A 72,089-nucleotide genomic window follows, 5' to 3' on the forward strand; every position below is an offset into this window, starting at 1 on the left:
GAAGGCCAACATTCCAAATGCCTTCTTCACCACACCATCTACATGAGTATCAGCCTTGAGGGTACTATTTACCTCAACTCCTAAATCACTTTGTTGCTCTGCACATCTCAATAGCCTACCATTTAATGCATATGACCTATTTAGATTTTCCTTTCCAAAATGTAACACCTCACACTTATCTGTATTAAATTCCATCAGCCATTTCTCAGCCCACATTTCCAGCCTTCCTAAATCACCTTTTAATCTACAGTAATCTTCCTCACTGTCCACAACACCACCAATCTTTGTATCATCCGCAAACTTGCTTATCCAATTCTCCACCCCTACTTCCAGATCGTTAATATATATAACAAACAATAGTGGACTGAGGACCGATCCCTGAGGAACTCCACTAGTCTCCGGCCTCCAATTGGACAAACAATTTTCTACCACTACTCTCTGACACCTCCCATCCAACCATTGCTGAATCCATTTCATTACCTCCTCATTTATACCTAATGCCTCCACCTTTTTTCCTAACCTCCTGTGGGGAACTTTGTCAAAAGCTTTACTAAAGTCTAACTAGACAACATCCACAGCTTTCCCTTCATCAACCTTTTTGGTAACCCCCTCGAAGAACTCCATCAGGTTTGTCAAGCATGATCTACCCCTGACAAAACCATGCTGATTACTCCCTATCAATCCCTATACCTCCAAATATTTGTAAATACCATCCCTCAGAACACTTTCCATCAACTTACCCACCACAGACGTCAGACGCACAGTCCTATAATTCCCAGGTTTACATTTGGACCCTTTCTTAAACAGCGGAACCACATACGCCACCCTCCAATCCTTTGGCACTACCCCCGTGACCAGTGACAACCTAAATATCTCTGTTAATGGCCCCACTATCTGTCCACAAGCCTCCCTGAGTGTCCTTGGGAATATTTTGTCCGGTCTGGGAGATTTATCCACCTTTATCTTTTTTAACACAGCCATCACTACCTCCTCAGTTATCCTTATATGCTTCATGACCTCCCCACTATTTTTCTTTACTTCAACTGGTTCAATATTTTTTTCCCTAGTGAATACCGAGGCAAAGAAATCATTCAAAATTTCCCCCATTTCCTCTGACTTCTCACTCAGCCTACCCTCACTATCTACAAGGGGTCCAATTTTATCCCTCACTAATCTTTTACTTTTAATGTATTTATAGAAACCCTTTTGATTTATTTTTACTCTGTGTGCCAAAGCCTCTTCATGCCTTTTTTTGGCCTTTCTAATTTCTTTCTTAAGATTCCTTGTACACTCCTTGTAGTCCTCCTTCAACTTCTCAGCTCCCTGCTCTTTATACCTCTTGTACACCTCCCTTTTTCTCCTAACCTAATTTCCAATATTCCTCGAAAATCAAGCCTCCCTATGACTTCCAGCCTTTCCTTTGATCCTCACTGGGACATAACTACTCTGTACCCTCAAAATTTCTTTTTTGAATATCCTCCATTTTTCATTTACACCCTCACCTGAAAATATCCTGTCCCACTCAATATTCCCCAAATCCCTTCTTATTCCTTCAAAATTTGCTCTTCTCCAATCCATAAACTCAACTTTAGGCCCTTCCTTGCTCTTCCCTAAAACTACCTTAAAACTAACAGAATTATGATCACTAGACCCAATTGGATCTCCAACATTAATGTCTGATACCTGACCTAGCTCGTTCCCTAACAGGAGATCCAGTTTTTACACTGTCCCGAGTCGGTTCTTCTACTAATTGATTCAGAAAACAATCTTGAACACATTTAACGAACTCTAGTCCATCCAGCCCTCTAACTGTATGGGTATCCCAATGTTGTGAGGGAAGTTAAAATCTCCCATGATCACTACCTTATGATTCTCACACATATATGTTATCTCTCTACACATTTGTTGCTCTAGTTTTCTTGACCCATTTGGTGGTCTGTAATACACTCCTATTAGCACCCTCATGCCTCTTTCACCCCTCATTTCCACCCAAACAGCCTCATTGGATGATCCCTCCAGACCATCTTGCCATCTCACGGCAGTAATGTCCTCCTTAACAAGCAGAGAAACTCCTCCCCCTTTTTTACCCCCTGATCTATCACATCTAAAACAAATGCATCCTGGAACGTTAAGTTGCCAGTCCTGCCCCTCTTGTAGCCAGGTCTCACTAATTGCCACAATACCGTGACCCCAAGTATCTGTCCATGCTCTAAGCTCATCTACCTTGTTCACTATGCTTCTTGCATTAAAATATATGCATTTCAGAGAATGACCCTCACATATATTCTCTTTTCTACCTTCTACCCTAATCTCTATCCTACCTTTGTTATCGTTTTTATTCTTATCTAGGTGGCCATGCTCCCTTGACACTGCTCTCACACTCCGTTCCCCACCCCCCTGCCAAACTAGTTTAAACTTTCCCCCACAGCTCTAGCAAATCTGCTTGCCAGCACATTGGTCCCCCTCCAGTTCAAGTGGAGTCCATCCCTTTTGTACAGGTCCGACCTTCCCCAGAAGAGATCCCAATGATCCAGGAATGTTGCAAAGAGAATGCCCGCAAATCTGCCAGGCTTAACATGCTTGCAATTGCTCTGTGCAGACTTGGAGGTAAGAACAGTTCCTTCACTGGAGGCAACGCTCCCCTTACAGAACTGAAATAACATCATTTTATAGAATTGTCATAGCAACAAGTGGAAATATTCTCAGAAGCTAAATGGGTGATCCTCTGTTTAATTCCATGGTTCTCAACCTTTTTATTTCCACTCACAGACCACTTTAAGTATTCCCTATGCCACTTGTGCTCTGTGATTAGTAAGGGATTACTTAAGGTGCGAAGTGGGTGGGAAGGGAAGGTTGAGAACCACTGTTTTAATCATCCCTCATTGACTCGTTATGTGCACGGTTTCAGGACTCCAAAGGAAATGGGCCAATGACAATTTTTCTCAAGCAAAATATTTCAGGAACAATTGGGTCTAGAGCAGTGATTCTCAACCTTCCCTTCCCACTCACATCCCAATTGTTCCTGTCATTGGCTCATTTCCTTTAGAGATATGAAACTGTGCACATAACGAGTCAATGAGGGATGATCAAAACCCAGTGGATCTCAAACTTTTTCCTTCCACCCACATCTCACCTTAAGCAATCCCTTACTGATCACAGAGCACCGATGGCATAGGGATTACTTAAAATGGGATGTGAGTGGAAAGAGAAAGGTTGAGAACCACTGGTTTAAATGGTGCATCTGTGTGAAGGAAACAAGGCTAAGATTTCAGGCTGAAAAAACAATGTGCTGGAAGAACTCAGCAGGTGAAGCAGTATGAAAGGTACAGGAACAAAACATTGACCATTTACTTTCTCCCACTGAGGATGCAGACTTCCTCCAGCTGATTTTTTTTTGCTCCAGGTTCCAGCATTTGTATTCTCTTGTGAGGCCTAAGATTTCATGTTAATGACCTTTCACCTCGCAGAACCAATTTTGATGAAAGCTCATATTTCTCTACGGATGCCAGTTGATCCGATGAGTATTTCTGGCATTGTTGGAAGTCTGAAGAACTAATTGACATTTGTAGTGAGTGGTGCAGTGAATAAAGCACCACAGAAATTGTCTGTAAGCTGAACCAACAGAATTGTTTAATGGAATCCTCACAGGAGTTTAAATAATTACACTGGCGCTTAACCTGGCCACCCGGCATGGGTCCATGACTTCATACATTTCACCTGAACTCAAGGACTGCCTTTATGTATTCCTGTGCAGGGATATGCACAGGACGCCATTGCAATGGCCATATGAAGGTCCTTTCAAGGTGGTATAGAATGACGGCTGCACCTTTGTTATAGACGTTAGCAGCAGGCAAGAAATGTTTTTGGTAAATTGCCTTCAGCTGACACATGTGGACCAAGATCAGCCTGTATGGGTGACATGCCCTCAGCGTAGGGGGCATTCACCGACCCATTCTAGCCATATAGGTGTTACCTCTGAACTCCGGTTCTGGGGACGGTGGTCATGTGGCGAACCACACCGCTCCCTTATCCAACCAGTGTCCATCGTTGCAGGCCGCCACAGGATCAGGAGTTCTCTGTGGCTGGTGGAGCGGAGAGGGGGGCTGGGGAGTGCAAAGGACTCTGGGAGGGTCGCAAATTCAGGGTTCAGGTGATGGTGATAGCGCGCCATCTGTAATTATTTTATCTCCTGCGAGGATTCCATTAAACAGTTCTATTGGTTCAGCTCACAGGCAACTCCTGTTTGGCTTTGTTCACTCGTGACACGTTTTTACTTCGCAATTGTGGAAATAAAAGGAACCATCAATGACTTCTGAACCAACACGCATATTAATCTGCATTGCATGCTGATTGAAGTTGAAACCTGTGTTCTTCTCATGGGAACTAACTGTACTAATGGCTTCAACTCTATAGTTTCCAGGGACATCCACCTAGAAATTGGTTACCACTCTGGAAGGCTAAGGGCACTACCTGAATAATAGGTGGCACTGATCCAAAGTTTACTCAAACAATTTGTCATTGGAGAAAATTTTCGCTGATTAAGAAAATGAAAATGTATGTCCTGTACATATATGAATTGATATTATTTATGTGCTTATGGTGAGGATGTAAACATGCATTCAAGATTCAATTTATTACCATAGCAATAAAACTGTCGTTTTACATGAAATTCCTTTTTGCCTGCTACAAGGCAGGCAGATTCGTCACTGACAGGAATCACCTGAAATGCCTCTTACAGTCAGAGAGAGAGAAACAAAAGAGAGACCTCCCAGAGTCACCGAGCGTCTGTAGATTAGTCTCCAGCACTTCCGCAGCCACACAGTCTCATCCAAACCATCAGCAACCCGAGTTCTAGATCCGAACCTCTGACATGGCAGGGGCTCTCCAGTACCCTCAGCACCTCCTCGCATCCCAGTTCCGACACCTGGTACCCCTCCAGCCAGTTCGAGCCAGTCTCCAGCAGTCTGCAACCCGGCGCGATTCCCCTCGACAACAGTCTCCAGCAGCCCACAGGTTCTTCACCTCGAGTCTCCAGCTGCCCGTCGCATGCAATGGTCCCTCAACCACAGAGGCCCCTCACTGGTCCACCACTGTGGTCACCGCCCAGTGGGTCATCTCTTCTGTTTCTCCTTCTCAGACGGAAGCTGGCCTTCCCATTTTCTGGTACCCTGCTCTAATCCTATGCTTCCTTGGAGTCTGCAGTCCCTCATGGATACCTGCTGATTAATAGGCGCCTCCTCTCGGCCGCTTACACAGAGGTTGCGGGATCTCAAATAACAACCACCATCATCTCCCTCAATGGGCCTATCAGAGCCGGTGCAGAGCCGATGGGATTCAACTGGGTAGCTGGACCCTGAGAGCACGCTGCACCTCCACTCCCTGCGGGTCTGCACCAATATATAATAAGTGTCTGAAGGGTGCTATACTCAGTGGCGATGGCGCAGAGAAGCAGAGAAAGGTTCCTTTTAAATTACACAAAGTCATGAGAAATTGATGTCCATAATCTCATCGTTATTGGACAAGAATCTCAGAGCAGTCCAATATAATAAACGGGTGGAGATTCCATCACCAAAGGTGAGCACATTATTATGGCGACACTGCCCTCCTTAATGTTTGGGACATTTACACTTTTTCCCCTTTATTTTCCCCTGACAGCTACAGTTTTAAATTTGTAATCAAACAATTCACATGTAATTAAAGTGCACATTCCCGATTTTATTCAAGGCTATTTATATACATTTTTCTTTGACCATGTAAAAATGACAGCACTGTTTATACATAGTCCCCTCATTTCAGGGCACCATAATGTTTAGGACATTTGGCTTCACAGGTGTTTGTATGTTTAATTGCTTCATTGGTGCAGGCTTAAGAGAGCTGGGCTTGCTTCTAAGCTTTTAATCACCATTGGAGACAGTAGTTGCCATTATTCAATACAAGGATGAGAGTTGTGCCAGTGAAAATCAAATAAGTCATTATGAGGCTGAAGAACGAGGAGTCCAGCTGGACATCCCATCCAAAGTGCAGCAAGTAAAACAGTACACAAGTGCAAAGTTACAGAGAGAGATCACTTAATGCAGAGCAAAGGCCACATATTACTTGTGTGAGGTTCATTCAGGAGTCTGATGACAGCAGGAAAGGAACTGTCCTTGAATTAATTTTTTAATTTAGCACTGTAACAGTCCAATTTGGCTGCACAATTTACACCCCATTAACCTACACCCCTGTATGTTTGTCAAGTGTGGGAGGAAACCGGAGCCCTCGAAGAAAACCCACGCGGACACGGGGAGAACATACAAACTCCTTACAGACAGAGCGGGATTCAAACCCTGGTCCAGTCCTGATCGCTGGCACTGTAAAGGCGTTGCGCTAACTGTTATGCCAGTGGTTCTCAATCTTTTTCTTTCTACTCACATCCAACTTTATGTAATCCCTATGCCATCAGTGCTCTGTGATCAGTAAGGGATTGCTTAAGGTGAGATGTGGGTGGAAAGAAAAAGTTTGAGATCCACTGGGTTTTGATCATCCCTCATTGACTCGTTCTGTGCACGGTTTCATATCTCTAAAGGAAATGAGCCAATGACAATTTTTCCTCAAGCAAAATATTTCAGTAACAATTGGGTCTAGAGCAGTGGTTCTCAACCTTCCCTTCCCACCCACATCCCACCTTAAGCAATCCCTTACCAATCACAGAGCACCAATGGCATGGCGATTAATTAAAGTGGGATGTGAGTGGAAAGAGAAAGGTTGAGAACCACTGGGTTATGCCAACTGTGCTGCCCTTCTTCAAGGAATGTTTTTACTACAATCACAGTGTCTGCAGCCTTTCGTGTTTCACTCTGCCCTCAATAGTGATAGACAGGCATTGATATTAGGCCCTAATATGAGCAACCCCTGAACAGTCTAAGTACTGTGGCCTGAGGGAATAAAGGATAGATGACTCTTTCCTGAGCAGAATCTCTAGTTTTCCAACACAGCTTTGGGAAGCTTCAGTAAGAATCAGTAGCCTATGAACCTCATGCATTTTGAGAAGTTTGTTTTTTTTTAAATAAAAGGGTTCCAGCTTAACCTCTTTGAACCTTAAATCACTCATCCAGCTTTGAACATCCACTGCTGCTGGTGACACCGTCCATGGATCGATTTTGGCTCCAAACTACATGAACCTCTGTTGCTTTGTTGTTAGTGGACCTGTATGTGAATATTTTTTGGTGGAAACCCATGAGTTTCCTGATAGTTATTTCTGGGCCTGTGGGGGTTACAGATTTTATGCTCCATCTTAATATTTTCCTGCCAACTGCACAGGTGTTTGCTGATTATGTGGCATCATTCATAAGATCCCAGGCATTGCAATTTTCATTTCCAATGTCCAGCTTGAGGACATTTACACTTTTCCCTCTTTATTTTCCCCCGAGAGGTACAGTTTTAAATTTGTAATCAAACAATTCACATGTAATTAAAGTGCACATTCCCGATTTTATTCAAGGCTATTTATATTTTTCTTTGACCATGTAGAAATTACAGCACTGTTTATACATAGTCCTCTCATTTCAGGGCACCATAATGTTTAAGACATTTGGCTTCACAGGTGTTTGTGTGTACTCAAGTATGTTTAATTGCTTTATTGGTGCAGGTTTAAGAGAGCTGGGCTTGCTTCTAAGCTTTTATCCCACTGTGAGTAGATCAATGCCCATATTAGAGTGTCCTCCTGCTTGGCCCAGATGGGTTTGTATAATTTCCCATCCTCAATCCCAGAGTTAAAGTCTTCAATGAGCCTGATACATTCAGAGGAAAATGCAAACCTCATGCAGTTTGATCAAGACTCTACATTCTACTGAATTATTTTTTTCTAGCTTTACCAAGACCACTGCCACCTCCTCATGGCTTTGTTTGCCCCACCGCCCCTTACAATGTTTAGCAATATTGGGATATCCTCATTTATACATGGGGTATGCTGTCAGAAATCTCTTGCTTAAGTCAGCATCATATAAATTGGTCACCAGTTATCAATGATTTCTACAACTCTTCCTTGAGTTTTTGAGGCAAAACTACCTTTAGTGCAGTCAGGATAACGACAGGCTTCATCCATAGAGAGAGAACTTGAGAGTAGGAGTTTATTCCCCTTTACGAGGAGGCCACAAAGTCTCCCTTCTTTATTCCACCTGGGGCCTTGTGGAGTCGACACCTTCATTTTATTTCTCCTTCAGTCAAGCGGAGGGCAGAGGTGGCAGAAGAATGTTTATGAAAGGTGGGGGGGGGGAACAGCAGCCAATAAAAGGAAGTGGAGAAACCATTGGAGCAGTCCAATGGTAGAGTGGAATGTAAAGGCTAAGGATTGGAAAGGAGCAAGGCAATACCCTTAATCCTCACTTTAAACCACTCAGACTAATTGCTCAGTGGGATTGCCCTTGAGATTACACAAGATTACTGACAACACAGTGATTTAAAGAAATACACAAAATTATAACTAATTAAAGTAGGGATACAGACATACAGCACAGTAACAGTCCCCTTTGGCCCATGAGCCTGTGCTGCCCCAATTATACCCAATTAACCTACAAGCCTGTGGTGAAACCACTATTGTACATATTTGTCATATGTAAACTTCATGACCTTTTCTGGTTGATGCTGCTCTCACTGGCCAGCTCATGACCCCTCCCCCTTTCTTCCCCATAAAGGCTGTTATGCCACAAGCCTGCCCGCAGTTCGAGCCTGGGTCAATGTGAGCGACCAACACAGGGATGCCGTCCATCTCACGCAAATAAAAGCCTTCAACTTCTGCAACTTCAGTCTTTGTGTAATTGATTGTGCATTAAATCCCAGGATGTTTTTCAATGGTGAGAGAAAACTGGACCACCTGGAGGAAGCCCACGCCGACACAATGAGCACGTACAAACTCCTTTCAGACAGCGGCAGATTCGAACCCCAGTTGCAAGCACTGTAAACAGCTTTGTGCTAATCATGTTACCCTCATGAGCCAAATGATGTGCTGTAACTATACGATGTAGCTACACCACATAGTCCACCCTGGTGTGGCTCCAGGTGACTACATTGGCAGCAAGAGCAAATGGCTTGTGAAACTCAGGTTCAAAGCTGATGACCTGGAAAATTAGCTTCAAACCCTGCATCCCATTAGGGAAGGAGAGGAGTTACCTGGACACTGTGTTTCAGAATGCAGTCACATCCACAAGATGACAGCTTCATATTCAGTCTGCAGTCAGGGACAACAGGGTTTGACTGCTTGTGAGGCAGGTCAGGACATCCAAGAGGTCGGAATTAGATTTTTTTGGTGTACATATTTTCGTGACAGACTTTCTGGCAAAAAAAAAACATTTTGTAACCCTTTGGACATTTTGGCACCTGCAGTTTGGTGACAGACATGGCATTTAATTTATTATAATTTTCATTAAATATAATAAATATTAAGCTTTGATCAAAATTGTTTCTTGACAATAGGGAATGGGGGGGGGGACTGATGGAGGGGTCTGGGGTCAGAGGGAACTGGGACCAGAGGGTGATCAGAGATCATGAGGGAATCAGTGCCCTAGGACAAACTGCTTCCACTACCCCGAAAAGGCTCAGCAACAGGTTCCTTTCCACCGTCCGCTGCTTACTCACCACCAAACGCTGGGAAGCCTCCAGCACCCATAGTGAAGTGCCGATCAACTTGACGAGATAGAGCAACAGCTGCAGTCCCCAGTGCAGAGTCCCCTCATGACAGCCTGAAGCACCGCTTCTCGCTTCATGTTAAGTGTAGGAAGTGAATAGATTGTTGGAGTCTAACTGTTAGCACCAAAATATCCAGCACCACACCGTGGGCAGCAAAATATTCTAGACCCCCAAGAAGTAGCTCTGGAGGAGTCTCAACCCTTGTGCTAGTCCAACAGGTTGGAGATTCTGGCTCTCATTGCAGGCAAACATGGGGCTGCAGGGGCAGGGGGCGTGGAATGAGGCTCCTGACATGGCAGTATGATTCAGCAGGTGGAAGGGAGAGAAAAGAAACAAGGTGGTAATTGGGGATAGTATAGCCAGGGAAATTGACACACCTTTCTATCATGAGGATGAAGGGCCCTGAAGGTTGTACTGCTTGACCAATGCTTGGAATTGGGACATCTTGTCTGACCTGCAAAGGAATGTGGGGAGGGAGGGGAAAGATCAGTTGCCACGGCCCCTGTGGGCACCAATGATGCAGGTTGAACAAAGAAAAGGGGTCTGCAGAAGGAACTTGAGCAGATAGGGATGACATTTCAAAAGAAGAGCAGAACCAGAAAAGTAGGGTACAAATTACAATAGGAGTTAGAGAAGGTGAGGAAGAAAGGCCAGGGTGAGGAAGAAAGGCCAGGGTGAGGAAGAAAGGCCAGGGTGAGGAAGAAAGGCCAGGGTGAGGAAGAAAGGCCAGGGTGAGGAAGAAAGGCCAGGGTGAGGAAGAAAGGCCAGGGTGAGGAAGAAAGGCCAGGGTGAGGAAGAAAGGCCAGGGTGAGGAAGAAAGGCCAGGGTGAGGAAGAAAGGCCAGGGTGAGGAAGAAAGGCCAGGGTGAGCCTCAATAGGCTGGTCGACTGGAAAAAAATCAGGTTAGCGCTGGATCCCAAGAGAAGGAATTTGTGGGATGCCGATATGATAGCTTTTATCAAGTAGCATGTGGTTGGGCCTGTACTGACAATAACCACACCAGCAGTGCGAGTATAAGACAGCTTTAATAAACTAATATGAGGCCTTGTCTCTCTGCAACACGAACCTGGAAGGCTAGACTGTAGCTCTGGACTGCTTTATAGACAAGGTCACCGGGATGACCCGGAGTAATTACCTATCACCACAGGGCCCATGAGGGAAAAGGCAATTCTGGATTTGGAGCTGTGCAATAAATCAGATTTAATTAGGTAAAGGACTCCTCAGGATGCTGTAATTGCAATATAAAAGAATTCACTGTTTGAGAGGGAGAAACTAAAATCAAACGAGTAAGTAACTGAGTAAAGCTAGCTACAAAGGTATGAGAGTGGAACTGGCTAAAGCTGATTGGAAGGAGACCCTAGCACGGAAGATGGTGGAACAGCAATGACAGGAGTCATTCGGAAGACGCAGGATCGTTTCATCTCAAAGAAGCTGTAGAATTCTAAAGGGAGGGTGAGGCGACTGTGGCTGACGCAGGAAGTCAAAAGCTGCATAAAAGCAAAAGAGAGGCAACAATATGGCAAAAATTGGTGGGAAGGTTTAAGGAAAAAAAATATGAAATATGAAGGTAGGGTAGATGCAGATTTCAAAAGATTATTTTTAGATATATAAAGAATCAAGAGTGGACATGGGACTGCTGGAAAATGTTGCTCGAGTAATGGTAATGAGGATTTTGCATCAGTCTTCAATGTGGAAGACAAGTGGCATGCCAGAAATTCTTGAGTTAGGAGGCATAAGTGAGTGTAGTCACTATTACCAGGGAGAAGGTGCTGGGAAGCTGAAGGTGGATCAGTCACCTGGACCAGATGGACTGCACCCCAGGTGTTAAGGTGTGATTAAATCTGGTTCAGTGGGTTTACAGAGAAAGGAATCCAGACACAGGCTAAACAAACAAAGGATGATCTTTATTGCACACACAGGGAAATAGAAATGGGAAAGACATAAAAGAACACTCGGCATTCTAAACAATGTAAACAATCACATCAGGTACAGCGATGTCCAATATCAGTGCCTGCCTACTCTCTCTCACACACCTGCAGCAATATTAATAACTAGCACGCTCTTACTATACAGGGAATTTAACACACACTCCCGCTTCCTAGTATATGCAGGGTGTAACTCAATGCTAAGTATCCCCACACAATACTACTGTCCCACTCTCAGTGTAGTGCATACCTTACCAACAACTCCTCCAGCGACATCTACAGGTCCTGCCGTAGAGCAGCGTTCATAGTCAGAAGCAAACAGAATGGGTGGCTGCACATCGTGGGCTATTAAAGTGCAGGGAGTCCAGTCCAGGTAATCACTAAATAATTTAAAGGGCCCATTGGTCAGGTGTGCACTAATGGGTGGGCAGAGTCCAACCTTGACTGGCAGGTGATGTGACTTCCGACTAGGTGCCAGAAGGAGAAGTCACATGATCCTCCACACTACATTCTATCCCTCGCAGTCACATTACTCGCCAATCATTAAAAAAGTAAAAACATTACAGAAAGAAAATTACATTGTTACGAAAGGGCAATGCATTGTGTCAAATGGTAAATATATTGTTTTAAATAGTAGCTACATTGTTAGTGTCTTTTGAATAAACAGATAGGGACTGCAGAGGGGTGAAGGTATTGCTTCAGAAAATGACAATGACCTACCAACTCCCCACAGACCAAAAAGGTCAGTTCACCCCATGGAGTGTCATACTGCAGGAACTATCCGTTTGTTTTATCTGTCACTAACTTGCATATGTGGCCTCGCCGACTGGCTTGGAATGTGTGTGCAGGGTCTCCCACTGATAATAACACTGGTAGAACCTTCGTCTGCCAGCGGGTACTGCACAATCATCCGGCTTTCCCTTAATCCGTAGTATCACAGCCCAATGTCTCCACCACAGTGGCCGTCCTACTGGATGTTCCCCCATCGTTTGGAGGCACACATCCCAGATAGCCAACACCATGGTGTCCTGTGGGAAGCCAGGGATCAGCCCGGCAGCCGTGCCTCCAGGCTGCACCCGTATTCTCAGAAGAGCATCCCCATTAGCTGGGCTGTCTCATGCCAGGGCATCACTCCTGCTCGAAGTCCAACTGGTTGCTTGGTCCAGGGCTGACTGAACGAGATGTACCACATCACCAAGGTGTGCTCCCTTTGTGGGAAAGTCAGGGCTGCTTATGTGCTGAATAGTATGGAAGGGGGAAAAAAGAAAACAGTTCTCGAGCCAGTCATGCCAGCAAGGATTATTATAAGTGAGGTGGTTAAGTGGTGAGGGGAGTGGACGATTGGCATAATTACTGAAATATTTTGATTAAAAAGTCCATACAAGTAACTGCCATCCAACAGGGTTAGCATAGATAGAAGACCCTCGGTGATACGGGGCCATAGCGATGCTGTGCACACACTGGTCGGCTTTCACAGTGCTGATCAGTGTAGGTGAGAAGAGGAATAGCTTAAAGGGTAATCTTCTCCCGTGGGGTGAAGGGGGTGGGGGTGAAATTTGGAAGTACTCACAGGATAGATTAGTCAGGGTCCACCTCTGGTAGGGGAGGCTGGTCAGGGAGGACGGTACCCCTCCCCTCATGCTCCCTCCAGAGAGCATACATACCTCTGAGTCACCAGCAGGGAGACGTCACCAAACTTCCCCTCATCCCTGCAAACTTGAGAGGGATGCTCCCCACTTCATGTACTCCAAACCCTCCAAGAGGGTAATGGCTTCCCGGACTATCCTCCCGGTTGCTGGTCCCATGAGGGGCAAGTCCACCTGTCCAAGGTTGGGGCATGAGGTGATGACTATATGACCCACCAAAGCACCAGTCACCTTCATGCACCCTGGGAAATGGTGCTTATGGGTACCCCCATAATCAGTGCCCACTCCGGTTGTGTCAGCCCCATTCTAGGAGGGCAGGGAACCTGACCCAGACTGCATTAACCACCCATTCCCATATGGTGTCATCATCAACCCCTTCTGGCAGAGCTCACAAGGCATTGCCGGTCATCTATTGTCAGACAGACCACTCAGGTGCTCACTTCCCAATGAGAGGCAGACATTGGGAGCCCCATCTTCCCAGAGCCATAGCAGCCACATGGTTAGGTGTTCTCCTGGTCACTGGTGGTATTGGTCCCCTCACCCAGTTAGCCCCTTAGCAGAGTAGTCCCAGGTCTCAATAATCTTACAATAACCACATTATGTGTCCACCTGAAGTCCCCCAATTTTCAGCTATCTCATCATTTTGGAGGGTCAGTGGGGTGCCCTCTTGGCAGACCTGAGATTGTATTAATGGTTGGGCTTGCAAAGGCTCAGGCACACAGGGGGAGAGGTCACGTGTCATAGAACTGTTTCCTCATGGTCCAACCAAACATATCCAACCCCCAACCTCCCTGATTTTCCTCTGAGAATAGGTGATTTTCATTTGTCAGTATTAAATGGGCAGCCCTTCATTTGAAAGCAGTAACTTGGTTGCAGATGCTCCCACAAGAGAAATAAACCTCTCCACACACCCTGTCAACCCATCACAGGGTCTTGTGTTTTGAAAAAGACCATCATTCTTCTAAACTCCTCAAGTTGGAAACCTGGTCTGTCATCTGTCCTCGTAAGACAACCTGCACATTCTAGGTATTAATCAAGTCAGCATTTTCTGAACCATATTACTATCTATTTTTAAGATGAGACCAATATTGCATGCAGTATTCCAGAAATGGTCTACCAATGTTCTGTTTAACTGAAGAATGACCACTGGACTTGTTTTCAACACCATAGCTAGCTTTCCTAATGACTTACTATAGCAGAAAGGAAATCTTGCATTAGCCATTCAAAACAGGGGTCACATGGAGGGGGGGGGGAAGAGTGAGATGGGCATGGGCTTAGACTACATAAAAGTATGGAAGAAATCAATTAAACTAGACTGATTCACAGGGAAGTTTAACCCATAAACTTTAAGCAGAGTCCTAAGGGGGAGCCTATAGCCAATGTTGAGAATGGCTGCACTAGATAATCCAGATCCCTCCATCTCGCAACCTGTTTTCAAGTATTCCAACCAAAATGAACATTTTGACATTTCCCATTCATTTCACTTAATCACATCCCCTTGCAGCTTCCTCCTGTTCTCGTCACAACTTGTCAACTCGTTGACTTTTGTGCCACCAAAGAAATGCAATATCAAATTAAAAACATTATTACATCCTTTTATTATGAGCTCGTGTTAGTAAAATAGGATTATCACTGTAAGGGATAGTACAGACAGGAGGGACTGAATGGTCACAGTTAACATTTAGCACTTCACACTGCCCAGTGATAATTTGATACATTGGAAGAGCCGAGGAAAGGTTTGTCAGTCTGTTCCATATTCAATACATTTGCAAAGGGAGAACCATTCTAGCTGCTGAAGAGAAAGCAGATTTTTGAAGCAGCTTGTGGCCAGTCATTTTTGTGGAATTCAGAGCAAAACATGCTCTGGGAATGGCTGGACCTTTTTGGCGGATTGACCTGTGCTTGGAGGGTCTTATGGGGAACCAAAGTGCTTCATTTTAATTGTTACTAACAGTGGAGTTCACTTGGAGAGTCGGTTTCATTTTAAATGTGACCAGCAGTGAAGTTACTTGGAGAGACCGGTGCCGGGGTCTTGGAAGCTTTGTGGAGGCCGCCCAGTTTGAGTCTTGCTTACAAAAGGACCAGGAGTGTTATGACCACAGCTCATGTGGATGGACATTTCTTCAAAGGCAATACAGGAAGAATTTGTGAATCTGTAGCAGCTACAACTCCAGTTTTCCCATCAGTTCATCATTAATTCTGGGCATCAAATTTCAAAGGCCTACACTTCAACACTGCACTTGAAAGACAACTTAAGTAACTTTCTGGATTTTTAATTTCACACACACAAAAGACAACTACACATAGTTGGGGATAGTTTAAAAGTTAAGACTAAGAGTTAGAAATAAAATTGTTTTAAAATTAAAGTGTCTGGTTCATTGTCTATTGCTGCTCGTTATGTGTGGTATGTAATACTTTGCTTCTTTTAGATGCTGTGACCTGCTGAGTTTCTCCTGCACTTTTGTGTATTGCACTGATAATTACAATCATCTTTAACCTATCTATTTTCTACTCTGGGTTAAGAAGCCCTTGATTCAAACACCATCGCCTCCAGTCTTCATCACTGAATCCTTAAAGCTCACTTCCTCCATGTGACCCTGAGCACTCTAATCCACCCATAACATTGAACATTCCCCCCCCCCCCCACAATTTGTGCAAACTCCAAATCAAACATGATCCATCAATGCTGTCGGACAGCAGCTCAGCTTGCTATCTGAGTCATCCAGGCTAGGCATTCTCTATGCATGTTCTTAATACTCTCAGCAACACATCTGGTGTGACTCACCCCACAGATGGATAAGCACGCTGTTGCCACTTATGGAGAGCTAAGAGACCTTGTTAAACCCAAATAATTGGTGGTGATGATCCCAAGGTTTCACCAGTTTAACCTTGGGTTTGGCATACAATAGACTTTGGATGGAAACCAAGTGGCAACTTACAAATGATTCCCATGAGGCTCTTCATTGGGTCCTGCGCTAGTTGTGAAGAATCCAGAACATCAGTACTGCACCCCTGAGAGTTGGAGAATGTGTATCCCCAATGGAGAGGTGGTGGATGGATGCAGGCAAGGCAAGCAGTCTGGATTATCAGATGGAGAAAATCCGCTTTCTTCAATTTTTTTCAAGATTTGCTTCCTAAAAAAAATGATAAGCCAACTTCAAGCTGAACACAAAGATAATTTCAGATTTTCTGTATCACATAGGAAGATGGAGAAACATTTAACTTTTATTGAATTTAGCATGTGTAATCACGTAACAATGGTGACACATTGTGTTAATTCAACCAACCTACACATATTTTGCCACAGATTATCATTTGTACTCAGGATCTGATGCCTCTCAACGATAGTCGGCTGGCATTGATTGGTTCCAGTTGCCTTGACACCGCTTTTCCATGGTTGCAATGTTCTGGTGAAACTTTTCACGTTTGTCACTGACTGCACCCTGATCAGTAGGGAAAAATCCAAGTGCGAATGTAGAGAATGAATTTTCAATGATATATTGCACTTCATGTATGCTTGAAGTAGCCAATATGATAGGAAATCACAAAAATATATTCTATGCAAGGAAATTTTCATGATCAGCAGCCCAATATCTATAAAATAGACCCAAAAATGTCCAGGAAGCAAAATCTTCATTGTCCATCATAATCCGTCCCTCATGCGTCCTGAGCTTTAGGCACACAATTATTTTAATGAGAAATTGTTGTCACTGTGCACATTGCCCAATTACTGGATTACTCCCATTGCGTGTACAAAGACACAGTGATTTATTACAATAAGTTGAAGCTACTTTATTGGATTTCAGGATTGCTTTGTCTTTTGCCAGCCATCAAGGCGACACTGAACTTTAGCAATATTTTTCTTGTGAACTCACTTCAATGTGAGTCTCTCGCAAAGATTAGAAATTTAAGGGGATTAGGCCAGAGCAGTTATATTGGGAGGGAATTTTTTTTAATCTGAAACAAAAACTGAAAACCAAAAGTCAACATCAAGTCGAGCCTGCAACAGGGCTGAGAAGGAAAACAGGAAAAATTGCCCATACATAGCAGTATGCAGGGAGTGGATAGAGGACTCCCCACACCCAAGTCAACTTATTTACTTACAATTGACTGTCACCTCAGGGTGATTTTCAATAGCTTCCCCTACTTACAATGCAAAGTCTGCCCAATGAACCCATAAGAGATTAGAATGACTGAAGAAACAGCAAAAAAAAAGGCAAGGCAAGAAGAACAGGGACATCATTTAAATTTGAGTCAAAAACAATTCTTTGGCTTGGCTTCGCGGACGAAGATTTATGGAAGGGGTAAAAGTCCACGTCAGCTGCAGGCTCGATTGTGGCTGACAAGTCCGATGCGGGACAGGCAGACATGGTTGCAGCGGAAAATTGGTTGCTTGGGGTTGGGTTTTTCCTCCTTTGTCTTTTGTCAGTGAGGTGGGCTCTGCGGTCTTCTTCAAAGGAGGTTGCTGCCCGCCGAACTGTGAGGCGCCAAGATGCACGGTTTGAGGCGATATCAGCCCACTGGCGGTGGTCAATGTGGCAGGCACCAAGAGATTTCTTTAGGCAGTCCTTGTACCTCTTCTTTGGTGCACCTCTGTCACGGTGGCCAGTGGAGAGCTCGCCATATAACACGATCTTGGGAAGGCGATGGTCCTCCATTCTGGAGACGTGACCACCCAGCGCAGCTGGATCTTCACAATAAAGCATTTACTACTGCAAATATTCTATTTTAATTAGATTAAAACATTTTTCAAACTGTTAATGCCAAACTTTTTAAGATCTGATCCTGGGATATGGGTTAGCCAGTGTTCTAATATTTTTTTGGTGGGGGGGGAGGGAAGGGGGTGCAAGGCTTGTTATTTATGATCAGAAGGCTAAGTTTTGCAGAATAGCCTGGAAGTCAGCCTGAAGAAAACTGAGGTCCTCCATCAGCCAGCTCCCCACTATGACTACCAGCCCCCCCACATCTCCATCGGGCACACAAAACTCAAAATGGTCAACCAGTTTACCTATCTCGGCTGCACCATTTCATCAGATGCAAGGATCGACAACGAGATAGACAACAGACTCGCCAAGGCAAATAGCGCCTTTGGAAGACTACACAAAAGAGTCTGGAAAAACAACCAACTGAAAAACCTCACAAAGATAAGCGTATACAGAGCCGTTGTCATACCCACACTCCTGTTCGGCTCCGAATCATGGGTCCTCAACCAGCATCACCTACGGCTCCTAGAACGCTTCCACCAGCGTTGTCTCCGCTCCATCCTCAACATTCATTGGAGCGGGAGGAAGTCACGTGATGGAGTAGTGGCTGGACGGTGAACTCCAGCCCTCTCCAGAAAAGTTGAAAAAAATAAAGGAAAGCACAAAGGCACAAAAATAAAAATTAAAGTAAAGTGAATATAAAGGTGGAAAGAAGATGGCGATGAAAAAAGAAAAGTCGAAACCAACGGTAAGAAGAGAGGAAGAGAAGACAACGGAAGAAGAAGGAGAAGGCCTTACCTGTTCGAAGAGGACTGCGGTGGAGAGAGAAGCCCGCTCCCTCAGGTCGGTAGAAAGTGGACTACAAAAATGGCTCGCTGAGCCGAGTAAAAGTGTGCAACCGCGCATGCAAAAAAAAACACACCGACGGGAGGGGCGACGAGCTGGGGAGTCGATCTCCACAGCCGGCAATGACAGCTACAGAACAGCAGCAAGAGGAGAACATAGAAGACAACGAAAACAAGAAAGAAGAGAAGAAAAAGAAAACAAAGAAACAACAGATGGCCAACCCAGAGGAAGAAGAAGAGGAAGAGGAAGAGTACAGTGAAATGGAAGAAGAAGGGAAAGGCAAGACAATGGATATATTTTCTCTTATTAAAGAATACATGGATTCATTTAAAGAATGGCAAGCACAAGAATTTAGTGATTTAAGAAGAAGAATAAACAGTACAGAAGAGAAAGTGAATAAAATAGATATGACCATATCAGAAATAGGAAAAAGAATGGACAAGGTGGAAGAACGAGAAGCAGCAGTAGAAATGAAGGTAGAGGACTTAAAAAAGAAATTAGAAGAATCTAATAAAAAAGTTAAAGAGACACAAGAGCTGTTAGCTCAGAAAATAGATATAATGGAAAATTATAACAGAAGAAATAATATAAAGATAGTGGGCCTTAAGGAAGATGAAGAAGGCAAGAATATGAGAGAGTTTATAAAAGATTGGATCCCCAGGATCTTAGGATGTCCAGAACTACAGCAAGAAATGGAAATAGAAAGGGCACATAGAGCATTAGCCTTTAAACCACAACCACAACAAAAGCCAAGATCTATTTTAGTAAAATTCCTAAGATATACTACAAGAGAAAAGGTACTGGAGAAAACAATGGAGAAAGTAAGAGAGGACAACAACCCACTGGAGTACAAAGGGCAAAAAATTTTTATTTATCCAGATATAAGTTTTGAACTCCTGAAGAAGAGAAAGGAGTTCAATACAGCAAAGGTGATTTTATGGAAGAAAGGGTATAAATTTATACTAAAGCATCCAGCGGTATTGAAAATATTTATTCCAGGATAGCAAAACAGACTATTCTCAGATCCAGAGGAAGCACGAAAATTTGCAGAACAATTACAAAATAGACTGAGAGATGAAGACGTGTAACGAGAGTACAAAAGACTGCGAACTAAAAAGATGTGTGTATAGGACTATATACATATATAATACATATATTACATAAGTGTATGTGCATTTAAAAGAAAATATATAGTGTATAGAGAAAAATTAATGAGGGGAAAAAAAAGGGAAGAGAGGAGTAAAGAGGGAATTTAGAGAGTGACCTTTGTTGTATATAAAAATTGAAATCTTTTCTGGGGGGGCTGGGTAGGGAGAAATTACGGACACTGCAAAATCAGTTGACGCTTGCGAGTGAATTCGCAAATCCAAATGGAGAGGGGAGATGTGGTTGCCCGACAAGGGATAATGGGCAACTCAGGAAGGGGAGGGGACAATAGGATTAAAGAAATATTAGGTAGGAGAATAAGGGGAATGTTTGATGTGTTAAAAATGTTGTCTTATAAACTGTTCAAAGAAAGAAAGCAGAAATGGATGAGAAGGAAAGGTGATGATGAGGAAACGGAAGGGAAAGATAAACAAAGTATAAAATGGCTACATTAAACTATATGACTTTAAATATTAATGGAATACATAACCAAATCAAAAGGAAGAAACTGCTAAATTTACTGAAAAAAGAAAAAAATTGATATTGCATTTGTGCAAGAAACACACTTAACTGAAGTGGAGCACAAGAAATTAAAGAGAGATTGGATAGGACATGTAACGGCTGCGTCATATAACTCAAAAGCTAGAGGAGTGGCTATATTAATCAGTAAAAATGTACCAATTAAAATAGAAGAGGAAATAATAGATCCAGCAGGAAGATGTGTAATGATAAAATGTCAGATATATTCGGAGTTTTGGAATTTACTTAATATATATTCGCCTAATGAAGAAGATCAAAAATTTATGCAGGATATTTTTCTGAAGATAGCAGATACACAAGGGAATATATTAATAGGTGGGGATTTCAATCTCAATTTGGATTCAAACATAGATAAAACCGAGAAAAAAATTAACAGAAAGAATAAAGTAACCAAATTTATAATTAAATCGATGAAAGAAATGCAACTTTTGGATATATGGAGGAAACAACACCCAAAGGAAAAGGAATATTCATATTATTCGGATAGACATAAAACATATTCAAGAATAGATTTATTCCTGTTATCAGCTTGTATACAAGATAGAGTTAGGAAAACAGAATATAAAGCTAGAATATTATCGGACCATTCACCCTTGATATTGACAATAGCGTTAGAGGATATCCCTCCAAAAATGTATAGATGGAGATTAAACCCCATGCTACTTAAAAGACAGGATTTTAGAGAATTCATAGAAAGACAAATTAAAATGTATTTTGAAATAAATACAGAATCAGTGAAGGATAAGTTTATATTATGGGACACAATGAAAGCGTTCATCAGAGGGCAAATAATAAGTTACGTAACTAAGATGAAGAAGGATTACAGTCAGGAAACAGAACAGTTGGAAAAGGAAATAGCAGATATAGAGAAAGAATTAGCAAGGAAGGAAGACACTACTAAAAGAAGGGAATTGGTAGATAAAAAAATAAAATATGAAACATTTCAAACATATAAGGTGGAGAAAAATATAATGAAGACAAAGCAGAAATATTACGAACTAGGAGAAAAAACGCACAAAATTCTAGCATGGCAGCTTAAGACAGAACAAACTAAAAGAATGGTATTGGCATCAAGGAAAAAAAACAAACAGATCACATATAATCCAACGGAAATTAATGAAAATTTCAGAGAATTCTACGAACAATTATACCAAACTGAAAACGAAGGGAAAGAAGGCAAAATAGATGAATTCTTAACTAAAATTGAGCTACCGAAATTACAAACAGAGGAACAAAATAAATTAATAGAACCATTTGAAATAGTAGAAATACAAGAGACAATAAAAAATCTGCCGAATAATAAAGCACCAGGAGAGGATGGTCTCCCAATAGAATTCTATAAAACATTTAAAGATTTATTAATTCCTCCCCTCCTGGAAGTAATCAACCAGATTGATAAAACACAAAGCTTACCAGATTTGTGCAAAACAGCAATAATTACAGTAATACCAAAGGCAGGGAAAGATCCACTTGCACCAGCATCATATCGACCAATATCTCTACTTAACACAGATTACAAGATAATAGCTAAATTATTAGCAAACAGATTAGCTGATTATGTACCAAAAATAGTAAGTCTAGACCAAACTGGATTCATAAAAAAAAGACGAACAACAGATAATATTTGTAAGTTTATTAACTTAATTCATGCAGTAGAAGGAAATAAAACTTCAACAGTAGCGGTTGCTTTAGACGCAGAGAAGGCCTTCGACAGAGTAGAATGGAATTATTTATTCAAGGTACTACAAAAATTTAGTTTACCTGAGAAATACATTAATTGGATTAAAGCATTATATAAGGGGCCATTGGCAAGAGTGACAGTAAATGGATATGTATCAAAACATTTTAACTTAAGCAGATCAACAAGACAGGGATGCCCACTATCGCCCTTATTGTTCGCGTTAGCCATAGAACCACTTGCAGAACTGATAAGAACAGAAAATAAAATAAAAGGGATAAAAATAAAAGGCAAGGAATACAAAATCAGTTTATTTGCAGATGATGTTATAGTATACCTAACGGAACCAGAAACATCAATAAAAGAATTACATAAGAAATTGAAGGAGTTTGGAGAAGTGTCGGGATACAAGATTAATGCAAATAAAAGTGAAGCAATGCCAATGAATAATGCGGATTTCTCAAAATTCAAGAAAGAATCACCGTTTAGATGGCAAATACAAACAATACGATACCTAGGTATACAAATAAATAAAAACCTCAGCCATTTATATAAACTTAATTATTATCCACTAATTAAAAAAAATACAGGAAGATTTAGAGCATTGGAAAGACTTACCATCAACACTAATAGGATGGATAAACTGTATTAAAATGAACATTTTTCCAAGGATACAATACCTATTTCAGGCACTGCAATACACTTGACAGAAAAATTCTTTAAGGAGTTAAAGAAAATAATAAGGAAATTTTTATGGAAAGGGGGGAAACTGAGGATAGCACTAGATAAATTAAAGGAATGGTATAGACAAGGAGGCTTACAACTGCCAAATTTTAAAAATTATTATAGAGCCGCACAATTAAGATATCTATCAGATTTTTACCAAACAAAAGAAAAGCCAGATTGGACTAGATTAGAGCTAGACAAAATAGGGGTGAAGATACCTGAACATATATTATATAAATGGGATGAAAAATTGGTAAAACATAGGAATTCTCCAGTATTGCACCATTTGCTTAATATTTGGAAGAAGATTCATGTAGAAAGAAATAAAACAAACTACCAATTATCAAAACTAATACTGATGCAAAATCAGCTAATCCCTTTTACGGTAGATAACCTGTCTTTTAGAGAATGGGAGAAAAAAGGGATTAAAAGAATAGAAAATTGTTTTTCGGGAAATAAATTATTATCCTTTGAACAAATGAAGGAGAAATATAATATAACTCAAGATACAGTGCTGGCATATTACCAATTGAAATCCTATTTAAAGGATAAATTGGGAAGTAGTCTGAAGTTACCAGAAGGAAGCAATTTTGAATATCTGATTACAGACACAATGATAATTAAAAAATTTATAACAAACATGTATATCAAATTACAAGAAAAGGAGAATGAGGAAATAAATGATAAAACTAAACAAAAGTGGGAACAAGGTCTAAACATAAAGATAAAAAAGGAAACATGGGAGAGGTTATGTTTAGGAACTATGAGAAATACAATAAATACGAAATTACGAATGATACAATATAATTGGATACATAGGTTATATATCACTCCTCAAAAGTTAAATAAATGGGATCCAACAGTATCTGAGATGTTTTCGTTGTAAAAAAGAAATAGGAACAACAATTCATGCAATCTGGACTTGTGAAAAGGTGAAAAAATTTTGGGAAGATCTAAACCAGATATTAAATAAAATTACAGAAAGCAATATAGCAAAAAACCCAGAGATCTTCCTCCTAAGTAACATAAAAAATAAAGAATTTGGACTTGATTTGGAGGGTGTACAAAAAAGATTTGTTAAGATAGCCCTAGCTGTAGCAAAAAATGTATTATGTCAAACTGGAAATTAGAAGATAATTTGAAAATACAGCAATGGTATATAGAAATGAATAAATGTATTCCATTAGAAAAAATAACATATAGTTTAAGAAATAATATAACATTATTTGAACAAATATGGGATATAATAGAGAAAACCTACCGGGACATCTATCACCTAAAATGACAAAAGGAAAAGAGAATGGAAAGAATTGACTCAGTGGAAGTTTTTGTTCGTTAATGTTGAGTGACAACATTGTTTGATGGGTTTGATGTATCTTGGACTCAGAGTTTTGAATGGATGGAGGGGGAGGAGAAAACGACACTATATATTTGAAAGGAGAAATGTGTATATCTTGAATAATGTGATCTATAGTGTGAAAAATAAAAAATTTAAAAAAAAACATTAATTGGAGCGCCTTCATCCCTAACGTCGAAGTACTCGAGATGGCAGAGGCCGACAGCATCAAGTCCACACTGCTGAAGATCCAGCTGCGCTGGGTGGGTCACATCTCCAGAATGGAGGACCATCGCCTTCCCGAGATCATGTTATATGGTGAGCTCTCCACTGGTCACCGTGACAGAGGTGCACCAAAGAAGAGGTACAAGGACGGCCTAAAGAAATCTCTTGGTGCCTGCCACATTGACCAACGCCAGTGGGCTGATATCGCCTCAAACCGTGCATCTTGGCGCCTCACAGTTCGGCGGGCAGCAACCTCCTTTGAAGAAGACCGCAGAGCCCACCTCACTGACAAAAGACAAAGGAGGAAAAACCCAACACCCAACCCCAACCAATCAATTTTCCCCTGCAACCGTGTCTGCCTGTCCCGCATCGGACTTGTCAGCCACAAACGAGCCTGCAGCTGAAGTGGACATTTACCCCCTCCATAAATCTTCGTCCGCGAAGCCAAGCCAAAGAGAGGGTATGTGTTCAAGAGTGAGAACAGAATAAGGTTCAGAAATACCAGCCAATTCTACCCTAGCCCAGCTTGGGGGGGTGGGGGGGGCGGCATGAAACATCCAGCATAACATCCAATAAATCTTAATTGAGCTGCTTCATAATAATTTTGAAAATTAGGTAGTTGTAAACCTCCCAAAGCGTATTCCAAGTCAATTTATGTATCACTACTCTGGCTAATTTTCCCTTCCATAAAAATTCTCGTACTACTTTATTTAAATCCTAAAAAAAATTTTGAAAGTAAACAAGGAATCGACTGGAAAAGATACTGAATTTGCGGAAAGATATTCATCTTAATACAATTTACTCTGCCTATTAATGACAAAGGTAAATCCTTCCACTTAATTAGATTCGCTTTGATCTTTCTCATTAATGGTACATAATTTAAATTGTACAGTGATTGAATATTTACATCAGTCATTATACCCAAATACTTAATTTTATCAGTCCAACAAAATTTAGTAATATGTCTACACTGGTCATAATTTACCTCAGAAATTGGTAATATTTCACTTTTGTCTCAATTCACTTTATATCCTGACAATCAACCATATTGTTCTAAACATTCTTGCAAGTAAATTAAAGATCGTTCCGGATTAGTTAAATATATCAAAACATCATCAGCAAATAGATTAATCTTATATTCATCGTCTGCTATCCTTATACCGCTAATATTCTCATTCTGCCTAATAGCTTGAGCTAACGGTTTGATGACCAATGCAAATAGAGCTGGCGACAAAGGACAACCTTGACGAGTTGAACACGATAATTTAAAAAAAGGTTTGGCCATTTGTCGCCACCCTAGCAACTGGATTATTATATAGTGCCTTCACCCAACCAATAAAAAAGGTCCAAACTTGTATTTCTCCAAAACTTTAAATAAAAAAATTCCATTCGACCTGATCAAAAGATTTTTCAGCATCTAAAGCAACTACCATTGGTAGGCTGGGTTGCTGACGTGAAGCACTGATCAGAGAAATCACTCTAAGAATATTGTCAGAGGCATACCTATTTTTAATGAAACCAGCCTGATCAGCAGGTAGCAATTCTGGTAAATACTTAGCAAGACTATTACAGAGATATAATGTACTGATTTTAAAACATTTGTTAGAGATTTGAACTAAAAGGAATTTATTAATAGGTTTGAAAGGTAAAATATTGGTTGAAGCCCCAATATATCAAAATAAATTGATTCCTTTTTCATTGAATAATAGATGTTTAAGAGAATGGCAGATTAAAGGAATAAAGTCATTGCAGGATTGTTTTGAAGAGGGTAAACCTTTATCAGTTAATCAACTTAGAGAGAAATTTGGAATTTCAGTGAATTCTTTGTTTGTCTATTATCAAAGTAGAGTGTTAGTGAAAGATAATTTTGGAAGAGAATGAAAATTCCTAAGTTAACGAAATTTGAGTTTATGATTTCTCATTCTTTAAATAAGGGTTTTAATTCTGAGATGTATGCGTTGTTGCAAGACACTATGGATAAAATAAATTTAGATAAAACTAGGATTAAATGGGAAAATTATTTAATTTGTGATATTAATCAGGTTGATTGGGAGATGTGTTTTGATGGTCTGACTAAATTGCTTAATGTAAGATATAGTATGATTAATTATAACTTTTTGCATGTTTCTCTAACCCCTGAGAAATTGAAAAAAATATGGATTTAGTAATTCAGAGTTGTGTTTTAGATGTGGATTATGAAGAGGAACATTTTTACATTCAGTCTGGCTTTGTGATATAGTTCAATCATTTTGGCATAAAATTAGGGAATTTCTTCGAAATTCCTTTAAGATCCAATAAATTTTTTGTTGAGTTATTCTACCCCATTTATGGATTTTGGGTTAGATAAGTTTCAGACAGCATTTTTTCGTTTTAGCATTGGCTGTAGCACGTAAATGTGTTGCGATTTCATGGAAAGACGAATTTGAGATAAACGTAAATCGTTGGTATGAGTTGAGGTCCTGTATTTATATGGAGAAAGTAACATACAACTTGCAAGACAATTATGACTTTTTTTGTTAAGATGTGGTCGTCTTATTTGAAATGTATGAATTTAGTAATTTAAACTGCTGTATGTGTTTCATTTTCTTAATGCTTCCCTTGTGGAGTTTGCTGAGGCTGGGTGGAAGTGGATGGGTTAGTTGTAGTTTTCATTTTTATATTACGGACTTTGTAAAAGTTTTTGTTTTGAAAATATCAAATAAAGTTGTTTTTTTTTTAAAAAGTGAGAACAGAATGACAGCACATTTCATTTGCAAGGTTGAACAAAAACAAATGTCGCAAAGCAGCTTTTTCTTAAAAAAGGCAAATATTTGGCAAATAACTATGAACCATTCTATTTTTGGCATTGATTTTACAAAATTACGTGTAAACATGTTAATTTTATCTGGTTACATTTATTTTGCAACACCCAACATTTGCAAGCACTTACTTTTGTTCAGGTGCCTCAAATACATAGCTCAGACTTTCATAGCATCTCATTAACATTACTGTAGCCATAAAATTTCTTTGAATCATTCTGCAATTTTCAAAGTTAGTTAGCAGCACTTCAGTCCCATATCTATAACGTATATATGTGTGTAAATCAAACTTTAATATCAAAACAAGTCATTTTGATTGTGACACATGCACAAAAAGGATGTAGATTCATCAACATTTTTTGCCCACATGAATTACAACAGTCGTGTCTGGCAGTTTTATTTGCACTTTAGTGGAAAAAGTGAAGTTATAGTGAATAGATATAAAACCTCATTTAAAAATAAAGTAACTTTCCTAATAAATCAGTAATTTTCATTCCCAGAATAAGCATTTGTACCAAGATTAAATCACATTAACATAGTCGATCAAATAGAACAGCAAAGGCAGAAGTATCAAAAGACTTTTTGAAGAGGAAATCTACAAATCATTGTACTAATTCTGAAAATCATTATGAAATTGCCATTTTACTGTGCTCATAATCCAAGACAAATTTAGGATTAAAATAGTAAAACATTTCTGTTCAAACAAAGCATGTGAAAAGGATCCATTTAAATGCTTTACCTGATCAGGTAAAGGTAGACATAAAGCACCCTGATTATTTCTTTTTTTCTGGCAATATTTGTTAGGTTACAAATATAATTTTTGTTCACTTCAATTATTCGTTTGAAATATTTGAGATCTAAAAAGGTGTCACCATTCAACCACTTCACGTAGGGAAAGCAGTATTGCTATTAAACATCAGCAAGCAAAATCCGAGTGCACCACCATAGCCACAGGAAAATGGGGTGCATCAATGGAACAATGTTAATTTTCTCACGTTTAATTCAGTCTTAAAACTTTGCCAACATGCTATGAAAGGTTCACGCAAGGGTATCTCTACTTGTAATGTTCACCACTCGTGACATTACAGAACAAAGGACTCTGCATGACACCAGGAATCAGAAAGTTAATCAAAGATGTTTTGATTCAAAGTTTTTAGAGCAAATTCAGTGTTCAGTTGCTGTTGCTTTTGGTCAACTGTCATTTGTAAATATCTGCAGCCCCAATATGAATCTTCAACAGATTTCTACAGAAAGGATCCTTACAACAAATATACTTATCATAATGGCCTGAAAAACTGTGTTGAAGAGGAGCACGGAAGTGGGAATAACATGGAGGTTTATGTAAACTCATTATTACTGCCATTGAAAAGACTCAACATTCCATTAGAAATTGATGTGATTCACCTCACCTCCAATTTGATATTTAAATCACAAAAACCAAACTGCAGATATGGGAACAGGACATAATTTTAGTATCACAACTCGAAAAACAAAAGCACATTCTATTGGTCAAATATGTACAGTCATAGATAGCTCTATTGTCCATTTGATTTAAGCAGCAGAGACCCATTTAAATTATATTGCTAGTTAATATTTGGCAGTGTTTGAATAATCTTTTAAACACATTTAAAGATAGTTTTGAAATAGAGTGCCTTTTCATAAAGTATATTAAATTTAATAGCAGTAAAAAAGGTCAAAGCAAGAGCGCCTCAGAGCCACTATTTTAGATCAAATAGATCAGAAGAGTGGAACATGGCAGTCCTAGTGCATTCTTACATATCTTATTAACCAAGGAAAACTCTTGAATCTTTCACACCTAAACCACACCAATTATAAAGTGGTATTACCAACAAAAAAGGTAGACATAAAGCACCCTGATTATTTCTTTACAAATCACAAAATACAGAGCACATTGAACAAGACATTGTGCTCCCAGCTGAAATGTGTCAGTTACCAAAGCAAATGCATAAATTTGGTTGTATGAAGATTATTTGAACCCATGATTAGTGTTACCCTTCCAGTTAAGTGAAAATTATGATCATGCACAATTTGAAAGGGTAGATGCATTTTGGACCATTTCTCTTTAGAAATGGAATTACAATATTAATGTCAAATTTCTAGAGGTGTGGTGGAAAGTGTACTGACCAGCTGCATCACAGTCTGGTACGGGAACACCACTAGTCCCGAGCGCAAAGCCCTCCAAAAGGTAGTAGACACAGCCCAGGGCATTACAAGCAAAACCCTCTTTGCCATCAAGAACATCTACAGGGAACGCTGCCGTCAGCGAGCAGCAAGGATCCACACCACCCAGCACACGCTCTGTTTTCACTGCTGGCATCAGGAAAGAGGTATCGGTGCCACAAAACTCGCATGACCAGGTTCAGGAACAGCTGCTACCCCTCCACCATCAGACTCAATCAGGGACTCATTTAAAGACTTTTACTTGTGCACTTTATTGATTTTCTCTGCTCTCCCTCTATTGCAGATTGTTTGCATGTTACCCGTTTCCGGTTTTATGATTGTTAACATGTTCACGCTGTGTTCAGTCAACTTTTGCACTACCAATTAGTGTTAATTTTGCTGCATCTGCAGGAAAAGGGAATCTCAGAGTTGGATGACGACAATAAATACAGAATTGAATGTCAAAGCAGTACCTCCATGGGCCCCAGCTATGCCTGCCTTTCTGTTGGCTATATGGAGCAATCCATGCTACAAGCCACCATAAGCTCAGCTCCTCAACTCCGCTTCGTTGGTGCTGCCTCATGCACCCATAATGAGCTCATCACTTTGCTGCCAACTTCCACCCCAACCTCAAATTCACGTGGCCCATTTCCAGCAACTCTCCCCTTTCTAGATTGCTGTCTCCATCTCAGGAGACAAACTCTCGACAAGACTTTCTACAAACCCACAAACTCCCAGTTACCTTGACTACGCCAACAGTCAGGACAAGAATAAACTCCAGAGGGTTGTTAACTTGGCCTGCAGCATCACAGGCACCGACCTTAATTCCATTGAGGGCATCTACGTGAGGCAGCGTCTTAAAAATGCAGCCTCTATCCTCAAAGACCCCCATCACTCTGCTACCATCGGCAAAAAGGTACAGGAGCCTAAAGATGAGCACTCAATTGCACAAGGACAGCTTCTTCCCCACTGCCACCAGATTCCTGAGTAACCTGCCCCTTCTTCCCTCCTCCCTTCAACTTTTTATTTAGACACCTGCCTGTTTTTTGCTCACACCTTGAACAGCTCTAGACTAAAATGTTAGTTATATATCTTTGACTCTTATGGATGCCTGACTTTTCGTGCACTGTTATTTTTATTCTTTAATTTATTTTTATAATAATGTTGTAAGATGGTTATAATATGAATATTTACACTATGAAACTTCTGCAATCACTGAATTTCAGGACTTGTTCATGACTAAATCTGAATCTGACCTCCTCACATCCAGTCCCCTGCAAGGATTCTATTCCTTTCTCAATTTCCTGTCTCCATTTGCTCCCAGAATGAGGGCTTCCATGCGAGATCATCCTTAAAAAAAAAATACATGGTTTCCCCTCCACTCCTGATAACTCTGGGCTCACCCACATATCCTCCATTTCCTGTGTATCTGCCCTGGGCTTCTCTGCCCCCAAATGCAACAAGATCAGGATTCCCCTTGTCCTTACGTACCATCCCAACAGCCTCCACTTCCAACTTTTCATCATTCGTATTTGCCACCACCCACAACATGATCCCACCACCCACCACCAGACACATCTTCCTCTTGCTCTGCTTCCTGAGGGCCCCTTCCAAGTGAAGCAACATCACTTGTGAATATACTGCATCTGGTACAATTGTTGTGGCCTCCTCGACATCAGAGACTGGATGCACACTGGGAGAGTGTGCTTCATTAAGCACCATCATTCTGTCCACTGTAACAGTAGGGATCTCCTAGTGGCAACCAATTCCAATTCCCTGCCCCATTCCAATGCTGACATGTCTCATGCCCTTCAAATTGGAGGAACGCCTCTCATCTGAGTTCCATCCAACCAGATGACATTAATAGACCTCCAGTTTCTGTTAGGGCCCCCCCCCCCTTCTGAATACTTTCCTCCAGATTTTGCACGCAGAGCAACCATTCCCTCCCAGAATCAATTCTCAGCTTTTCTCCCCCACCCTCCTATCCATGTCTACCTATGACCTCTTAGCCTGTACCCCTTCACCTGCCCCTTCTTCCCTCCTCCCTTCAACTTTTTATTCAGACACCTGCCTGTTTTTTGCTCACACCTTGATGAACAGCTCTAGACTAAAATGTTAGTTATATATCTTTGACTCTTATGGATGCTGCAGGACCTGGTGAGTTTCTCCTATACTTCTATGCATTTATGACGATCACAGCATCTGGAGATTTTCTTGTTTCACTTCCAATATTTCTCATGAGTTTCATTACATCACAAACAAACCGGATACCGTGAGAATAAAGTCCTCAGCCTGTTAGCATTATTAGTGTATTTCTAGCAACTGAAATAGCAGTCAAGACCATTCACCACCTCAGTACTGCTTGGTGTCAGGGACCGAGAAAAAATGGTTAATTTCACTAGCCTTTTGTGAACTGCAGCAAGTATTTTCTCCAAAAGGAGTTGCACTTTAGTTCTCGTCTGAAGTTTGAGGTCAACCTAATTATTCACAATTGTTCTATGATCAGAATTTGCTCAAAGTCCTCTGAGAGAACAAAAAAACAATCTGATTAGGAAATGTCCATGTGCAGAACTTGATTTCTAGGGATTGGCCCAACATTATCATTTAGGTATCAATTTGCCATCTACTTGTGAAAAACTGAAATCAACATTAAATTAACTTCCATTAAAATATACAGTTAAAATGATAAAATCAGCATTAGCTTGTTATCTTATTATATTCCATATAATGTGTATGATAATGTGTATCTTATTACAGCATTAAAAAAAGTCTGCACCCAGTTCAGATTTACAAATGCAAATACAACACAGAATTCTTGGAAAAATACTTTCATGTGGGAACTATACAGTCACCACTTCATAAAAAAAAAATTAGTTAATACTACAGAACAACTCCAATTATTCAAAATTCTCATTTATCAGAATTTCTTTTGGACCTGGAAGTTACGTCTGTTTGCCTCCGAAATATTTCAGATAAATGAGGATATCTGAAACAATCAGAAATCCTCATTTATCTGGATTTTTTTCAATCCAAACTGACCTCACAGGTTGAAAAAAATTCACCCGGCATGAAATTAGAATGACGATTGTCCTTTCAGGTAACTCCATTCTCTTCTTTACCTACCCCTATTGATTTTTCTCTCCAGCTCTCCCTCTCAAACTGCATGTGCTATCTCCTAGCCGCAAGCAGTTGGAAGAATCCCTTGTCCCAGCGTCATCAAGGAGAGTGGTCTCCCAGGCAGGAATGGGGAGGTTTCAGTGATCAATGGCAGTGGTTAGGAGGTGAGTGTGCGCAAGCAAAGACTGGGACTGTGTCAGGGGCACCAACATCAAGAACCAGGATGCAATGACAGAACAGACCCTGCTGGAACAAGCCCATGGGGAGACAAGAGCCCACTGACTCGCCAGTGAGTGTTCCACTGGCCTGGAAACCCTCCACGTGGATCAGCGACAGCGATGGCAATGTGTTGGGGAATGGCGGCGGAGGTTGGGAGGTCTCGGTGATCGGCAGCAGTGTTGGGGACGTGTCAGGGATCAACAGCAGCCAGCACTTTTTTTGGTGAGAATTAAACATTATTTTAATGCTCAAAAAGCCTTCCCTTGTTGTTTGTTGTCGTTTAAACATTGATACAAGTGATTTTCTATTGCTAATGAGCTTTTTAAAAAAAAGGCCAGTTCTCTGAAAAATTCAGTTATCCGAAATAGGTCCAGTCCCGACCATTTTGGATAATCGGAGTTGTTCTGTATTTTATATATTTTAAAAATTTACTTAAAACTGTTATAGCAAAGATTATGAAGTTGAAAGCCATTAAATCAAATAGCAATTGCCAAATGCTTCACATTTAGGATAATGGATTACAAAACATTGCATGAATTTATAAATTACCTTGGTTAATATACCAGAAATTCATATCAAAGAAGCATATCATCTTTTGATCCTTATTAGGGTTTTAAAACATGTTAATCACCAAATTTTGATACCTTCCTACAGATAGGATACAGTACACCTTCAATGCTTGAATACAGCTTTTAAAACAAAAATACAAGTAATGAAATTGGATTTTACAAAGGTTTATTCTGGTACATTGCAAATCTGAACAAGTTAGTCTGAATTTTTAAACCAAGTCTTTTTGTGTGGCAATCTTTTCTTGATCCCTCTTGCTGATTTTATTCTCCAAACTTTATTTTATTTTATTATTTTTATTTTTTTTTATATAAAATAATCGGTAAACTCATAGAGTCCTTATTATCCACCAATTTGCTGTGTGGCTCCACATAGTCAAGGTTAGACTATAACAATTTTTTTTTCAAATACATCTATGTGCATATGCATGTTGCGAAGTTAATATTTGTCTGTGATCAGCTCTGTGTCAAGTGGCTCTCTGCAATCGCACATTATTATTTCAAAACAGTCACTGCATGCAATTTCAATGTATACAATAGATGCAGTTTATTAGCTAATATTATTTCCCTTTAGGTATTTAAAATAATTTAGGGTGGCAGGGTTATCGCAATGCTGTTAAAGCGTCAGGAGCAGAATTCTAATCTGTGCTGCATGTAGAGTTTATACATTCTCCCTGTGTGGGTTTTCCCTGGGTGCTCTGGTTTCCTCCCACCCTTCAAAATGTACCGGGGGGGGGTATAGGTTAATCAGGTGTAACTGGGCGGCACGGGCTCATGGGCTGAAAGGGCCAGTTACCGTTCTGAAAGTCTAAAATTTACTGTGTTTATTAGTACATGATCATACTTATAAAACCTTTATATGACAGTTATATGGGCAGTGTATTGCCTATTGGTCTCACTTGTTATACATAGGAAGTCCGTGACCCTACTCCTCATGGATAAAGAGGATTAGTGTAAATAATTTCCAACATCATTTAAATTTTTATATTATTGAAAAAGATTATTGCAATTAATCCAAATCCTGTGGCAAGTAAACAATTCAGGTATTCTATCAATGTGCATGTTCCCTTCAGGATTCTATAGTGGCTTACAAACATTAAAGTCAACATTTGGCTCAGCACACAAATAAAAAATATATAAAATTGGACATTAAAATTTTTGGCTTACATTAAAAGACAATACAATATTGTATCTTCATAACCTACGATGATATTTTGCATATGCACACAGAGCCAACACGGTTAAGCCCAATACTGCCATTACTAGCGGTGATAAAGATGACCTCTTGTTTTGATTATTCTTGATTCTTATCTGAAAGAAGAAAATAAAATTATTGGTGGACTCTCAAAATGCAGTTTGGAAATCTTTCATCCTCAAAAGGTACATCTATAAAACAGCAAATAGATAAAAATAACAGTTTATTTGTTTAACTTGTATTTATGCAAATATGATCCATGGTCCAGGAGAAACGCCATCTCGTCTTCACTGCTTGAGCATGGTATGAACGATAAATGAAGACGACTTGACTATGCATCCATAGCTTTCATTTATTTACCATTGTCAATTACTTTTACCAGTCTCAGATTTGGTCTACTTCCCTATGCCATAGGGAATTTACTGGCCTGGAAACCCTCCCCGTGGATCAGCGACAGCGGTGGCAATGTGTTGGGGATTGGCGGCAGAGGTTGGGAGGCCTCGGTGATCGGCAGCAGCGTTGGGGACGTGTCAGGGATCAAAATTTTTTTTGGTGAGAATTAAACATTATTTTAATGCTCAAAAAGCCTTCCCTTGTTGTTTGTTGTTGTTTAAACATTGATACAAGTGATTTTCTATTGCTAATGAGCTTTTTAAAAAAAAGACCAGTTCTCTGAAAAATTCAGTCATCCGAAATAGGTCCAGTCTCGACCATTTTGGATAATCGGAGTTGTTCTGTATTTTATATATATTTTAAAAATTTACTTAAAACTGCTATAGCAAAGATTTAATTAATTACCATTATCATTTATTTTTACCACAGTCTCAGATTTGGTCTACTTCCCTATGCCATAAGAGGATGCAATTTGACTAATTGAACGCATGCCACCTCTCAAAGCACGTTCATCAGTTCCATTCCTACACTTGCCTTCCAAGAGCCTCTTCTTTCTCATTCAGTAACCCATTCCAGACACAATCCAATTCCCCTGCACTTACCTAAACTAAGGGGGATTTGCAGTGACTGATTAATTGACTAGCATCCTTTGAGATGTTGGAGGAAACCTACGCAGTCAAAGGGAAAACATACAAACCCTGCACAGCACAAGGCCAACCACAAACTGGGGTTAATGGATTTCTGTAGCTTCAGCATTAACAGTAGTAACAGTATAACAGCTTTTATGTTGGAAGTTTCCCATGAATGAATGAAGTTGAGCAGTGTTGGCTTTATGAACATTTAATGAAAAGCCTTACATCATGACCCTGAATACACACAATGTTTTCCTCAGAAGCTGAGGCTACATTGTGCTGGTAAACAAACTTTCCCCAATAGCCCTAATCAATGTTGATTTTGAATTTAAAATCAACATCAAATGATGAGATTATGTTTCTTTTATATAACTGATGAATTTCGTATTTTCATGTTAATTTGAAAATATAAATAATCAAAAAAAATAGCTCTAATTGGTACCATTCATGTATCTGGAGTGCACTTTGAACTCACAACCCTCTGCTTCAGAAGCATTAGCGTTTACCACAAAGAGAAGACCAACTAAATAACATTACCCTAGCTAAACTGCTACTTGGAGGTAGAAGCTTCAAATCAATATCCTCACTCCAAAAAGCCAAACAAATAAAGGAGACCTCAGACTTTAATAGCTTTGAGGAAATTCAGAAAAATAAAGTGGGCTAATCAACACAAACTTTACCTTTTTTAAAACCAAAAGCGTCACCACATCACCAGAATTTCTAAATATTTCCACGGCCTCCTGATGAGTCACATTGTTGAGCTCTCGCCCGTTGATCTAATTGGTAAAAAGAATTTAATTTTTGCATGTTACTGATGGAGTTAGAATGCATTTTCTATAATCTAATCTGAACAGTTATGAGATAAAGAATTAATACCACAATTTCATTTGCCTGTAAATTTAGATGCGCAAATACAATGGAATGGTAATTGCCAAATATCAAATGGACCAAGATAAAAGAATACAAAGAGAAATTTCTGAAACATGTTCAGAACTTTTTAAACTAGCTCAACTGAGGAAGAGGCATTGCTGGAGCTGGTGCTAGGGATTGAAATGGACCAAATGCCAATGGGTGAACACTTGAAGAATGATCATTGGAAGGTTTAAATTATTAAAAGAAAAAGTCATGGAAGGATCTGAAATAACACATCTCAATTCGAAAAATAGGAGGGATACAGCATTCAAATATGCGAGTCTGCTCTGTCATTCATCAAATTTATGACTGATCCATGGACAATACCATGTTACTGCTCTCTCCTCATTTCTCGTTAGTTTATACCTGCAGTGACATGGCCTTTATAGCGGTCTGTGGCATAGGAGTCTACAACTTCACCTCTTTATATTCCACCTGCCTGTACTTGCCCACTAAGCCTTTCTGTATCCTATATGGACAAACCTTGAAGTATTACTGTAGTTCCCTCATCCACATTATTGATAAAAATTGTGAATAGATGGGGAAAGTATCCAACTAGTCATTACAAATTAGCCCAAGATCCATTTATTTCCACCCATTTCCCGTGTCAACCAATTTTCAATCCATACCACGAGCTTTAATTCTGCCTTCTTATAACATTCTTATGAGACTTCATCAAATGCATTCTGGAAATCCAAATGCACCATAACCCTGGTACTCCCTCTTGTAGAATACAAGTTACACCCTCAAAAATATCCAGTAAGGTTCGTCAAATATTATTTCCCTTTCAGAAATCCATGCGGACTTTGGGGGGCAGGGTTGGCATAACAGTTAGTGCAACACTGTTACAGTGCCAGCAATCTGGACCACCGTCGAATCCCGCTTCAAGGAGTCTGTACATTCTTCCTGTGTCTGCGTGGGTTTTCCCCGGGGGCTCCAGTTTCTCCTACCCATGGGTGATTGGGCAGCATGGGTTTGCAGGCTAAAAGGGACTGTTAGGGTGATGTATGCCTAATCTTTTTTTAGATAAATGATATTTTCTAAATGCCCTGTTATCCCATATTTCATAATACATGCTGGCATAGTTGGTACTAGTGGTGTGAGCCTGACCCAGGATTATACCTGGCACCTTCCAATCTGCAGCAACCAATAGCATTTTGGAAAATGACAACTAATGCATACATGGCCTCTTAGCATTCAAGAATGCAGATTTGCAGGTCATTGTTTTCCCCCCCACACCAACAGTATTCTTCTTTAATCTTCTCTTTTTCATTAGATTCTTGGTTCCTTGGTATCTCTGATAAGGCAGAATCAACATATTTGTTTTTTTTTTTATTTGCTGTGTAATTCATTTCATCTCATATCTGGAACAAGAAGAAATCTAGCCAAGGTGAAAATGGAAGCAAAGATTGACAGGAAAATCTACATGGGACAACAGTGATCTTTAATGTGTTCTGGATACTGGCCAGATGCATTCCAGCAACAGGGAAAGTGGGACCACCAAACCTTGGCATTTGCTATAGATCAGGTGAATTCTTCGTTACAAAAAGACTAAATGCATAGAGGAAAATAAGAAGGACAAAGAAAATAAACAAGAGGCCAGCATTTAAAGTAAATCCAAAACCCTTCTACCGGCATGTTAATAAGTGGGTAATAAGAAACCGGATAATATTGTTAGGTGATATATATGCCTACAGCTACAAGGAAAAGATAGAAATCTTGATGAATACTTTGGCTTGATGTTTTCTAAGGGGTGGCTAATTTGATTTATTCCACGATATTCAGAAACAGAATCAGAATTTATTGTTTTGGATATGTCACGAAATGCGTTGTTTTACGGCTGCATTAACAGGTGCAAAATTGCGCTAAATTACTAAGTGCAAAAAGAGAAAAGTGAGGTGGTGTTTGTGGTTCAATGTCCATTAAGATATCTGAAGGCAGAGGGGAAAAAGCTGTTTTTGTATCATTGGGTTGTTCGTCTTCAGGCTCCTGTTCAGCCTTCCCGTTGATAGCAGTGAGAAGACGGCATGATCTAGGTGGTAAGGGTCCTTGAAGATGGAGGCTGCTCTTTTGAGACACCACCTCTGGAAGATGTACTTAATGCAGTGAAGACTGATGCACATGATGGCACTGGCCGAGTTCCCAACTCTCTGTAATCTTCTTCCGTCCTGAGCATTGGCTCCTCCATACCAAACAGTGATGCAACTAGCCAGAATGCTCTCCACAGTCCACCTGTAGAAATTTGCATCTTTGGTGATGTACCAAATCTCCTCAAACACCTCACAAATTATGGCTGTTGGCGAGCCTTTTTCACAATTGCATCGACATGGAGGCCCCAGGATAAATCTTTGGAGATGTTGACCCCCCCCCCAGGAATTTGAAGTTCTTCATCAACCCTTTCCACTGCTGACCCCTCAATAATGACTGATTTGTGATTCTTCCACTCCTGAAGTCCACAATCAGTTCCTTGGTTTTGCTGAGTGCAAGGTTGATGTTGTGACACCACTCAACGAGCTGATCTCACTCCCGTACTCTTCCTCATTCCTATCTGTGATTCTGCCAACAACCACGGTGTCATCATCAAATTTGTAGATGGCACTTGAATTGTTCTTAGCCACAGTCATGGGGGTCGAGCAAGTAGAGCAGAGACCCAAGCACACATCCTTCAGATGCTCCTGTGTTGATCGTCAGTGAGGTAGAGACATTGTCACTGATTCATTCTTCTGATGAAGTCAGCATCTAGTCGTAGAGGGAGGTGCAGAGGCCCAGGTTTTGGAGCTTGCTGACCTGTACTGAGCACATATGATATCGAAAGCCGAGCTGTACTCAATGAAAAGCAGCTGAGAGCACTGCTTGTAGCAGAGTCAATGGGATCAGACAACACCCCATCCATGGTACTAAAGTGTGCTCCAGAATTAGGTGAATTTTTAAACAAGCTGTGCCAGTAAAATTACAACACTGATATCCATCCTTCCAATGATGTGGACAATGGTTCAGATGTTCCTTTTCAGGCAAGATGAATCCAATCCAGTTAATTACCACCCCAGTCTACTTTAAGTCATCACAAAAGTGCTAGAAGCCATCAATGACAGTGCTATCCAATGGTTCTTATTCACTGATAACCTATTTAATACCTCATATGGTTTTACCTGCACCACTCAGCTCTAGGTCTTATTAGAACCTTGGTCCAAGCACAAACCAAAGACCTGAATTCCGTAAGGTGAGAATGATGATCTTTAACAAGCCATCGTTAAGCCAAATGTGGTATCAAGTTCCCATAAGGACATGACTTAGGAGCAGAATGAGGCCATTCAGCCCATCAGCTTGCTTCACTATTCAAATCATGGATGACTTTTTTTTTCTCATCCCCATTCCCTCACCTTCTCCCCACAACTTTTGTTCTCCTTACTAATCAGGAACCTATCACTGTCTCTTTTAAATATACCCAATGTCTTGACCACCACAGCTGACTGTAGCAACAACATCCTTTTATTCTGAGGCTGTGCCTTCTAGTCCTAGATTCTCCCACTACTGGAAACATCTTCTCCAGTCCACTCTATCTAACCTTTTCAATATTCAGTAGGTTTCAAGAAGACCTTCTGAACTCCATCAAGTACAGGCCCAGAGGCCTCAAACCCTCCTCACAAGTTAACGTCCCATACCTGGAAACATTCTCATAAATGTCTCCTAGATCCTCTCCAATGCCAGCACATCCTTCCTTAGATATGCGGCCTAAATCTGTGCACCAAACTCCAAATGTAGAGTGACTAACACTCAGCATTATATTCTTACTTTTATGCCCTAATCCGATTGAAATGAATGGTAACATTGCATTTGCCTTCCTTACCACCATCTCAACCTGCAAATTAACTTTTAGGGAATACTGCTCAAGGTCTTCCTATTCCCTTTGGCTTTTTGCTTTTTGAATCCTCTCCCCTTTTAGAAAATAGTCTACGTCTTTGTTTCTTCTACCCAGGTGCACGACCTACACTTACCTACACTGTATTCCATCTGTCACTTCTTGTCCATTCTCCCAACTTATTCCAGTCCCTCTGCAGACTCATTGCTTCCTCAACACTACCCATCTTTATATCATCTGCAAACGTGGCCACAAAGCTATCAATTCCAACATTTAAATCATTTACCTACGAGGTGAAAAGTAGCTGAGCCCTGAGCTGGCCCGAGGAACATCTCGTCACTGGCAGTCAGCCAGAAAAGGCCCCCTTTATTCCCACTCTTTACCTTCAGCCAGTCAGCCAATCTTCTATCCATGTGAGTGCCTTTCCCCATAATCCCATGGGCTCCTATCTTGCTTCATAGCCTCATCTGCGGCATCTTATTAAAGGCCTTCTGAAAATCCAAATAAACATTCACCATTTCTCCTTTATTGGTCCTGCTTCCTCGAAGAACTCCAACAGATTCATCAGGCAAGATCTCCCGTGAAGGAAATGATGCTGACTTTGTCCTATTTTATCTTGTGCTTTTCAAGTACCCTGAAACCTCAGCCATAAGAGTGGATTCATGAAACGTGAACTACTGAAGTTAATAATTCCCTATCTTTTACCTTTCTCCCTTCTTAAAAAGTGGAGTGACATTTGCAATTTCCCATCCCTCTGGAATCATTCTTGAGAGATCACTAATGTGTTCACAATCTCTTTAAAATACATCTTTGAGAACGCAAGGCTGTGGTTCATCTGGTCCAGGTGACATCCACCTTCAGTCTTCCAATCTTTGTAATAGCTACTACACTCACTTTTGTTCCTTGACTCTCTCGAATTTCTGGCATGTCATTCGTGTATTCCACAGTAAAGACTGATGCAAAATACCTATAGTTTATATGCGTGTAATAGTTAATTTTGTTGATCAATTTTTAGCATTAATTTAGGGGATTGACTATTATACACATACTACATTTCTGGCATGTCATTCGTGTATTACACAGTAAAGACTGATGCAAAATACCTATAGTTTATATGCGTGTAATAGTTAATTTTGTGGATCAATTTTTAGCATAAATTTAGGGGATTGACTATTATACACATACTACTTTTGACTGAGGTGTCACTCAGGGTGTCAGGAATTTTGATGGGCTGGTGAGTGGCCGGAAGTGGGTGGCAAGTCTGCATTGGATGGTCAGGCGGCCAGGGCCAAGGCAAAAGTCCATGGGCGGGACATTGGAAGCTTGGATGGGCAGGCGATCGGATGGGACCAGATGGCAAGTCTACATTCGTGGCATTGGGAAGTCGGAGGAGTGGGCGGGTGGGTGGCCGGGGTCAGACGGTAAATCTCATTCAGGGCATTGGGAGTTTGATCGGTAGGCAGCCAGGGCACAAGTCTGAAGTCAGGGCATTGGGAACTCAGATGGGTGGGCGGCATAGGTAAGAGTTCACTGTCAGGGTGTTGGCAGCTCGGATTGGCAGGGAGCCAAGGCGAGAGTCTATGGTCGGGGCTTCGGGAGCTCGGATGGGCAGGCAACCAAGGCCAAAAATTAAAAAAGGGCGGGGGGGAGGGAAAAAAAGGGACTTTTCCAGGGGATATAGAAAATATCAAATTTTTGGGCCAAAAATAGTGGGTCGACTTTTATATGGCATTGACTATTATATGTGATATTCAGTTCATTTGCTATTTCCTCAAAGCTGAAGTCAATGGGCAAAGGGAAAACACTAAATGTTGGAGGTGTACCATGTGTAAAGAATGATGCTTTTAATTATCAGAGGTCAATCACTGCAACCATAGATCTTCACTATGGCCAAGGCCAAACAACCTTCAGCTGCTTCACCACCAACCTCCCCTCTATTCATAAATTCAGAAATGGAGATGTTCGATAATGATTGCACAATATTCAATTCCATTTGCAAATCTCAGTAACGAAGCAGCATGTGCCTACATGCAGCAAGGCCTAGAGAGAATTTAGGCAAAAGGTGATCAAGTGGCAAATAACACTTGTACCACACAGGGGTGGGCATCCTTTTAATTTAAATATACAGCACGGTAACAAGCCATTTCAGCCTACATAGCGGGGATGTAGGTTAATTAGGCAGCATGTCACGTCGGCCAAAATGGCCTATAACCATGATGTATGTCTAAAGTTTCCCAACCTGCTAGAAGATGAGCACCAGCAGCAGAAAGTCTACCATCTACTGTTGGCATTCAATGACACTACCATCATTGCCACGTCCCCATCAGGATCTCAGATTTCTTATAATTCCCAAGCTACTATTCATTGACAACAGCTCTACCTTCAACACAATTAAAAAAAAACTCCTCACTAAACTCCATGACTCCTCACTCAGCACATATCCATCCATGACTTCCTATTGCACATGTAGCAATCAGTGAAGATTGGTGACAGCAAAAACACAATGCTGGAGCAACTCAGTATCAGAGCAAAGATAAAAATACATAACCAACGTTTCAGGCTTGAGATCTTAATCAATAATGTTTGCAGGCATCCAAATTAAAAGGTGATAACACTTCCTCCGTTATCATCCTCAACACAAAAGCCCAAAAAAGCTAGACACTCAACCCCCAATAAATCTCCCTATATCCATGATTGTACGGGCAAACACTACTTCATCTTTATCTATAAACTTACAGAAGACAAAACGGTCATAGGCAGGCTGTTTAACAACGATGAGGCAGAGTGCAGAAGGGAGACAGAGCAACTTGCAGCTTGGTGCCAGAACAACCACCTCTTCCTCAACGTCAGCAAGGCCAAGGAGCTAGTCATGGACTCCTGTGGGGGGGGGGGGGGGGGGCAGAGCTCACCTCCTGGTCCACATCATGGTGAAGAGCTAGAAATAGTAGACATCTTTAGGTTCCTAAGAGTGACGTGACTTGTCCTGGTCTATCCAAGAAAGTACACCAGTGCCTAAACTTTCTCAAGAGAGAGGAAATTTGGCATAGTTCTAGACGGGCACCACTGAAAGCATCCTGAATGGATCCTGCATGGTTCAGCTCAAAATAAACACAAGAAACTGCACAGGATGGTGAATGTGGCTCAGGCCATCAAAGATACCTCCATCATGGAAAGGTTAGACAGGTTAGGAGTAAATCTCAAAAATCTGTAGACACCATGGTTGAAGTAAAAACACAAAATGCTGGAGAAGTTGAACAGGTCAAACAGTATCCTTTTTATAACAACGTTAAAGATACATGACCAAAGTTTCAGGCTTGAGCCTTTCATCAAAATATTGAAGGGGTGTCAAAGACAGAAGATGTTAGTTGGAGAAAAGAGGGAGAGAACAGCAGCAATGAGGGGGAGGAACGATAGCTGGGTGGGTGGGTGGGTGGAAGATCTCTTCCCCCTTTTCTGTCTTTCCCATTCATTTCTTTCCCTCCCCACTCCCATCTTTCCAGTTCTTCCACCAACCCAGCCAGTGGATGTTGTCTACATAGATTTCATGGAAGCACAAAATAAAAAGGCTGATTAACAAAATGGAGTCTCATGGAATAGCAGGGTCACTGGGCATTTTGGATAGCAAATTGATTTTTTAGAAAGCACCAGTTTGAAGGGGAAAAAATCCACCCTCCCAAAGTAAAAAAAGAGAATGGTAGACAGTGGTATTCCATAAAGTTCATTGAAAGGACAAAGACAAATACTTTAAAAAAAAATACATATGCATGAAATGGATATTGGAATAAATTAAAATTAAATATGTAGGAAGGAACAATGGCAAGATGGCATCAACCAATAGAATGGAATAAAAGGAAGCCTACACATTTCTGTTGAAGAGAAGCAGAGACAACACAAGTAGTATCACAGTTCCAAGGAGCATGCAGGGACAGAATCGGGGGCCATGTGCACAAACAGTTGAAAGTAATGGGAATCAAGTCAAGAACCGTTCACAAAATTGTGGCTCTTGGACTTCAGGAAGAGAGGTGTTAAGTATAAAAGAAGGGAAATTATGCCAAGCCACAACTGGTATTGCAGTTTCCTCAGGTTACATACCTTAAGCATGTGAAGGTTCTTAAGATGCAGAGGAGATTTTTAGCAGATTAGCAAAATTTTAACAGCTACGGTAGAGAATCTGACACTAAGATTATATTCATACCCAAGAATATTTCAAAAAAACCAAACAATTTGGATGGCTTACTGCTAAGATTTGATCTTGTTCATTTAAGCGTCCATCAAGAGCTGCTGGTCCATCAACTTTAATTTTGCTCACGTAGATTGCACTATCCTTACAATTGGGCTGGTAATCTGTTCCTCCAATTATATTGAATCCTAGCCCTACAAATAAGAAAGGCCATAAATAAACGTATTTACAGTGAAAGAAAGTTCCTGTATCAACAACAACAAATACAGCTTACATTTTCTCAAAATGAATTCATAATCTGCATTCTTCAGTAAATGGATCAACTAGCAGCAGTCTTTATGAGCAACGTGGAACAAGGGAACTTACATTGGAAGGTTAGATTAAATTGTAAGAACTTAAAATGCTGCGACAAATTCTGATTTGAACAAGTATGGGCCCATGAAATTTCTAAATCCGAACCATTTCCAGTCCTCCATTTTTGTTCTATTTCACATCCCCAACCTCCATCATCACACGTTTATCACCCTTCTTGTTCTATCCACCTTCTACCCAAACATTCCCTGCCCCATTTGATTCTATCTCCCACTCACCTCTCATAGAACATTAGAGTACAAGCCCTTCAGCCCAATGGTGTGCCAACCAATGTAAACCGACTCCACAACTATCTAACCCTTCCCAACCTCACATCCACAACCCTCTATTTTCCTTACATCCATGTGCCTGTCAAAGAGTCTTAAATGTCTGGATTGTACCTGCCTCCACCACCACCCCTGGCCATACATTCCAGCCACCTCCCACCAACAAAAAAATCTTAACTCTAACATCTACCCCGAACTTTCCTCCACTCACCAGATGTCTACTGGTATTAGCCACTACTGCCCTGGGAGAAAGAAGCTGGCTGTCCACTCTATCTAGCCCCTCAATCAAGTCACCTCTCATCCTTCATCACTCCGAAGGGAAAAGCCCTAGCTCTATCAACCTTGCTTCACGAGACTTCTCCAATCCAGGCAACATCTGTTAAATCTCCTCTGCACCCTCTCTGAAGCTTCTACATCTTTCCTGTATGGAGACACCCAAATGGAACCCTATATACCGAATGTAGTCTAACCAGTTTTATAGAGCTGCAACGTTACCTCACAGCTCTTAAAACTCAATTCCCCAACAACTAAAGACAAGAACGCCATCCACCTACTTCACTATCCTATCAACTTGTGCAGCAACCTTGAAAGATCTATGGAATTGGACCCTCCGTTCTTCCACACAAGAATCCTGCCATTAACCAAATACTCCGCCTTCAAGTTTGACCTTACAAAGTGCATCACTTCACTTACGCAGATTGAACACCATCTGCCACTTCTTTGCCCAACTCTGCATCCTATCCATAGCCAGCTGCAACCTATGACAACCTTCTATATTAGCTCCAACATACATCATCTGCAAATTTACTGACTCATCCCTTCTTCATCCAAGTCATTTATAAAAAACACAACAGAGGTCCCAGAACAGATCCCTGCAGAAATCCACTTGTCATCAACCACCAGGCACCCTCTGCTTTCTGCAGGCAAGATAATTCTGAATTCAAAAACAAAGGTTCCTTGGATCCAAAGCTTCTCAACTTTCTGAATCAACCTTGTCAAATTGCTTGCTAAAATCCATATACAAGATATCTACCACTCTACCTTCATAAATTTATTTTGTCATCTTAAAAAATTCAATTAAGCTTGTGAGGTATGACCTACCCCTGACACTGTTTCTCTAAATCCTATCCCTAAGAATCCTCTCTAATAGTCTGCCCATCACTGGGTGCTGGGTTCACTGATCTATAATTCTCAGGATTCTCCATCTTACCTTTCTTAAACAAGGGGACTATATTTGCCAGGGAGGATGCAAATATCATCGCCAATGCCCCACCAATTTTTTTCAGTTGCTTCTTTAGAAACCTCCTTTAATGGTTTCCATTGTCACCTTCCTTACTTATCAGATTCCAACACTGGTAGCCTTTGTGTTTCTGCTTACCACCCATCTGGTGTGTCTTGCACCTCCTTTCTAAATCTGAAAAGACTCTCTAATTCCAGCTGTGTGTTCTTTATTTAAAATGCTTCACCACTGGCAGACCTGTTTTAAGCAGCCTTGAGCCTAACATCTGGAATACTCTCAATTCTGCAGCTCTCTTCCTTGCTTTCTTCTCCTTTAAGGCTCTCCTTGGAACCTCAATTCTTCTGATACCTCTGGTGAAAGTCGTCTTTGCAGCTGGTTGCCATTTTTTGTTCTTTGGACAAGTCCTGTTAAACATCCTGGGTTGTTTGATTTTTTTTTTGAACGTTCTACATAAATAGAAGTTATTATAAATAAATAAAAAAATGAAGGATCATTAAGAACAGAATCAGAAATTTTACAACACAGAATAAGGCAATACAACAGATCTTTCTTTGGCTTGGCTTCGCGGACGAAGATTTATGGAGGGGGTAAAAAGTCCACGTCAGCTGCAGGCTCGTTTGTGGCTGACAAGTCCGATGCGGGACAGGCAGACACGATTGCAGCGGTTGCAAGGGAAAATTGGTTGGTTGGGGTTGGGTGTTGGGTTTTTCCTCCTTTGCCTTTTGTCAGTGAGGTGGGCTCTGCGGTCTTCTTCAAAGGAGGTTGCTGCCCGCCAAACTGTGAGGCGCCAAGATGCACGGTTTGAGGCGTTATCAGCCCACTGGCGGTGGTCAATGTGGCAGGCAACAAGAGATTTCTTTAGGCAGTCCTTGTACCTTTTCTTTGGTGCACCTCTGTCACGGTGGCCAGTGGAGAGCTCGCCATATAACACGATCTTGGGAAGGCGATGGTCCTCCATTCTGGAGACGTGACCCATCCAGCGCAGCTGGAACTTCAGCAGCGTGGACTCGATGCTGTCGACCTCTGCCATCTCGAGTACTTCGATGTTAGGGGTGTAAGCGCTCCAATGGATGTTGAGAATGGAGCGGAGACAACGCTGGTGGAAGCGTTCTAGGAGCCGTAGGTGATGCCGGTAGAGGACCCATGATTCGGAGCCGAACAGGAGTGTGGGTATGACAACAGCTCTGTATACGCTTATCTTTGTGAGGTTTTTCAGTTGGTTGTTTTTCCAGACTCTTTTGTGTAGTCTTCCAAAGGCGCTATTTGCCTTGGCGAGTCTGTTGTCTATCTCATTGTCGATCCTTGCATCTGATGAAATGGTGCAGCCGAGATAGGTAAACTGGTTGACCGTTTTGAGTTTTGTGTGCCCGATGGAGATGTGGGGGGGCTGGTAGTCATGGTGGGGAGCTGGCTGATGGAGGACCTCAGTTTTCTTCAGGCTGACTTCCAGGCCAAACATTTTGGCAGTTTCCGCAAAGCAGGACGTCAAGCGCTGAAGAGCTGGTTCTGAATGGGCAACTAAAGCGGCATCATCTGCAAAGAGTAGTTCACGGACAAGTTTCTCTTGTATCTTGGTGTGAGCTTGCAGGCGCCTCAGATTGAAGAGACTGCCATCCGTGCAGTACCGGATGTAAACAGCGTCTTCATTGTTGGGGTCTTTCATGGCTTGGTTCAGCATCATGCTGAAGAAGATTGAAAAGAGGGTTGGTGCGAGAACACAGCCTTGCTTCACGCCATTGTTAATGGAGAAGGGTTCAGAGAGCTCATTGCTGTATCTGACCCGACCTTGTTGGTTTTCGTGCAGTTGGATAATCATGTTGAGGAACTTTGGGGGACATCCGATGAGCTCTAGTATTTGCCAAAGCCCTTTCCTGCTCACAGTGTCGAAGGCTTTGGTGAGGTCAACAAAGGTGATGTAGAGTCCTTTGTTTTGTTCTCTGCACTTTTCTTGGAGCTGTCTGAGGGCAAAGACCATGTCAGTGGTTCCTCTGTTTGCGCGAAAGCCGCACTGTGATTCTGGGAGAATATTCTCGGCGACACTAGGTATTATTCTATTTAGTAGAATCCTAGCGAAGATTTTGCCTGCAATGGAGAGCAACGTGATTCCCCTGTAGTTTGAGCAGTCTGATTTCTCGCCTTTGTTTTTGTACAGGGTGATGATGGTGGCATCACGAAGATCCGGAGGCAGTTTACCTTGGTCCCAACAAAGCTTGAAAAACTCATGCAGTTTGGCATGCAGAGTTTTGCCATCAGCCTTCCAGACTTCTGGGGGGATTCCATCCATACCTGCTGCTTTGCCACTTTTCAGTTGTTCGATTGCCTTATATGTCTCATCCAGGGTGGGAACCTCATCCAGCTCTAGCCTTAGGGGCTGTTGAGGGAGCTGGAGCAGGGCGGAATCTTGGACTGAGCGGTTGGCACTGAAAAGAGATTGGAAGTGTTCTGACCATCGGTTGAGGATGGAGATCTTGTCGCTGAGGAGGACTTTGCCGTCTGAGCTGCGCAGATACAACAGATACATGCCTATTAAAGGATCTACCAAGCTATTACTATCTTCCAGCTCCGTGTGTAGACCTACAGATCAAGTATGTGTCCAAGCACTTTTTATGGAATAATTAACAGTTTCTGCCTCAACTACCTTGCAGGCATTGAATTCCAGAGCTCGCTCTCTCCTTCTCACTCAGGTTAGAAAAAAAAAATCAAGTTCATTTTTAATATTCCTAATAATGTGAGATGAAAGTCATTTGTCATTACTTGACTATAGACATGTGCAGCTACAATGAAATTCTTGCTTGCAACAGCTAAACAGGTACCAGTGCAACTCTGATTATGTGAAATTGGATTCTCCGAAATCTTCAGTTATCCCCCCAAAACTTTACATTTCGGATAAATGAGGATATCCGGAAAAAATCAGAAATCCTCACTTTATTTGAAATTTTTTTCGGAGCGCAGTCTGTCCAATGTAGAGAAGGCCACAAAGAGAGCACCGCAACCGGATGGAAAACTCCTGTGAATACACGTGAGGTGTGGCTTCACTTGAAAGGCACATTTGGGGGCCTGAATGGCAGTGAGGGAGGAGTAGTAGGCATGTGTGGCATTTCCGGTGACCTCCACTCCCCTACCTCACTATCAAACCTGCAGACAAGGGAGGTGTTATGGGATGGCTCACTGATCTCCACCTTGTCAAAGCCAAACAGCTCTCAGACACACCCTCTGACTTACCACTTCACACGAGCCCACCATAGCACGTCAATACGATCTCCAACCTCATCACCTCTGGTCACCCCCCTCCCACACCCTTCAATCTCATTGTTTCCCACTCTAGCAAACTGCCCAGTTCTACTTCTTACCCAAGATACACAAACCCAATTATCTGGGTAGACTTGCACTGGCCCCATCGAACTAGTATTGTCTTACCTCAACTCGATCTTTTCTCCTCTGGTCCAATCTATCCCCACCTACATCCACATTACATCACATCTCTTCAATGACTTCCAACTCCCTGAACTGGACTGTCTCATTTTCACTATGGACATTCAATCCCTTTACACCTCCATCCTTCATACAGGTCTCAAAGCCCTCAGTTTCTTTGTTGACAAGGGTCCTAACCCGTTCCCCTCTCCACTCCTTTGACTCATCCCATTTCTTCAAATTAAAGGAGTAGCCAAGGGTACCTGCATGGGTCCCAATTGTGCCTGCCTACTTGTGGGCTTTGAGAAGCAATCTATGCTGCAAGCCTGCACAGGCAAGATCCGTCAACTTTTTCCTCCACTCTGACAACTACATCAGGGCTGCCTCATACACCCATGATGAGCTTGTCAACTTCATTCACTTGTGGCCAACTTCTACCCCGATTTCAAATTCACCTGGTCCTGAGCAGTGACACCACTGGAGAAGTTAAACCATTGTTTCTCAGCATTCTGTACCTGGGGTGGTGATTGCTGAAGTTAAACCCTCGTTTCTTGGTACAGTATAACCCCGCATCACGAATACTCGCTTTATGAAAATTTGCTTATATGAAGAAACCAGTGTTCGTTTTTCTGAAGAAATTATAATGGGTTTTCACTTTTATGTAAATTGCCTCCAATAGTAGTCAATGGGTCTTCACTTTATGAATTTTCAGTTTACGAACTGTTTCTCAGGAAAGTTCTACTTTGGTAAAACGGGATATACCTGTATACCGTGCCTGTGTGCTGTAGTCTCAGTGTTTTCCCTTTTTGTCTTTATTTACAGGAGAATTCACAACTGTTTCTTCATATCACATGTCCAGACTGGATTCTCTTTGAACCTGTCAAATTTATTCTTGAACACGTGCATTTCATCACACCCAGCCCCCTACAAGGATTCTATTTCACTTCTTGCAATTTTTCTATGTCCCCTGTATCTGTTCCCAAGACAAAGTCTTCCAGTCCAGATCACCTCTTTCTTCCACAAACATGGCTTCCCCTCCATCGCCATCAACTCAGCTCTTATGCACATTTCCTGCTCATCTGCCCTGGCCCCCTCTGCCCCCAAACACAGGATTCCCCTTGTCGTTACCTACCAACCTCTGCACCCAACACATCTATGCTCCACAACTTCCGCCACCTACCACATGATCCCACCACCACTTTCACTCTATGCTTTCCATAGGGACTGCCCCCTCTTGACTCCCTCATCCATTCATCTCTTCCCACAATTGCCACCCACCCCACCAGCACCTTCCCCTGTGACTGCAGGAAGTATCACACTTGCACCCACACCTCCTCACTCACAATCATTTGTGGTCCCAAACAGTCCTTTCAAGTGAGGCTATACTTCAATTGTGTATTCGCAGGAGTTATCTACTGCATACGGTGCTCCCTTTGTGACCAACTGAGAGATCGCTTCGCTTGAGCAATTTCACTCTGTCTGCATCAGTAACAGTAACTAGTGGGCAACTACTTCAATTCCATGCCCCACTCCCTACTCCAATATCTGTCCATGGCCTTTTCTACTCTCCCACAAAGACCACTGGTAAATTGGAGGAGAAACACTTGATTTTCTGTCCAACTTCGACCTCCAGTTTCTGCTAATCTACTTTGTTCTCCTTCCCGTCCCTGCCTTCTTTCTTCCAGCTCTTCACATCCTTTCCTCTCCATTCACAGAACCATCCCTCCTCTCCCTTATCCATCTATTACCTCTGCTTTTGGGACAGTGCTCCTCCACCCAACCATTTTGTTCAGATGTCTACCTATTTTTTTCAAACCTTGATGAAGGGCTCAAGCCTGAAACATTGATTATGCATCTTTGCTATATAAAGTACACTGTTTGACCTGCTGTGTTTCCCCAGCATTGCATTGTTATTTCAATCAGTGTCTGCAGACTTTCATGTTTCGTGAGAGGAAATACAAACTACTCTTTCCAGAGATGCTGCCTAACTGCATTTAGTTTTACTTTTTAGTTGGATGTTCAGGCTTGACAATTACTATTTTTCCAAACATACACACACTTTTAATGCAAAAGTAACATTTACATCTGCTCTAAAACCGATTTTGATATCTTCCCTATAGATAGGCTGTCTATCCGTGTTGAGGAACTCCACTTCCTAAAAATCCTGTTCCAAAAGCTTCATGCACACATCTTTCCCATTTGATGCTCATTCCCAGGTTACCAGTTCAGCACAGTCCAGAAGGGCCATTTACTGTGCTGCCATGTCCTATATTTTAGCAACATCCACCTGGTCACACACACACACCTCCTTGCTCATATACATAGACCCTGTCAACAGGCATCCCAGTCACCTGAACATTCACTTCCAATTGCTCTGCTCAAAGGTATCAGCCATCAATCTTCTGAAGGAACCCCATAACAGTGCTAGCATGCAGACCTTGCGTGGTATAAATGGATCATTTTTTCCATTCATCACCGTACTCTGTAATTGTGCTCTTGCTCTTCTGCTTTGTGTAGCTTTCAAGCATTTTCTATGATTTCTGTCCGTTTATTTTTTAAACTGTAATTTTATTCCAGCTTTAACTAACTTTTGGTTTGGAGGTCAGTGAAAGATAAAGTAGGTTTACAACTTTCTCCCAGTTTAAATCAGTTCATTTTTCTAAAAGGTTCGCCCCCCCCCCCCAATATGTTCATGTTACTATATTATTTTTCATATGTTCTCAAAGGATTATTTTGACCTCCATGCCTTGAGATCACAGCTCACAGAACCCTTCTTGCCATACCATGTATAAAGTGACAAATAAACAAACATTAAATGCCCTCTCACTTCCCTCATGGAATCCTAGGTAGAAGATTCTTAACCTGCCCATTGCCAAGAGAACAATTGTATCCTACTATCCACCTCATAGAACACTACAGCACAGTACAGGTCCTTCAGCCCTGAATGTTGTGCCATATATTCCTTAAAAAGTACTAAACCCCATAACTCTGTATTTTTCTTTCATCCATGTGCCTATCTAAGAGTCTGCCCTTATGTTTCAGCCTCCACCACCATCCCTAGCAAGACAATAGAGGTAACCATGCTCTAAAAAAAATTACCCCTGATGTCTCGCCTAAACTTCCCTCCCTTAACTTGTTCTCCGGTGTTTGCTATTCCTGCCCTGGGAAACAGGTGTTTACTGTTCACCTTATCTATGCCTCTCAATCTTGTAGACTTCTATAAAGTCTCTTCTGATCCTACGCTCCAAAGAGAAAAGTTCCAGCTCCACTAACCTTGCCTCATAAGGCTTGTTTTCCAATCCAGGTAACATCCTGGTAAATCTCCTCTGCATTCTCTCTATAGCTTTCACATCCATCGGGTGACCAGAACTGAACACAATACTATAAGTATCACCTTACCAGAGAGATTTGTAGAGTTGAAACATGACCTTTCTACTCCTGAACTCAATCCCCCTATTAATGAAGCCCAGCATCCCATAGGCCTTCTTAACTATTCTATCAACCTGTGCAGTGACCTTGAGGGATGTATAGATTTGAACCTCAAAGTCCCTCTTAAGTAGCCCTCTATTCAGCCTTCTGGTTTGTCCTTCCAAAATGCATCACCTCACACTTATTCGTATTTAACTCCATCTGCCACTTTTCCACCTAACTCTGCATCCTATCCATATCCTCATATCCTACTCAATTGTGCCTTCATAAACCCATGCTGACTATCCTTGAGTAGACTGGACTTCTCCAAATGTACATCGATCCTATCCATAAGAATCTTCTCCAATAGTTTGCACACCACTGACATAAGACTCACCTGTCTATAATTCCCAAGATTCTGCCTATTACCTTTTTTAAACAAGGGAACTACATTTTCCATTCTCCAATCCTCCGGCATCTTCCCTGCGGCCAGAGGACTCAAAGATCATAGCTACTGCCCCAGCTATCTCTTCTCTCACTTCCGACAGCAACCTAGAGTATATCACATCCAGTCCCGGGGGCTTATCAATTTTGATGTTTTTACAATCTTCCTTAATTTCCACTTTGTCCAGCACTCAAGACTGTTCTATTTCGACCTCACCCTGATCAAGGACCTTTTCTCATGAGTACTGAAGCAAAGTATTCGTTTAGGACCTCCCCAACCTCCTCTGGCTCTAGGTACATTGCCTCCTTTATCCTTTAGCAGCCCCACCTTGATTCATGTCATCTTTCTGTTCTTCACAAACACAAGGAACACCTTGGAATTCTTGCCAAGGCCCTCTAGTGCCCCTTTCGAGCTCTCCCAAGTCCTTCCTTAAGCTCTTTCCTGGCTTCCATATAATTCTCATGAGCCCTTCCTGTTTCCTAAATCTAATGTATGCTTTCTTTTTCCTCTTGATTAGATGTCTCACCTATTTCATCAGCCACCATTCCCATTTCCTACCATCTTTTCCCTGTCCCAGTGGGACAAGCCTATCCTGAACCCAACACAAATGATCCCAAAACCTCCTCCACATGACTTCTGTGCTTTCACCTTTGAACAACTGTTTCCAATTTATTCTCACTTGTCCCTGCCTCATCCCTTCAATAATTTGCCCTTCCCCAGTTAAGCACTTTCCCATTTTGTCTGTTTTTATCCTTTTCCATAGCTATGCTGAAGCTAGGGGGATTGTGGTCACTCTCACCAAAATGTTACCCCATTGAGAGGTCCACCACCTGACCAGGTTCATTACCCAGAACTAGATCCAGTTTGGCCTTTCCTCTCATTAGCTGGTCCACATACTGTGTTAGGAATCCTTATTGAACACACTTGATAGATTCAGCCCCATCTATCATTCTTGCAGTCAGGAAGTGCCAGTCAATATTAAGGAAGTTGATATCACTCAAAATTACAATCCTATATTTCCTGCACTATTCCAAAATCTGTCTGCTTATCCTCTCCTCAGTGTCCCAAGAGCTTTTTGGGAGCCAAAAGACCACTCCCAGCAGTTATAGCTCCCTTCCTATTTCTGACTTCCACCCACACCAACTCAAGTGAACACTCCCTCTGCAGCATCCTCCCTTTCTCTAGCCGTGATACTATCTCTGACCAATTTTGCTACTCCCCACCCCACTTTTCTACCTTTCAACCCTTTTAAACCATCAAAACCCCGGTACCTGCATCAGCCAATCTCGCCCTTTCTCCAGCCAACTTTCTGTAACAGCCACAACATCATAGTTCCACGTACTGATCCAGGCTCTAGGGTCATCCCCTTTATTCCTAATTCTCCTAGCATTGAAATAGACACATTTCAACACCTTCAACTGGCTACATTTATGTTTTGCCCCCTGCCTGTCCTTCCTCACCAACTCAGAACACATAGCATCATGCTTTTGTCTCTCTACCCTAATCTCTGCACCAATGTTCCCTCTAATTTTAAGTAATCAGTGTGTGCAAAAATCTGGTGTAGTGCAAGTTTTTTTTTCCTCTGACAAAGCCTGTGTGCACTGAATACTTGTGCAAATGTAAACTTGAAATTATTTCAAGATAATTTTGGCACAGCCTCTCTCTCGTGGCTAATAAAACTATTGCCGTGTTTTAATATAATACAAGTATGATTGTATTCCACAATGTAATTAGTTAAGATTTATTCTATACTTTAAACAACTTTCTTCAGTTTATTGTTCTATTAAATGAAACATCAATATTTCTTATTTTTTATATCATGCAATGTCTAAATAAATTAATTCATGCATCAATTCAGAGATTATTATTATTAAAGTTGCTGTAAATGGTTAAATCAAAACTAATTCAATTACAAAGCTAGTTGACAAACTGTCCAAATGTTTAATGTGAAAATCTTCACACTTAGCACAGTTTATGTAGGAAAGGTGAGGTGACATAAATTAGTGATGTGCAAATTTGATATTTGAAAAACTGACTAACAAGCTAACAGTTAGCTGACAGAATATTTTCAATAAGTATAATTATTAATTACTACATTGTTTTAGATGACTAAACTTGTGTACACAATTTCCTTTGTGCGCTGATAGCAAAACGTGTGCATGTGCACACTCACAGCTTAGCGTGCTCTGCATTCACATTCTGATTCCCACCCCCCCACCCCCCGCCATCAACCCCGGCTTGGCTCCTCCTCCTCCCTCCATCAACCCCAGCTTTGCTCCTCCTCCCCCAGCCAACACAAGCTTCACTCCTTCTTCCCCCCAGTCCCGGCTTCGCTCCCCCTCCTCGAACCAACCCCGACATCGCTCCTACTCCTCCTCAACCGCGGCTTAGCTCCTCCTCCTCCTCCCTCCCCAACCCCGGATTGGCTCCTCCTCCTCCTCCCTCCCCAACCCCATCTTGGCTCCTCCTCCTCCCTCCCCAACCCCGGCTTGGCTCCTCCTCCTCCCTCCCCAACCCCGGCTTGGCTCCTCCTCCTCCCTCCCCAAGCCCGGCTTGGCTCCTCCTCCTCCCTCCCCAAGCCCGACTTGGCTCCTCCTCCTCCCTCCCCAAGCCCGACTTGGCTCCTCCTCCTCCCTCCCCAAGCCCGACTTGGCTCCTCCTCCTCCCTCCCCAAGCCCGACTTGGCTCCTCCTCCTCCCTCCCCAAGCCCGACTTGGCTCCTCCTCCTCCCTCCCCAAGCCCGGCTTGGCTCCTCCTCCTCCCTCCCCAAGCCCGGCTTGGCTCATCCTCCTCCCTCCCCAACCCCTCACCCGGCCCCCAGTTCCTTCCCCCCTCACCCGGCCCCCAGCTCCTTCCCCCGTCACCCTCCCCCCACCCGGCCCCCAGCTCCTTCCCCCTCACCCCCCCACCCGGCCCCCAGCTCCTTCCCCCTCACCCCCCCACCCGGCCCCCAGCTCCTTCCCCCCTCACCCCCAGCTCCTTCCCCCCTCACCCCCAGCTCCTTCCCCCCTCACCCCCCAGCTCCTTCCCCCCTCACCCCCTGCTCCTTCCCCCTTCACCCCCCTCACCCGGCCCCCAGCTCCTTCCCCCCTCACCCCCCCACCCGGCCCCAGCTCCTTCCCCCCTCACCCCCCCACCCGGCCCCCAGCTCCTTCCCCCCTCACCCCCCCACCCGGCCCCCAGCTCCTTCCCCCCTCACCCCCCCACCCGGCCCCCAGCTCCTTCCCCCCCCACCCGGCCCCCAGCTCCTTCCCCCCTCACCCGGCCCCCAGCTCCTTCCCCCCTCACCCCCAGCTCCTTCCCCCCTCACTCCCAGCTCCTTCCCCCCTCACCCCCAGCTCCTTCCCCCCTCACCCCCAGCTCCTTCCCCCTTCACCCCCCTCACCCGGCCCCCAGCTCCTTCCCCCCTCACCCCCCCCACCCGGCCCCCAGCTCCTTCCCCCCTCACCCCCCCCCACCCGGCCCCCAGCTCCTTCCCCCCTCACCCCCCCCCACCCGGCCCCCAGCTCCTTCCCCCCTCACCCCCCCACACCCGGCCCCCAGCTCCTTCCCCCCTCACCCCCCCCACCCGGCCCCCAGCTCCTTCCCCCCTCACCCCCCCCCCCACCCGGCCCCCAGCTCCTTCCCCCCTCACCCCCCCCACCCGGCCCCCAGCTCCTTCCCCCCTCACCCCCCCCCACCCGGCCCCCAGCTCCTTCCCCCCTCACCCCCCCCCCACCCGGCCCCCAGCTCCTTCCCCCCTCACCCCCCCCACCCGGCCCCCAGTTCCTTTCCCCTTCACCTCCCCCCCACCCGGCCCCCAGCTCCTTCCCCCCTCACCCCCCCCCCACCCGGCCCCCAGTTCCTTTACCCTTCACCCCCCCCCCACCCGGCCCCCAGCTCCTTCCCCCCTCACCCCCCCCCCACCCGGCCCCAGCTCCTTCCCCCCTCACCCCCCCCCACCCGGCCCCCAGTTCCTTTCCCCCTCACCCCCCCCCCACCCGGCCCCCAGTTCCTTTCCCCCTCACCCCCCCCCCACCCGGCCCCCAGTTCCTTTCCCCTTCACCCCCCCCCCACCCGGCCCCCAGCTCCTTCCCCCCTCACCCCCCCCCCCACCCGGCCCCCAGTTCCTTCCCCTCTTTCCCCCCTGATGAACCGGGGGCCATCATATTCCCATTATCCCCTCCCCATGCTGCTCGTCCCGCTGCGCCTCTCCAACACACCGCCTCCTGCTCCAGGATCCGCTTCACTCACCTGAAACGCCTCGCTTCAGACGAATCTCCTCAGTCAGGGTGGTGAAAGGCGTGCAGCTCATGACGAGCGCCTGGCGGAAGCCCTGTGGGGAGGGAAGAAACAGAGAGTGCGGCCTCCCCGCCCAAGCCTCTCGCAGGTGGAATGCGAACGGCTGGAGAGTCACGCATGCGCGCTGCGCCGAGACGCCCGCCGGCAGGCATCACGTGACGCGGACACATCGTCGTCGTCAGTGCCGGGCCCACGTGACAACTATGGTCGTCGACTCTGAGCAGTGAGTGTGTGTCAGCACTTCTTTTTGAATTAATACCTCTTCCGAGAGGCGGGATGGCTCCCAATTTAATATCAAGGTTCTTGTCATCTGGTTGTGCAAGTCGAGGTCCGCGGTACAAAAATATACATACAACCAGACATATGCATGACAAGTATTCATCTCTACAAAGAAATCAACCTTGTTTTGGACAAATGAGGGTCTCAGATGGTCAGTGCTAGCAGTTCACCATTCTCACTGCCCTGTTTCTCAGCCTGGTTGTGCTGGCTCCGATACTCCTGTATCTCCTCCCCAATACGGGGTCGAAGGGGTCCTCAATGATTTTGCGCACTCTCTTCAGACAGCGATGCTGGTGGAGCCGGTTGATGGGGGGAGGGAGACTCCAGTGATTCTCTCTACCTCTCTTATGGTCCTGTGGATTGATCTCTGATCCATTTCTCTGCAGCAACCGTACCACACTGTGATCCAGGCAGCCAGGATGCTCTCGATAGATGGTTGACATAATGGTGGCCAGTAGCCTTGCCTGCTTCAGACTTCTGAGGAAGTGCAGTCGCTGTTGCGCCTTCCTAACAAGTGAGATGTTGAGTGTCCACGATAGGTCACTAATTAAATGAAGGAACATGGTGCTCTCTACTCTCTCCACTACAGAGTTGTTGATGTGTAGAGGAAGGTGAATAGTCCTGGTCCTCCTGAAATTCACGATCATCTCCTTTGTCTTGCCCCACTTTGAGGCTCACACAATTTCACTAAATTTTCCAACCTTTCCATCGTTGTTGCTGATGAGGCCAACTTTATGACACAGTTGGAGCTCGATCTGATGATGCAGTCATGGGTCAGTAGTGTGAACAGGAGCGAGCACACAGCCCCGATATAGTGTTTTAATGCAATCATTATGTTGGTGTAAGTGTCTGAGTGTCCCTTTGACGGGGGAGAAGATGGCACTATTGTTGGCAAAATAACCACAGAGAGGACATATTGGCTGTGGCGTTGTCTGCGATGCAAATTCACCACTATAAAACCTTGGTTTACCACAATATAACCTCCAGTTCAAAAAGGTAGAAAAACAGCAAAAAAACTGCAGATGATGGAATCTTGTGCAAACAACTAGAAGCTGGAGGGGCTCAGTGGGAGGAGGAGAAGGAGGAATGAAGCTGGGGGAGGAGGAGGAGGAGGGAAGCTGGGGGGTGGAGGAGGAGTGAAGCTGGGGAGGAGGAGGAGTGAAGCTGGGGGGAGGAGGAGGAATAAAGCTGGGGGGAGGAGGAGGAATAAAGCTGGGGGGAGGAGGAGTGAAGATGGGGAGAGGAGGAGGAAGGAAGCTGGGGGGCGGAGGAGGAGGAGTGAAGCTGGGGGAAGGAGGAGGAGTGAAGCTGGGGGGAGCAGGAGGAGGAGTGAAGCTGGGGGGAGGAAGGGGAGTGAAGCTGGGGGAAGAAAGAGGAGTGAAGCTGGGGGGAGGAACTCCAAAGTTCAATGAACTTTGGGAGATACTTGAAACATTGGCTCCAGTGCTGACATATCACCATGGGGCAGGCCCTCCTTCATACCCAAAGATCTGCAGCAGAGTGAGTATGTGTTTGTCCACCGAGGAGCCCATAGACCACCCCTGCAGCGGCCATATGAAGGACCCTTCAAAGTGGTACGTCATTATAAGGCAATGTGTTTTGGATATGGGTGGCCAGGAGGAGACATTTACCATAGACGCCTCAAGCCGGCACACCTGGATATTGAGCACCCAGTTGTAGTCCCTCCAGTCAAGAGGTGAGGACAACCGCATAAAGCAGGCAGTTTACGGAGTATGGTTTCAGCACCTCCTATTGCCAGTTCTGGTGGGGGGAGGGTCATGTGGTGGCCCACCCACATGGCAGGCAAACCGGAGCCAGCAGTCGTGGTCGAGTCCGCAGTCAGAGACATACTCAGGAGCTCTCAGTGTGGGACAGAACAACGGACAGGAAGTTGACGTTACTTCCGCCCCGCTTGAGCGCTGAGACCAATGTGGACCTTTGAAGTGCATGAGTTTGAATCAGTAAGTAAGTAATAGGTGCTCTGTGATCAGTAAGGGATTGCTTAAGGTGGTATGTGAGTGGGAAGAAAAAGTTCGACAACCACTAGTTTAGAAGGAGAAACATGAACCAACAAGGAAGGTGACCGCGGTGGCAAACCAGAGAGGGGCTTAGCGGCTCAGGGACCCATAAAGGCTGCAGTGGGGGGATCCTGATGAGCTGTGGGCTGCTGGAGACTGGCATGTGGGAACCAGATATTGGAGCCAAGATTCGAGAGGGTGTTGAGCACAAGAAGGGCTCCCAAAGCACTTTGGGTGTTGAAGGCTTCCTGATCGCAACAGAGATTTGGATCTGGTCCTAGGGTTGTCGATGAATCAAACAGGATTCTATGGCTGCTGAGACTGTAGGTGCACTGGAGGCAAAGCTATAGACATTCAGTGACTCTGAAGGGACTCTCTTTCTCTTTTGCTGTGTGGGGTGCCAGGCAACACTAATGGTGACTTTTTGTCTGCTTAGTCAGGCAGAAAGAAATTGTTATATTGCAATGTTACAGTTACTTGCTATATTCCAATAAAGGAATCATGGAATCTATACCTCTTTGCTGATGGCAGCATCAAGAACAGACATTTCCTGGGAGGTGTGGATCCTTGACAATGGCTGCTGCCATCTGAGCCAAAGTGTGCACCGACTGGATGGACGCCGGGAACAGAGCTCAGCCACCATGTTGCTCATGTAATTTTCTCGATGGTGGGGAGAGTTTAGCCTATGATATACTGAGCTGTGTCAGAGGTATTGGTGCCCCAATACATGCAGCTGATTAGTATACATTCCACTACACATCTATAGAAGTTTGCTAAGTTTTCCGATGTTATGCCAAACCTCCACAAATTCCTGATGAAGCAGAGGTGCTGACGTGCTTTCTTAACGATGCCATTAGTGTGTTAGATCCAGGAAAGGTCCTCTGAGGAATTTAAATTTGCTCACCCTCTGATCCCTCTATGATCTCTGGCTAGTGCACCATTCAGCCAAGTTTTCAACCTCCCTCTTGTACGCTGACTTATTGGCCCTTTTTATACACCAATTACTTAATTTGAAAGTAAAAACACAAGTGTTCAGGGTGGTCATAAAGTTGTGTGACATATTTGACTTTACCTTTTGTTTTTACCCTCGGTTCAAGATATTGAATATACTCAATGGTCCAAGTTAGGTATTCAATCTTTCTTGGACTTGTATATAGACCAAAACCTTGCCTCTCTTGAGCCAAATTTAAATTACCAAATCAACATTTGTTTTGCTATTTACAGATTAGGAGTTTCTTAAACTACTTAAAGTTAAGGCTTCCCCAAGACTTAGATTTTAATCTTATCTGGTAAGCATATAATTTTAGACCTAATCAAAAAGACTGCTATCATGAACCTTTATGAACTATTTTTGAGATTTAGCGATAGTTCATTAAGAAAGTTTGGGAACACGACTTTCAACAACTGTTTGCTGAAGCTACATGGGAGTCTATTTTGAAACGTACATTCATTCTCTCTCTGTGCTAGACATTCCTTATTACAATTTAAAGAAGTCCAGAGAGCCCCCTACTCCAAAGTTCAATGAGCTAAATTTTACCCCAATATATCCTAAATGTGAGAAGTGTACAGTTCAGGGAGGTACTTTATATCATATGCTCTGGCTGGTTAAACAGTATACTATACATAGCAAAGATAAATATACTGTAATAACCAATGTTTTGGGCTTGAGCCCTTCAGCAAGGTATGAAGAAATGTTGGCAGGTGCCTGAACAAAATAGTAGGGGGGGGGGGGGAGAGGAGGGACATGGAGAGAAGCACAGAGCCAAAGGCAGGAGGAAATAGGTGAATAGGGGAGGAAGGGTACACTGGCAAGCAGAGGGAGGGAGGATGGCTCTATGAATGGAGAGGGAAGGGGGGAGTGTTGGAAGAAAGAAGACAAAGGGACAGGGAGGGAGAATGGAGGGTAGGTTAGCAGAAACCAGAGAAGTCGATGTTACATGAGGCCATGGACAGAGATGTGATCATGGGATTGGGATGCAGAATTGCCTATTACCTCTTACCTTTGGGACCATGGCTCCTCCTTCTATCCTCCCCCCACCAATTTGCTCGGCAGCTGCCGGCATTTTTTCATACCCTGATAAAGGGCTCAAGCCCGAAATGTTGGTTCTGTATCTTTATCTTTGCTACATAGAGTACACAATTTGACCAGTCGAGTTTCTCCAGCATTGTGTTTTTACTTCAGTTCAGGCACAGTGTCTGCAGACTTCTGTGTTTTATTTCTCTTTTCATTGATGCTGGGTTTTGATTATTTTCTTTTTGTACTTATGTTAAAAATTAGAAATGAGTCTTGGAGTATTCCACCTGAGAACATACCTTTATGCCCACTGAATCAATCAAACCCCCATTCACACTAGTTTCATTGTCTCCTCTCCATATTCCTATCAGTTCTCTCAGATTCTACCCTTCACCATTTACAATGGCTAATTGCCCTACCAAGTGCATTTCTGTAGAGGAAACTTACATAAACACAAGGAGAAGGTGCAAATTCCACCCAGCACCAGAGGTTTGGATTAAATGCAGGTCACTGGAAACGTGAGTCAGCCCACAGTGCTGCCCTATTCAAATCAATATGCCCAGACCACTCTTGATTAACACAATTAAGATTCAATTATGATGGAAAACATTTTTACAGCACAAGTGACCTCATGCAATATCTCAGATCAGTTTGTTTCAGAATATGGAGCTCAATTTGCAAATATGGCAACAAAGCAAGCTCAACTGATTCAGACAAACAAGCCAATTTCAAGTACTTATTTTTTTTCTTTGGCTTGGCTTCGCGGACGAAGATTTATGGAGGGGGTAAAAGTCCACGTCAGCTGCAGGCTCGTTTGTGGCTGACAAGTCCGATGCGGGACAGGCAGACACGGTTGCAGCGGCTGCAGGGGAAAATTGGTTGGTTGGGGTTGGGTGTTGGGTTTTTCCTCCTTTGCCTTTTGTCAGTGAGGTGGGCTCTGCGGTCTTCTTCAAAGGAGGTTGCTGCCCGCCAAACTGTGAGGCGCCAAGATGCACGGTTTGAGGCGATATCAGCCCACTGGCGATGGTCAATGTGGCAGGCACCAAGAAATTTCTTTAGGCAGTCCTTGTACCTTTTCTTTGGTGCACCTCTGTCACGGTGGCCAGTGGAGAGCTCGCCATATAACACGATCTTGGGAAGGCGATGGTCCTCCATTCTGGAGACGTGACCCATCCAGCGCAGCTGGATCTTCAGCAGCGTGGACTCGATGCTGTCGACCTCTGCCATCTCGAGTACTTCGACGTTAGGGATGAAAGCGCTCCAATGGATGCTGAGGATGGAGCGGAGACAACGCTGGTGGAAGCGTTCTAGGAGCCGTAGGTGATGCTGGTAGAGGACCCATGATTCAGAGCCGAACAGGAGTGTGGGTATGACAACGGCTCTGTATACGCTTATCTTTGTGAGGTTTTTCAGTTGGTTGTTTTTCCAGACTCTTTTGTGTAGTCTTCCAAAGGCGCTATTTGCCTATATATATATATATATATATATATATATTAAAAAAGAGAAAAAAAAGAAAAGATCCCCCTCCCCCTTCAGCCAACTCTCCTAAGGAGAGCCATAAAAAAAGAAAAAAGAATATAAAAAAACTTAAATATACATATTAAAATCTAATCAATATAAATTGAAATGTAAATATTCTGAGTATAACAGCCACTTATTAATAAAAAAATTATAATTATCATTGTGAAGACATATATATATATATATATGTGTGTGTGTGTGTGTAAAAAATGTTCAAGTACTTATACATTGCTCTAAATCACACTGCACTTTCGAATTCATTTAAATATTCAGTATTATTGACTCAACAATATGTTAAAGAATTTCCACAAGTCATATTTGAATTGATCAGTATCTCATTATTGGGCTGAAAATTCATCCTGTCTTGGCACAATATAAATATGATTCAAATCCAGAGAGGGAAAATGCATGAGCACCCTAGGGAAGTTGCATGTCAATGCTGCACTGTTTGTTAAATATGGTCTCAGTAGGTTAACAATATCTCAGTAAACCACAGGAATGGCAAAATAAGGGAACCCTGATATAAGGGCACTGATCCAAAAGAAATTGAGTTTTTTGAAGAGGTAACAAAACAAAATGATGAAGGTGAGCTAGTAGATATGATGTATATGGATTTTAGTAAGGTATTTTACACAGGGTCAGTTCCGTAAGGGGTGTTCAAGGGAAGCAGTAGGGTAACCAGGGTGGGCCAGTCTGACTAAAGCTTGCTAAAGGGGGGAGAGGGGTTGCTGCTGGTGGCTTACCTGCTGAATGGGGGCTGGGGGTGCTGGTGGTGGCCTACCTGCCAAACGGATGTAAAGCTGCTCTTGCTTTTATTGCATGGAGAGTCGCTAGAGTGTGTCAAGCTAGACGCTAGTAATGTTTGACGCACACTAGTGACGTGGTCGGGGACAGGAGAAGGTCAGACAGTGAGCGATGGCCACAAATGTATGGGGGAACAGCACTTTGCATGGGGGGGGGGAGCTATGCCAGTGAAAGCTCATGCCCCCCCTCCTTGGCACTGACCCTGATTTGACATGATCCCACATGAAAGACTCATTCAGAAAGACATGAGGCATGGGATCCATGGAACCTTGGCTGTGTGGATACAGAATTCCTAGAGTGTAGTAATGAACAGGAAAGATTTTTCCTGGAGGTCAGTGACTAGTGGAATTCTGCACGGATCTGTTCTGAGAACCCCTGCTTTATGAGATTTTTATAAATCATCTGGGCAACAAAGTAGAGGGATGACTCAGAAAGTTTGTGGATAGCATTGTAGGTTACAACAGGATGTAGACAGGATGCAGAGTTGGGTGGAAAAGTGGCAGATGGAATTCAAGTGTGAGCCAATGCATTTTGGTAGGTCAAATTTGAAGGCATAGTTAATGGTAGGGTACTTAACAGCGTGGAAGAACAGAGGGAGCTATGGGTCCTAATCCATGGATTTCTCAAGGTCACCATGCAGGTTGATAGGATACTTAAGGCGGCTTATTGTAGGCCAGGCTTTATACTCAGGGGATTGAGTTCAGGAGTCATGAGATAATATTGCAGCTCTATAAATCTCTGATGAGACCACACTTTGAACATTGTGTTCTGTTCTGGTCACCTCATTACAGGAAAAATGTGGAAGCTATGGAAAGGGTGCAATGGAGATTTACCAGGATGTTGCCTGGATTGGAAAATAGGTCTCATCAGGCAAAGTTAGTAGACCTGGGGATTTTCTCTTTGCAGTGAAGAATGATGAGAGGTAACTTAATAGATGTCTACAAGATTCTGTGAAGCATAGATAGAGTGGATAGTCAGGGCAGGAGCAGCAAACACTAGAGGACATCTGTATAGTGAAGGGACTGAGGTTTAGAGGAGACATACAAACTTTTTGAACAGAGGGTGAACTGCTTCAATAACTTTCTTGAGGCCGTCGCTGAATTGGTCGATCTGGACAAAAAGAGGCTGAAGGTCCTACAGGCAAGAGTCAGCCAGAGGGCTTTCCAGGCCATCCAAAGCAGCGCGACCTACACCGAGGCGATGGCTGAACTATGGTGCTATACAAGCCCAAGGTTAACGAAGTCTACTCCCATTACCTGTTTGCGTCCAGAAAACAGCAGCCTGGTGAGTCAGCTGAAGAGTTTATCCAATCCCTGATCACACTGGGAAAAGACTGCTTGGTGAACCCCACAGCCACGATATCGGTGACCCAGTGCATGGAAGATCTGGTCCGGGATGCCTGTGTGTCAGATTATATCCAACAACATCTCCTCGAGGAGGATTAACTCCCACTAAAAAGAGCGATCCAACTGATCAGAACTTTAGATTCAGCCCAGCGCCACCCAGAGTCAATCACAGGCAGAAGCGAGCCTACCACATACATACCACCATGAGGGCCGCCATCCTGGGAATCAGCTTCGGGGGTTGCCGACCCAACCATGGCTGCGGTGACGACGGCATCGCCGAGATGCAACTTCTGCAGGCAGGCTAGGCACTCTAGATGCCTCTGCCCCGCAAAAGGAGCACCTGTCTCCTTGCCGGACTTCTCACCCCAGAAGTCTAAACTCTGTGAGACATCGGACCACCCACTCCCCCGGGAGTCCCCCACCAGTACCCCGACCCAAACAGTCCCCGCTCCGGCTTCTCCTGCGATGGCCTCCTCCCCTGAGGAGCAATACACGGGCATGATCCCTTGGCGGTCCAGCAGAAGGAGGAAGTCACCAGTGCGACTGAACCTCTAGTCAGGATGAGTGTCTGCCTTTCCCTTTTTTTTCTTCTCCCCCCCCCCCTTCCTCGTGATCATTCCCGGTGGTCACTATTTAAAAAGAGGGGGTAAATGTAATGATATGGTTGTATGTACTTGCCAGTACAGGCACAGGCTGGCCCGTCCTCCTGGTGACATCCTCTCCTAGACTCCTCCCTGGACTCCTTCCCTGTGACCCAAGCCATAAAGGTCGAGCCACTCTTCCTTCCCTTCATTTCCCTAGCTTGGACCCAGGCCAGCAGTCTTGTGTGTAATAAAGCCTATCATTCCCCTCAGTCTTTGTTTCTGTAATTATTGGGGCAACTGGTAGTGCCCAACATCAATATAGATTTGTTTGTGTGAAATCATGTCTCAAGAACTTGATAGAATATTTTTGAAGAAGTGACATTGAGGATTGATGAAGACAAGGTGCTTGATGTTATTTATATTAATTTTTATAAAGTGTTTGCTAGTGTCCCATCTAGTAGATAGTTTACATCGGAATCTGGATGTGATGGTAAACCCGGCTGAGGAATGGCAGGTGCATTTTATCTCAGGTAAGTGCTGCATTCGGGTAAATTGAATCGGGGCAGGACTTATTCTGTTAATGCCAGTGCCTTGAAGAGTTTTATGGAGAAGAGTCATCAAGGCACATTGCTCTTTAAAGACAGTAGCACAAGTTGCAATCAATGTCAAGAATATAGAAATTTAATCATTTTATTTCCACACACCTTTGCCACACTGTCATAATCTCCATGTCCTCATGTACTGCCAAAGTGAGGCCACCCTAAAAATGGAGAAACACCTTATCTTCCATCTTTGCATTCACCAACCAGACAGTTCACGCTACTGACCCACGACTGCATCACCAGATCCAGCTCAAACAGTGTCATCAAGTTTGCAGGTGACACGACAGTAGTTGGCCTCTTCAGCAACTACGAAGAGTCGCACTACAGAGAAGAGGTGGAAAATCTGTGAAATGGTGAGAGAGTAACAACCTGAGTCTCAATGTGGACAAGATGAAGGAGATGATTGTGGACTTCAGGAAGGCCAGGAACATCCACCCTCCACTACACATCAACAAGATCCTTGGAGGTCACTTAATTCGTGACCTACGTTGACGCTCAACATTTCCTCACTTGTCAGGAAGGTGCAACAGCTACCGGCCACTATTATGTCAACCTTCTATAGAAGCTCTATTAGGGGGCATCCTGGCCAGCTGCATTATAGTGTGATACGGTATTTTTGCAGCAAAATGGATTGGAGGTCAATCCACAGGACCATGAGTGGCAGAGAGGATCACTGGAGTCTCTCCTCCCCCCACCCTGGTGTGATCTACCAGAATCGTTGCCTGAAGAAGGCGCACAGAATAATTGAGGACCCCTTCCACCCCACCCATAGTATCTTTCAGCTGCCTACAGATGACAGGTGCCCCTCTGAGTTTCTCCAAACCATCAGTCTATTGCATTAGACCTCATCGTCTACCGATATTCTTATTTACTTTCACACTGAGATCATGTCCTGTATTTTTGGATTAAGGAAAAACTCTGAATTGTGAACAAGAACTTGAATGACAGTGTTTCAGCCATGCATGTGAGCCTTTTGAGGTTAGATCTGATGGATGAATTCCCTGTGGAAATATGGGCATTGACATTGCTCTCCCATGAAGTCTGCATGAGACCATGGCTCCCTGTATGTCCCAGCTGGAAAAGGTCTTGATTGGTACATGTGGGTGCTTTGTGTTATGCTTTCACATTCCTCTTCCTATTAAAGTCTTAGGATGATGAAAAAAGTGTGGTCTTCATTGTGAGCAGCCAATGAAAGAATGAAATATACTGTCACATGCATGTTCAAGCTACAGATACGATGAAAATTTTACTTGCTGCTACTTCCTTATGACATAACAGTATATAAGATGAAGCAATAGATTAAATAATATAAAATGAAGAGAAAAAGTTATTCATAGTTGAACATAATGCAAAACTATGCTGTATCACTGGTGCAGACACAACTTTGGTAGTATGAAGAGGTTCAAGATCCTGATAGGTGTTGAGAAAACTGTTCTTTAACAAATGTTCCAGGCTTCAGGCTTCTATAGTTTATCCCTGGAGTTGTACCAAGAAGACAGCATGGCCATGCATATGGGAGACTTTTATGATATTGGCAGCTTTCTTGAGGCAGCCTCATGTCCACGTCTTTGGCAGCCCGGAGGCTGGTGCCTGCGATGGACTTGCTGAGTCTTCCACTCTGCAGCCTTCTGCATTACTGGACATTCAAGTTTCCAAACCTGGCCGTGGTGCAACCAGTTAGTAGAAGTTTTATCAAGGAATTGGCCAATAATGGAATGCAGTTTGATGGCCTCTTTGGCAGGATTATTTCTGAGAAATTAGCATGAGTAAAGCTGGATGTTTGGGAAGCAAAGAGCCCAGAACCTTTTCTAGGCCAAGATCGTACAGAAGAAGTTTGGTATTGTTAATGTCATTTTGGGGAGTTTCATACTGGAAAAAAAAAAGATGCTCAGGAAAATAAAAATCATACTGAAAAACATGAAGATAACTTTATCATAGCATGCTAAATCACTGAAAGATGTATGCAGAGCTGGTGTACTCCTCTTGGCCAATTTTCAGTGATGCACTATGTTTTTTTTGTCGTTATGTAAACACATTGTGAACCACCCAGTCCCAGAAACTTAATTATTCCTAAAATCCTACTTACGTCTCATAGTTTCCCTGAATTATATGTATTGCTGCATTCTGAAATTATTGAATAGTTAATTGCATTCCCTTAGTATTTACAGAATGATTATTGACTAACAGACAGTTCAGCTGAGGCAAAGGTTGTGGTGAATGCAGAAGACGACCTCTGCAGAATCCTTTGTTGTTCGTGCTTTACACAAAGAATATTGAGGATCTAAGTGGGCGGCCATCTGAAGGACCTCTGATGTGTGCTGATTTATATCATCTAAGATGAGGATCTTATTTATAATTAGCTTTTGCAGCAGCTTACTAATCTCAGTACGCTCCTCTGAGGTGGTGCTGTAAATTTATTTTTTTATTGGATAAACGTTTTTAAGACCATTCGTCGACCTGACGCATTAACTGTTTCTCCTTCCAGAGATGTGGACTGACTTGCAGTACATTTTTGCATATTCTGTTTTATTTTAGATTTCCAGCATGTCCAGCTTTTGAAAAAAAATTCATTCTGTAATTTAAGTTTATTCCTCTCATTTAATTTTGGAAAGTCATTTGCAGGTGTTATCCATGCTAAACCTGTAGTTTATGCAGGAACAACCTACCGTCCTGTGGCACTGACCTCCACCATTATGAAATGCTTTGAGTGTCTATCGATGGCATTAAATCACACCTTCCAGAGACAATGGATCCATTTCAATTTGCCTCTAGAAGAAACAGTTCCACAGAAAATGCTGTAGCTTCACTCCATCCTGACCCACCTGGAGAATGATGCCTCATATGCCAGGCTGCTATTCATCGACTTCAGCTCAACATTTAATATGATCATTTCCCAGAGATTGAACATCTCTTTCAGTAACTGGATCTGCAACTTCCTAACGGAAAGACCACAGTCTGTCCGGGTCGGTAGCAGAATATCGAGCACCATCACGCTGCGCACTGATACACCTCAGGGCTGTGTGCTCAGCCCACTCCTGTTAATGCTACTGGCCCATGGGTGCATCACCAGATCCAGCTCCAACAGTGTCATCAAGTTTGCAGATGACACCACAGTCGCTGGCCTCATCAGCCACAATGATGAGTTGCACGACAGAGAAGAGGTGGAAAATCTCATGAACCGGTGTGAGTAACAACCTTGAGTCTCAATGTGGACAAGACAAAGGAGATGATCATGGATTTCAGGAGGACCAGGATCAACCACTGTCCACTACACATCAACAACTCTGCAATGGAGAGCGCTAAGTTCCAAGGAGTTCACTTAATTAGTAAACTATTATGGACACTCAACATCTCCTCACTTTCAGGAAGGCGCAACGGCGACTGCACTTCCTGAGAAGGCTGAAGCAGGCAAGGCTAATAGCCGCCATTATGTCAACCTTCTATAGGAGCTCTATCAAAGGCATCCTGGCCAGCTGCTGCGGTACAGTTGCTGTAAAGAAATGGATCAGAGATCAATCCACAGGACCAAAAGAGTGACAGAGAGGATTACTGGGGATACCCTATCTCCCACAACAACCCCCCGACCCCCACCCTACACCCCCCCCCCCTCAACCTGGAGGTGATTTGTCAGGATCATTGTCTGAAGAGGGTGCACAAAATCATTGAGGATCCCTTCCAACATGCACACAGCATCTTACAGCTGCTCCCATCAGGGAAGTACTCCCAAGCAGGAGTATCAGAGCCAGCACCACCAGGCTGAGGAACAGTTTCTTCCCACAGGTAGTGAGAATGCTGATCGACCAAAGGAACTGCTCACACTGACCATCCAAGACTCTGAAATGTCCAAAACAGTATTTATTTGTATAGATATAATACTTGCCATTTATATGTATTACTTGTCCATATGTGTGTTATGTCTGGTTGCATGTCTGCATGTTTTTGCACCAAGGACCGAAGAATATTATTTCATCAGGTTGTACTTGTACAATATGATGACAATAAATTTGACTTGAATGTCTATGTAAATCATTGGTTCTCAACCTTTTTATTTCCACTCACATACCACCTTAAGTAATCCCTATGCCATTGGTGCTCTGTGATTAGTAAGGGGTGATAGTAGGTTGATTAACTCACGAAAACCCTTGCTTTGGCACTTCAGAGAAATGTCCTTTTTAGATGAGCACCTTCTTCAGCAATTGACCCTTTTTTGGGTCAAAGTGGAGTGCAGTACTTCTTCTGCCATTAGAGAATCCTTTTTGTGGGTGTAAGGTCATGAGATGGGACCGGAGAAGGAGTCACCCAGTACTAAGGAGTAACAGAATGCAGATGTGACCTTGTACACTCAAGATAAGCTTGGCACTAACAAGCTGATGAGCAGCAGACTAACAGTGAAGGGTAGCAACAGCTTATTCATTGGACAGTGTAATGGTATGATAATTTACTAAGTATGTGTCCTGAGGTATAAAAAAACACCACTTGCTGATATCAGGAGAATGCGCCTTCTCCAACTAACACTGTTAGTTGTAAGTGTTACAATCCGGTAATAAAGAACCTTGATTTCAAGTCTGGTGTCTGACTCACTCATTCTTGAACAAAGCAGACCTAACATGGGTCAGGTGAGTAGAGGGCAGTATTTCCTCTACAACTTTAAAACCCTTTTCGGGGGTCAATCAAAGTGGTTTCTCATCCCTTGGTAAGCAAAAAAGGAGGAAATCTGACAATTCTGTTTATAACCACACAATAAGGACAAGTGGGTTTCTCAGTCCCACAAAGGAGGTCAAAGAGATGTTTCTCTTGCGCTGCCTTCTTAAAATGGCCTCCTGAACAAAGTGTGTACTGTCTTTTTAAGAAGCTAGTCACATGGTCTCTGCACAGGGGTACTCCCCTTCACTGTTTAAAAAGTATCAAGTTAAGTACATGCTATCTCCAAAGCCTGCTGCTTGTTCACAGTCACTTTGCAAAACCTGCAGGCTTTTGCTAAATCTAGTCTCTTAAAGGGTTAGTCCCACACA

The 72,089-nt window shown here is 43.0% G+C and overlaps 1 protein-coding gene and 1 long non-coding RNA gene across 2 annotated transcripts; one reads left to right on the plus strand and one right to left on the minus strand.

The window, feature by feature from the left end:
- Positions 1 to 27,308: 27,308 nt before the first annotated feature.
- Positions 27,309 to 58,042, minus strand: synj2bp (synaptojanin 2 binding protein). The gene is given in 5 exon segments (XM_069918115.1): positions 27,309 to 34,626; positions 36,216 to 36,311; positions 44,544 to 44,680; positions 57,862 to 57,928; positions 57,930 to 58,042. Coding segments are annotated over 5 exon segments (516 nt in total). The 5' UTR covers positions 58,029 to 58,042; the 3' UTR covers positions 27,309 to 34,509.
- Positions 58,043 to 58,095: 53 nt separating this feature from the next.
- Positions 58,096 to 58,762, plus strand: LOC138752449 (uncharacterized). The gene is made up of 2 exons (XR_011350652.1): positions 58,096 to 58,132; positions 58,575 to 58,762. It is a non-coding gene; the product is annotated as an uncharacterized lncRNA (long non-coding RNA).
- Positions 58,763 to 72,089: the final 13,327 nt, after the last annotated feature.

The sequence above is a fragment of the Narcine bancroftii genome, chromosome 2 (genome assembly GCF_036971445.1).
Source record: "Narcine bancroftii isolate sNarBan1 chromosome 2, sNarBan1.hap1, whole genome shotgun sequence".
NCBI classification, from domain to species: Eukaryota; Metazoa; Chordata; class Chondrichthyes; order Torpediniformes; family Narcinidae; genus Narcine; species Narcine bancroftii.